The following is a 72,089-nucleotide window of genomic DNA, read 5'->3' as shown; positions in this document are numbered from 1 at the left end:
TGGAATAATGAAGCCCATGCATGATTAAAACATTACATCTAACAATACTACCGAGATTCTGGATATTTAGCACAAACAAAATACAGAATGTCAAATGTAGGAGTATCGTTCAAAAGACTTGAGACATGATTGCTGAAGGCTAGTGTGTGTGTGTGTGTGTGTGTGTGTGTGCGTGTGTATAAAACCAATTAAGATAAACATCAAAAATGTCAAATAAGTCATCCAGTCTTTTCAAAGAGGTAGAGGTCACGGTGTGCCTTCATGATGAGGGAAGACTTTATAGAAGTAGTATTTTAACCCGTATCTTGAAAGGTGGGTATAAGCCGTGTAAGCTTGAAGAGAAGAAAACAAAACCAAAATCCAAGTGTCCTCGCTTAGTGACTGTTCTTAGGTAAAAGTATGGAGGCCAAGAAAAAAAAAAATTAAGGTGGGTGTAGAGGACTTGGGTCAATGAATCCGACTTCTGATATGTGGTGAAGACAGAAGCATCCTGAATGTCTGGCGAAGGCGTGTAAGCTCTGTCGTGCGTGTAACCCAGAGGATCAAAGAGGAAATGCGAGATTGAGGAAGGAGGAGAAGCAGGCTCTGGGGAGGAGTCAGATGGTCCAAGTATAGACACAGGTTGGAGAGGGAATGAATGGAGTCAGAACGAGCGGATACGGAGTTCCTTCCCGAAGGCGCGGCCTGCCACAGGACACTGAGCGGTGCTCCACATCTCAGATTCCGACTTGTGTCAGGCAGAGTTTATGGCAGGTGTGGAACCTGACGCAAGCTGATGTTGGGTGGGTCTTGCAAGGGACGCTGCTCTTTTCCATCCAAATCCTGAAGAAGACACGGTCTCTGTCTGTAGCTAAGGTCAAGGACTCGGAAGGTTCTGGATGACTGCTGAAAGTGTCCCAGATGTCTACGCTTTGAGTTGACTACACTGTGTCACCTCTCCGTGTCTCAGCTCCCTGTGCTATGCAGTTTAGTTGATGATAGTTTAATTACTATAGATAACTCTCAAACGAATTAATACACGTAAAGGAAATGGAGTGGGGTCAGGTCCGTCCTTATTTACCACCAACGAGCAAATATATCCATGAGACCCATGACCACCTTTTAAGCCCAAACGGTACATGGGGCACCTGGGGGGTTCAGTTGGTCATGTGTCTGCCTTCGGCTGAGGTCACAATCTCAGGATCCTGGGATGAAGTCCTGAGTAGGGCTCCCTCTCTCTCTGCTTCTTTCCCTCACTCAGATCCTCTCTCTCTCTCTCTCTCTCTGTCTGTCTCTGTCTCTCAAATAAATAAGTAAATTCTTAAAAAAAAAATAGCCCAAACAATATATGACACAAGTGCCATGTCCCACAATAGGACACAGAAAATGACGACAGTGACTATCTTTTTTTTTGGACAGTGACTATCTTGAGGTGCCCCCAACCGGATTTTTCTTCAATGGATTATATCGTTCCTCTGAAATTTTACCGAGTCCAAGAGAGTAGGGTAGAAACAAGATTTTGTCCTCTCTGTCTTTCACCTGTGAGGATGCATGGATCTTCCCCTTCTATAGTTTTTCAAGCCCCCAAATAATTAGGACAGGCTCTCTCTTCATTTATCCAAAATGCATTGGTCATCCTGGAAACATGCTCCTTCATAAAGAAGCGACTCTGGCATAAGCCCCTGATACCTGTAGATGATCAGAGTCTATCTGGTCACTGCATTCTTTCTCTCTGCCAGAAGTGCACAGCCCCTCTCCCCCTGGCTCAGCCAAGCAACCCCTAGTTGGAGCTGTAAGCCGTTGGGTAGATGTGCTGGCTGAGGCTCTGCAGGTGGAGAAGACAGGCTCCCATCCAGGGTGTGAATCTGCCTCCGTAAAGGTAACCACCGCCCCCTAAATGCTGTGGGTGCAGCTTCTGAGAGGCTGATGCCTGTCTCGAGAGCGTAGTGTTCGCTCTGTGTGGCAGATGACACATTCAGTGGCAGAGGTGGCTTTATTGGCTTTGATCCCGGGGGAGCCCGTGCTGTTGGGTCTACGGATGGTCTCCATCCCCACCATAGACGGAATAACTTACTCCCTTGATGTGCACATGGTGCCAGCCCTGGGAAGGGCGATGACAGGAGCTGACTGCAGTCACCCTGCCGAATCACCCCGACTTCCTAACTTCTTAGTCATTTAAAGCTTCTCCTGTGGGAGATGCTCTCTAGTCAATGTGTGCACGTGAAATAAAGATCTTCACGTCCAATATCACTCTGTGGCCTATTTACATGCTTTCCCCCTAGACTTTCCTGCCCCTGCTATTATTACTCCTTTCAGACAGCTGACCAGTCAGCCAGGGCACTTGCCACTGCTCGTGAATTCATATTTATTTCTACTTTTGGCCACTTCTTTTTCTACATAAAGCAGATAAGAGGGTGCACTGCAGGACGCCCTGCCTACTGGGGCGACTTCCCATCCCTGCTGTCTCTAAGGGAGGCTCCTAAGGGGAACTATGATGAAGCTCGTACTACACACCAGTAATATCTATGCATGAACCGAGCTCCTCTCGTGTGGTCAAAAGAGCAGCTCCTGTAGCCCTGGGTTTGAGCTGAGGGGGCAGCAATAGGGCAACAATGGGGATGCGTTAGGGATCCGGGCCAACTGTTCGTGCAGCTTACCTGCATCTCGGAGTTCCTTCTGTATTTTGGATATTAACTCCTTATTGAATATACGGCTTACAAATATTTTCTCCCATTCTGTAGGTCGCCTTTTCAATGGTTCATGGCTTTCTTCTGCTGCACAGAGGATGTTCAGCTTGACGTAGCATCACTTGTTTATTTTTGCTTTTGTTGCTTTCATTTTTGTTGTCAACTCAAAAAAAAAATATTGCCAAGACCAACATGAAGGAGCATACTCCCTATGTTTCCTTCTGGGATTTTTTGTGGTTTTGTCTTATATGTAAGTCCGTAATTCATTTTGAGTTGATGTTCGTGTAGGTGTAAGATAGGAGTCCAGTTTCATTCTTTCCCATGTGAGACTCCAGTCATCCTAACATCTTTTATTAAAAAGACTATCTCTTCTACATTGTTAATTCTATTTTTTTAAGTTTTATTTATTGGAGGAGAGAAAGAGAGAGAGAACAAGTCGAAGGGACAGAGGGAGAGGGAGAGAGACTCTCAAGCAGACTCCAAGCTGAGCACAGAGCCTGACACGGTGCTCAATCCCATAACCCCGAGATCACAACTCCAGCTGAAACCTAAGCAACACACCACCGAGTTGCCTCCACATTGTTAATTTTTGGAGACTTTGTAGAAATAAATTGACCACATGCATGAGTTTATTTCTGGGCTCTCTTTATTTCTGTTCCATTTGATCTATGAGTCCTGTTTTTTTTTAATCAATTCCATAATGTTTTGATTATTACAGGCTTGTAAGATAGTCTGAAATTAGGAAGTGATGCCTTTAGTTTTACTCTCCCTTCTCTATTTTGATTTGGTTATTCAAAGTGTTTTGTGGTTCTTTACTCATTGTTTTTCTCATTTCTGTAATAAATCCTCCAGGAGTGTTTATGGGAACTGCACTGAGTCTGTAGATTGTTGTGGGTTATATGGACATTTTGACAATTTTATTTCTTCTAATCCATGAATATGAAATAAGTTTCCATTTATTTTCCATTTTATTTGTGTTTTTTTTTTCAGTTTCTTCTTTCTTTTTTTTTTTTTTTCAGGGTACAGATCTCTCATGCCCTTGGTTAGATTTATTCCTAAATATCTTATTCTGTTTCGGGGGGTGGTGCAGAGGGGCAGAAGGCAAGGGAGAGACAAAATCCCAAGCAGGCTCCACACTCGGGACAGAGCCTGACACGGGGCTTGATCTCGTGACCCCAAGATCATTACCCAAGCCTAAATAAATCAAGAGTCACACGCTCATCCGACAGAGCCACCCAGGTGCCCCAGTATTTTATTCTTTTTGATGCTTTTGGAAATGGGATTGTTTTCTCAATTTTTCTTTCCAATAGTTCATTATTAGTGAGTAGAGATTGGCTCAAAGTCCCACAACTAGAACATTACAGCACAGGGACTTAAAAGCAGATGTTCCGTCTTGAAGACTTGGGATCCTAACCGGACAGTGGCACTGTCTCCTTTTTCTCAAATGGTAAGTTTCTCTCTTCTCAGACGGTGACCCTCTTAAGGGCAAGATACCTGTTTCTTCCTAGGCCCTCAAATCCTTGATGTTCCTAAGCCATTTCAGCCCTACTATTTGATCATCATTCCTTCAATCATTTCACGTATCATAGTTAACAGGTATTGTTGCTTGTCTCGCCCAGCCTTCACTGGGAAGGTAGGGGCTATGTCTTAGTCACATACATAGGCTCCATGCCCAGCAAAGTGGCTGAAATATTTTGATCACTCTGTACATAAATGGCAAATTACTTAATTTAGAATTCTTTTAAGCTCCAGCATTTTATTTACTTTGATCATCCCGTATCAGTTTAGGACCAATGTTCACAAGACAAGAGTTATGGTTTCAAGTCATGGTTTTCACGTCCTCTGAACATACGACATTGGGAAGGTTACTTAAGACATCTGAGCCCCATTTTACCAACCTACACAGAGACTTATCTATTTTAAGATGTTAATCCGGGGATAATCGGTGATAACGGATGTGAAAATCTCCCATAACTTTAAAGGTTATGTAAGTGGAAAAAACCTGATCACAAATACTAAATATACTGCACACTCCCCAGGCAGGGATGTTTCTGGAATTCTCCTTATCTATAGCAATCACTATTTTGTTGTCAGTTTACTTTTCAAAAACCCATGTTTTGTTTCTTACCTATAAATGATAAGTGACTTAATGGTTGGATTTACTCTATATTTCCTTGCATTTTTCCTCTGAATACATTTATAGAGCAGGGATCATAGTAGATACTCAATAAAACTCTTGGGGGCTTTAAAATTGCCCCACTTACTTTTTTTAATGAATACATTTGAGACTTTTATTTTCCTTGCTAATATGCAAAATATCACATTTATAGTCTTTCAAACTGTGCATCATCTGGTCTTAGTTCTAACCTCTAAATACTCTCCTTCTTTATATACATATATATATTTTTTTCTTTTGGAATTGTCAATTATCTTTCCCTAATAGCTTTTGACTGATTGGAGTTTGATCCTCAAGGTTGGCAAAGTGTGAAAGAAGAAAGAAAAGTAAGAAAAGCATAAGATAAGAGATAGTAAGTCACAAGTAATATTGACTGAGAACGAACAGAGGGATTTTTCTTTGCTTTTCAAAATCGACTCAAATTGACTTTTGAAGTAATTTTCAGCAGGAAATAGATTACAAACTCACAGTTTTCTCAAGAGATCATCTACTTCCTTTTATTTTTGGTGCTTTTCAAGGAAACACAATAGGTGGGTGGGGTTTGTGAAACCAAAACTACTTTCTTAAGTGAGAAGAAGAGCTCAGAAAAGAAGGTTCTGCACTTAGGAAACTATCTGGTGCCTTAAAGATTGAAGCTTACTGAAGTGGAGTTTATTTCATCTTGGGATTTAAAAGTGCTGAAAAAGAACTACTTCCTGAAAATACTGCCTTAGCACATGGAACAATCCAATGTACATGCAATCTAAGGTGAATGAAGTGGAACTTAGGAAAAGATTTATAGGAAAAAAAACTACACTTGAAGTAAAAATTCTAAGTCAACAGATTTGATGGCATCTGGGATTGCACCAGATGGTCTCTAAAATGGACAGCGGTCCTCATTCTTTTTCCTACACTATCGTTTTCCCAAATTGTATTTTTATTTATGGCAAAGTTAGGATGGGACTGACCACCATAGCTGGAGGAAGAAAAGCATTCCTAAGCAAAACACTAGCAGTAAGTACACCCTCACATCACTTCCTAAAAACTAACATCATTTCCTTGAGATATTGTCATCATCACCATTGAAGATTTATTTATTCTATGATCCCAGATTAATGCATCCAGAACAGAATCGCACAGTCTCAGTATTCTGATAGAGTTCAGAAAAATAATTCAGATTTGCATGTTTTTGAAATTGGAGAATATGTTTTTCAATCATTCTTTTATCACGCGTTTCTCAAAAACTATAGGGTACACGAGATTGAAGCAAATATTGATTAAGAATCTAAATGTAGATTGATGTGGTGAAATAGCATTTTTGCCTGTCAGTCACATGACCTCATTTTTGTTCAGTCTAGCATTAGCTGGTATAGTTTATACTATAGCATATATCTTGACCAAAATGTTTTCCTTTTCTCCTAGCTATTAATTAACGGAGGTTCTAAAATAATGGTTGTGAACTTGGGAGATTTTTGTTGGACTTCTAAAATCTCCTTGGGTAATGGACTCCTTTGAGGACCTGATAAATTCTCTAAAAATGTATAAGCACACAAAATATGCTCTCAAATTCTAGAGTTGATATACCTGTGCTCTGAAGAAAATAAAAGACACCATGCCTATGCTGAACTTATCCAGTTAAGGATACAAAATATGTACAACCAAAATGACTTGAGAAATATATAAAGTCACAGTCTAGATTCAAGTATGATTACAGGATTACCCAAGCAAGCGATCTAAATGTGTAAAGGGAAAGTGGCAAAGAGTCAGGGCATGCCCGTTATTCTAAAGCACTGACACCCATGGCCAGTTCGGCACTTGTATACATATATCCTCACATGCACATACATACATACATGTGCATATAGTGCAGAAAAACAGTGATGTGAGTTGGGTAGCTACGATGGAAATAATGCCCACTGCAGACGTAGACTGAGAAATACCTACTGGAGGTAGGAAAAGAGTTAAGACATAGTCTTAGGATGTAGAGGTTACAAAACCAGGCTTTCTGATGCAGCATTAGAGAAAGTCGTTGCAGTCAAGATTTGCCCATAGTTTATTCATAAACAGTGTCTTAGAGGACATTGACGTTCGCACATAGGGTTTCAAAAAGTGCTTCATTTCCTCAAACAGTGGCCGGATTTTCCAGAAACCTATGTCTTAGAGGAGCATGCCTGCTTTCCATTGTGTATCTGCCTGCTATTTCAGGGCGGTGGACTTTTTGCCTTTGTTACTTCGCTACTACTGGTCAATCATGTTTTGACTCTAAGTTGGTGCTCTGGATCTAGTGCTGTTTGTGGATTCTGAGGGGTTTGATAAAATAAAAAAGGGAGAGAGAGAGAGCAGTTTTAAACAACAAAAAAAAGTCTGCAAATGAAGTTCCAATCACTCCAAGTGGCAGCAGGTAGTCATTAAGTGTGACAAGGAATATATTTTTATATTATATTTAGGAAATTTGTGAATGTTGATGAGGGTTTTCCATTTTTTTCCCCTGGGCAATGTCATTGCATTGCTGCGAATGCTGTACGCTTATAGATATAAATACATGAAGCCTTCTTTTTTCTCTTGTCTGAATAGTAGGTTTCTGAACTATTTATCCTGATATGAATACGTTAGTGAATGTACCTGAGGTTTTTAATGAAGGTTAATCTCAGTAAGCACTTGGCCCCAGGTCACCTGGAGTGCGGTGTAGTGATTAACAATGGGCTCTGCGATAAGAGGGCACACTGGCCTACACCGCTGCCACTCTCTAGCCACATGTGTCATCATAGGAGGCTGTCGAAGCTCTCTTGAGTTTTCTTGCCTATAACATTGAGATAATAATAGTTCCTCCACTAAGTTTTTGGGAGAATCAAATAAAATAATCACATTGAAGAAATTATCATAATGCATGCATTACTACAAAGTCTGAAAAAAACCTTAGCTATTGTTATGATGAGGACTTGGTCAATTTATTTTGGGGTTGACCTTAACTTTAACTGTTAAGCTACATGCACCAGCTTATAAAAGCATGAAAAATCTTATAGGATAGCAATTTGAAGTCTATGCCGTCTTTGTTGTGTGTCAAAAGCACTGCCTTTCTATATGAGTGACCATATCCACCTGCCCCAGAGTCAGGAGTCTAACTTTGGCAAATGGTAGGCTTGATCAGAAGTGTGATGAGAGGGGATCCCTGGGTGGGTCAGCGGTTTAGCGCCTGCCTTCAGCCAGGGGCGTGATCCTAGAGACCTGGAATCGAGTCCCACACCGGGGTCCCTGCATGGAGCCTGCTTCTCCCTCTGCCTGTGTCTCTGCCTCTCTCTGTGTGTCTCTCATGAACAAATACATAAAATCTTAAAAAAAAAAAGAAAGAAAGAAGTGTGATGAGATTTTCTTTACACTTGACTAAAAACAAAACAAAACAAAAACGAAAAAAACCCAACCACAACAATAAGCACCACAAAAATATTCACACAGCCAGAAGAAACAGACATATGTGCACATGTGAATATTCACGTGTTTGCATGCAAACATACATATATTCACAAACACAATAAATACTAAACGTCTAGGCGTACACATGCACACACACACACATCTCTGTGGCTTGGACAAAGCAAGACTGAGAAAAAAAAAGTGATGGTTTTCTACTCTTTCACTAAGTAGTGATTCTCACAAAACTTTCCTTGTGACTGTGCATTCTCTCGGTCCTTGTCCTCCTCCTCCCGTGTACCCTGGCCCTCCTCCCGACCAAAGCCACGGCATGGATTTCCTTACTATTAAAAAGTTAATTTGGCATCCTGAGTTAGCCATCTCGCACAGAACATTAGTTTTGGTGGATTCGCATGTAATGTCTTTCCACAATTTTTAATTTTATTATTGAGAAGACAGTGGGTTTTCACTTGGTCTTCTCTACTCTGCTTAACATCTGTGCTTTTGTAGCAAAAGATCATGAAGCTCCCCAGGAGTAAGTAACTTTTGGTTTTCTAATCAAGCAAGTTAATGTGTGATTTCATTCACTGTCACTCTCGGCATGAAGTACCCAACCCCTTGAGTGATGTCAGAAATTAATATCAGAGTGGTATCTCTCCAAGTAGAGGACAGGAGTGACTCCATTTCATCTGGTTATCTGGAAGCCTCCGTTATCACTGATACTGTGATATGCACACATAGCTTTATTTTTCACATTTACCAGCACACAAGGGACTGAAGGGAGATCAAATCGAAAAACCCCATTGCCATTTTTCTCCCCCAGGCTCTGTGTGCTATTAATTGGACTGAATTAAGAGTGTGTGCGTGGTGGGGGGAGGAGGGAGGTGAAGGTGTTGTCCCTCCCAGTGACTTATAGAGAAGTTGTCCCAGGTAATACCTATCTGAGGTCAATGGCTTGTTTCTGTTTGTTTTTGTTTCCCTCAATTGGATGGAGCCTATACGCCCTGGGCATCTCTTTTTCGTTTTGTTTCTGTTTTGACAGATGTTTCTTGTTTATTTCCTTAAGTATTTTATCTGGCTGTTATTTGTTTTTCTTCCAGTGTGTGCTTCGACTTTACTTACATCACCCAGAGCTATGCCTTAAGCACATACCACCCAGTAAGTCTTTCCTGTAGCTTATTCTTTTACCAAGCACACATTTTAGCTAAATGAAAGACTTAGGGGAAGCCTACATTTTTTTAAATCCCTCATGTAAATGGATTATCTGCATTCATTGCTTATAGTACTCTGTGACCCATAAAGGATTAGAGACTACTGACCTAACCCATGTGGGATTTTGACACCAGGGCCACGTCTTCATTATTTTGAGCCTTATACCAAAGCACCATAGATTGTGTGGCTTACAACCAGAAGAAATTTACTTCTCATAGTTCTGGGGTCCGGGACCCTGAGATTAGGCCGCTAGGACGGTTGAGTTCTGGTAAGAGCCCTCTTCTGGGTTGCAAACTGCCAACATCTCATCATCATACCCTCACATGGAAGAAGGAGAGAGTCCTGTCTGGAGGGTCCTTTTCTAAGGACACTGATCCCATATATGAGAGCACCACCCCTCATGACCTAATTACTGCCTGGAGGCTCCACCCTCTAACATCCATCACATTGAGGGTCAGGATTCCAAAATATGAATTTGAGCGGAGAGGGGCACAAGCATGTCAGTCCTTTGCACACTACTTCTTTCCTCCCCTCTCACCTAAATTTTTAATAGGCTGTCGAATAAAACTCTGACTACAGTTACAGTATGCTTTGGGATTTGATGTCCAAAAATAAAATCTCTGTATAAATGAAAGTAAAGAATACTTAATGATTTTTAATTAACTAAAAGAAATGAGTAATGCAGAGAACAGAAAGCTGATAGATAAAGATGCCCAATAGTTACCTAGATCATATAAAGAGCCACCGAGAGAAATCCTTTTTCCATCACAGCTGAGACGTACCTGTCTGTTTCTCCTCAGGAAGAACCAGCTGAGGACAAGACTGGGAAGTCCTCAAGGCAAGATATTTTATCTTTGTTTATTTGGTTATAGCTTCATCCCTCCCAAGACAGTGAGTAGAGTAAGATCTCAGCAGACACATTTCAGTATCACTCTCTCCTGTGGTGATTCTTGAAGATCTTACTGTTCAAATGGATGATTCTTTCCAAGTCCTGGCCTCTCATGCCATGACCTCCTCTTCCAACATTCTTACGTACCCCTCGCCTCCGATGCTCATTCCTTTGTTACTACCAATGACAGCCTGTCTCCATAATCTCACTTACAAGTGTCCGTCTCACATCTTTCTAATACATTCTTTCTAGTACCACAACTTCAACACGTCTTTACACTTTTTTGAGGGCTGTACTGCATTGCTCACAGGTTTCAGCTGTCTCTCCAGTAGGTCCTCACTTCCTTTATGCACAGCGTGAGTAACGTGTTCCACTGTAACCACTAACAATAGTGTACTTGCTTTCCCTTTTCTTCTTTTGACGACTTATCTAATCTAATCCTGGTTATGATGGATCTTCTACTAACCCTACCCACACATCTACCAGTAGAGAAAAACCACAACTGACTGGTCTCATTTGAAATTAATGGCGACCAACTCCAGGTGGGTCGTTACGGCTGCCCAGCAATCCCACTGCAGGTCCCTCTTTGCCTCTTTAGTCCACCTTCCCGAGTGACCAGTCCCTGCCTTTGACTTGCTGCACAACTGCCCTCCCTTCTCAACTGAGAAGATAAACACAATTCGAAGAAAATGGTCATGAGCTCCCACATTCAAATTACTGACTATATTTGCATTGACACCTGCATACCCTTCTGGTCCTTTCAAGAATATTTTCCCAGCAGTTCTCCATGCTTCTCTCTACATTATCAAAATCCCCCACTTTACCAGATCATTTCTGTCTGAATATGCTTTATATATCTTCCATAGAAAATACCGAAACAACAAAACAAATACAAAAAGACTTCTTTGACTCCACATACCTCTCCCACAACTACCTCATTTCCTTCCTCCATCTTATAACAAAGATCATTACGAAAGCTTTTATATTTACATCTCTGGTTCTTCTTTTGTTATTCTCTCTTGTAACCACTCCAGGTGGACCATGACATTAACACTCCAGTGAAACATCTCTCGCCAAGATCACCACTAATCTCTACTTTGCTAAACGCAATGGTACATTTTTAGTTCTTGTCTTACTTGCTCATCAGCAGCTTTAGAAATGATTGATCATTCTTTCCTTGATTTTTTTTTTTTTTTTTTTTTTGGCTTCTGGGTCATTATTTGCTCTTGCTGCTCCTTTTGTTTGACTGGCCCTTATCTTTACACTCTTTGATCCTTTTCTTTTGCCTCATAAATTTCATTTACTTTAACTCTTCAGGTGACCTCATAGAGTGTCTATATGTTGTGGACTCAGATTTTTTTCCACCCCTAAACTTCGACATATGAATCTAACTAATGACTTGGCATCTCCACTTGAATTTCCTGACAATGACAAAAGTAAGAATACTTTACAAATCAATAATTGGTAACATTCAGCACTTAGTATGTTCCAGGCAATGTCACATATCATATATGTATCTGTGTGTAAGCATGTGGCACAGTGGTTTGAGACTTGTGTGAGATAATGTTTTGTCAGCCCTTAACATAAGGCTATAATAAAAAAAGAAATCAGCGTGGTTTAGACCAAGAGATATTTATTTCCTACTTATGTTAAATGCTGATATTTATAGGTCAGCTGTCGCTATGACACGAACAAAGCACTGCAAGTCACATGGCAAAGGGTAAGTATATTACTTTTCTATTGCTGCCACAAAAAAATCTGCTGTGAACTTAATGGCTTAAACAATACAAATTTATTCTTGAAAATGTTAGTTTTGCCTGAGCCCTGTGATCCTGGGAAAGCGTGAAAATAAAGAACTCCCTCCCCCTACTTTCGTGCTCTGGGAATGGATTTGCTGCAAGAAACCATCCTTCCCTATAAAACTTAGATAAGACTCAGGGATGTCTGCCCCTACCCCCATGCTTGTTTACCTATGACAAAGACTGATACAGACCCCGCAGATTTCCATTCTCTGCCCCGCACATGATTACACAAACTGTCCTCACGCATCAACTAGAATAAAATGCTTATTAAAGACTATTTAAGATTTGCTCCCTGAACTCTGACCCACCCTCAGCTTGAGCAGCATATGGCCCTCCTTAAATGGTCCTCTAAGAAAGACATCAAGGTAAAACATTCCAAATCTTCTATCCTCTCAGGTCATACTCTTTCATACACTTCCCCACATATCCACTTCTTTTAGCCTGGTTTATTCCTCCCCATAGAAGAAAACGCTTTTTGCCTGGCCCTCGAGAGGCTTGAAGTTTATGCTAAGGGTGGCCTCCCTATGACAATACCTTCTCTCTTGGCAATAGCTCCTTTCACCTCCTCTCCTCACCACCTCTCCTCAAAATCCTTTTGAATACAGTCTCTTCTTACTAAGTCCAGATTTTTTTTTTAATTTGACAGTGTTTATTTTTTAATTAATTAATTAATTAATTAATTTAAATGTTTTAATGGTTCTGGACATCAGAAGTTGGAAATGGCTCTTACTGAGCCAAAATCAAGGTGTTGTTAAAGGCTGTAATTCCTCCTGGGGTTTTAGCGAAGAATCAATATTCTTGTTTTTTGTTGTTGTTTTTCTTTTCTTTTTTCTTTCCTTTCAATTTCAAGATGCTACCTACACTTCTTAGCTCTTTGTATCCCTTCTCGACATTCAAAGCCAGTAAACTTGGGCCTCATCTTTCTTATCCTGCTCTCTCCCTGAATCTCCTTTTGGCTTGCCTTTTCCACTTTTAAGGACGCTTTGATTACAACGAGCCCACTTGGATAACCCAGGTTCATCTCCCCTATTTTAAAGTCAATTGATTTGCAACATCAATTCCATCTGAACCTTATTACTACTCCATCTGATAAAGAAGACTGTATTCCTTCCCATTCCATGCTCCATAGGCAGAACATCTTTCCACCCCCTATTATCAGGCCTGGGCATGTGACTTTGTTAGCCTATGAAGTGTGAGGAAGTATACAGAGCAGAGCAGAACATAATAAAGTGGAGAAAGTGGCCTGACCCACAGCCAGAGAAGTAATGTAAGAAAGAAATATGATGTTTGTGGTTTGTTTACAGCAACGCTGGTAAATACAGGTCCAGAGAGTGATTTTAAGGAAAAAAATAATACAATCTACCAGTCTCTCCCTTTAGCCACAAACATATTTCCTTCCTAAACACAAAATATTCCAAAACCTTCTTTATTCAGCCTTCAGAATGGTTCTCAATGACCCCCACTTTCTGCCATTTATTCCCTTGTATAGCACCTCCCACCATAGATAAATAGGGCTGAACTGTATGAACAATTAAGACGTTGCAGATTGGATGGTGTGTGCCATCTAAGCTGGGCTATGAGAGACACTGCAGATGTTTGCTCCTGGAGAACTGCTTCTAGAGGAAGCCAGCTGTAACATCATGAGAACATTAAGAAGCTCTTCAGAGAAGTCCATGTGATGAAAATGGAGACCTCCTGACAAAGCCAAGATCAGTTTGCTAGCTCTATGTATGAGCCGTCGTCGAGGTGGCTCTTCCAGCCAAACCTTCAGATGACTACGGGTCTAGCTGACTTCTTGACTGCAACCCTGAGGAAGACTGCAAGCCAGAACCACTCAGCTCAGTCACTCTCAAATACAAACTGTGTGAGATAATAAGTGTTTACTGTTGTCTAAGCTGCAAAATTTTAGTGGTGATGGACCCTTCCCAAGGAGGATATTTTACGATTTATACATGCTCATGTCATCAAGCTTAAAGTCCAGGTATCATGATCTACTGGGATTTATACATCATAGCTCTTGATCATGAGACTTTTCAAACAACAACAGAGTTATCGTTCCCTCATACTCAACATACAGAGTTTGAGTATTGACAGATTAGGCACAATGAAGACTCTTGGTTGGACAGAGGGAGAATGAAAGGCAGGCGGTGGTCCCTGGGCCACAATAGTTCTGAGCAATCTTACCAGGCAATTCTAGGAGAAGTACACTGCAAAGTTATGGAATATTTCTTGGATGAAAGAAAACATAAATCACAAGACTTGTCTTGAGTGTTTCTCTGTTTCCACATCTACACACTAACTATATTTCCTTTTTACTGACTCAAAGGCCATGAACCTTGTGCTAACTGCCCCAGCTCCCAGTATCCTAAGAATATAAACCAGTCACTGATAATGCGTCAATCAACTCTCTACATAGTCATCAAGAAACAACACTAAAACTGATACCTCAGGCCCTAAGAACAACACGCATAGGAGGAGATGGAAGGCATATTTATGAGTAGGGATGATGTTCAGTTTCATCCTTGATTCTCATTAGTCAGAATAAGCTACATGCTGTAACAAACATGCTCAAAATATCAGTGGCTTTACAGTGAAAACTTATACCCTGTTCACATAAACTATGCAATATTGGACACTGGAGTGAATGCTGTTTCTTCCTTGCAGGGTCCTTTTGGGACAAGGGTTCCTTCCACAGTGTTTGTGTCAGAGTCTACCACTGGCCAGGAAGTAAAGGACAAGAGAGAAGCTATATTGAAGGATTTTATTTGTTTGTTTTTAAGTGACCAAGCTTAAGAAAACTTCAGTTTTATCTACATTCCAATCAGCTACAATTCAGTGAAAAATTCCCATATAATTGTGAGAGAGATCAGGAAAATTAGTTTTCCTATGAAGGTAGGGTTTTAATGAACTCAGAGTCCCTATTCTGCTATAAAATACAACAAATACCAACACCTATATATAAAAGGAGCCCTGTGCTCAGGATGATCCCAGAAGATGATTCTTTGAAAAGATCTATTGACCTAATGGCTGCACAGAGCTTGCACTATGATATATCTGCCAGCGATGTGTCTACCCAACGCTATTTCTGTCATGCCGCAAATTCTCCTGCCCATGTCCTTCCCACTCTCTTATTGGAGGGGAGAAAAGAGAGGAGAAATTCAAGCAGTCACTGAACTATTTCCTTCCTTCCTTCACTTATTCAGTCAGTCATGCTACCATGAATATGAACATTCACACTGTCAGTGAGTCATTCACTGAGCATGAATTAAGCATCCATCATGTGCTATGCGCCATGCTAGTCATTGGTGTTAGAATTCTGGTCCTCCTGTTTTGCTCTGGACTCTAATCTAAGGGACAAAGACCACCCTTTAGCTCTTTTGTAAGGCAATCTGGCTCCTTAAAAGTGGAAAGACAACTGTATCCCCCATCTCAAATGCTAAATCCGGTCAGTCTTCTGCCTGTAGTAATTTAGCAGTAGCAGTGAAGCTTCCATTGGTTACATTAGAAAATTAAAGAGAAGGAAGCATTTGGAATCCAAAGTTGTCCAAAGGAGGTCAGAGAGAATCTGATAAAGACAGCAATGTTAGGATCAGAAGCAGTTTTAGGATTGCTATATCTAACAAAGAAATTATCACTTAATATTATAACATTTATATAATGTTTTAAAATAATTTATCAATTACTTGTATAGTATTTATATCATGTTAATGTTACATTATCTAACAACATTATCTAATCAAGAGCTTATAATTATCTAATAATATCTAAAGAATAATATCTATCCATAAGATCTAAATGGAGTCCCGCTATTCAGATAAGGAATATATTACCGGTTAAAACAATAAAAGTCACAACTAGCAATTTTTCCACCTTGGATAAACACTGGACATACTTCTTTTTATTATTATTATTTTATTTATTTATTCATGAGAGACACACACAGAGAGAGAGAGAGAGAGAGAGAGAGGCAGAGACACAGGCAGAGGGAGAAGTAGGCTCCATGAAGGGAGCCCGACGTGGGACTCAATCCCGGGTCTCCAGGATCACGCCCTGGGCCAAAGATGGCACGAAACCACTGAGCTACCCGGGCTGCCCTGGACATACTTTTTAAAGCCAACAAAAAAGCACAGGGAATGGGAAAGGAAGGTGTATGAGCCTGGGCTCTCAGAGAAATAGACCCAATTGAATATTAAAAAGATAATTATCATGAAGAATTGGCTCATGTGATAACTACATGTTTGGACACTTCTCCCTCTAAGCCAAGTGAACAAGTAGGGGCACTGTATGATGTTATGCCCATTAGGGGAATTTTCCTTCACTACCATCCTGCAGGGATGTCCCAGAAAGGGTCTATAGTACTGTCCACTCTCAGGTGGTGCCTACACATCACGTAGAATCATCTGTAAATCAGGCCCAAGTCCTCTCCTTTCTCTGTCTCCTGATCATAGAAAATAAAACCCATAAAATCCCATGCCTATGAATACAGGCATAGGCTGGGAGAGAGAAGGCAGTTTGGCAGGAGTGGGGACCAGGGGCATATAGGGCATTTTTTTCAGTAATTAACTTGTGCCTTCAGAGCCAGCTCTGGTCTAATCACGTCTATGCCATTTCCATCTCATGATAGCATCTTGCTGTGAACGCTCAGGTTTATGGTTTGGTGAGACAGATAGAACCCCATTCATGAGAGACCTGCTCAGGATGCATGGTAACTTTGTGGCCCACGGTAAGCATTCAGTCTCTATTAAAACCCAGCAGTGGGCCAAGAGTTGATTCTCAAAAGATTAGTTATCTCTGGGTGATGGCAGGGCCTTGCCCAAACTTCTAAAGAACTGTGCTGCAATTCATGGGTAAGAACCTGCCAAAGACTCCAAGCAGCATCTCTATCTTCCATTAACATTGAAGCACCATTGGATCTTCTAAAGAATGAAAAAGAAGGGAAAGGAAGGGAGGTAGAGGGAAAGGAAGAGAAGAGAAGAGAAGACATGGAGAGGAAGAAGAGAAGAATTTTATCTCATGGCTACTATGCTTCTGTTGTAGACTTTGTATTTCAGGCTGCATTCACTTCCTTAGGCTTCCAGTGGAACTACCCTAGGCCTAAGGTCTGCTAGACTCAGTGGTTAGATTATTCATTTTTATTCTTTAAATTGCACCACTCTAAAACAAAATGCACCCACCATTTTTCGTCATAAGGAATAAGGTGCAAGCATCCTGGCATTTTCCACTAGCAGTGAATCATCTTTCTCACAAGGGTCAATCTTAAATCCTGTGACACATGAGTATCACATTCTCCCTGTTTCATTCATGCTTTATAACACATGTGTTATATTATCTTACTAACATTGTGTTGCTGCCTATTTTCTTTTCAGAGAAGTATTTATTTTTTGGTTGTGTGCCTAACACAGTGATAAATCTTGGAGAGGGACATGATATACACAGCAAGAGCTCACGCTTCATGAGATCAGATATGAGGTTGAATCCACATGTATAGGTTGCTTTTCATTTAATCAGAATCATAATTTCTAAAGATCGAAAGAAACAAAATTCAGATGTTTTCTGTGTGCACAGATACAGTCTAAACAGCCTATAATTGTATTAAATGGAAAGGTTGATGTGAATCATCTGCAAAATAGACAACACATATTTTTGAGAGTGACTGACACATCTTTTCTAGAATAAATTAACATCCCCATTCCATCTGGCTTATTTGGATCGACTTATTTCACTGAGCAAGGCCACAGTTAAATGTGCTTAGAGAAAAAAAGATGTACAAGAAGAAGTCATTAGGACACGTAAGATATAATACCACACCTATGTGCAATTTTTTTTTTCAGTAACAAGAGAACTAAAGCTTAGCAAGTATCTTTGGTGAGAGGAGGACCAGGATAAAAGTCTGACCGAGAAATATGGATTATGTTAAATACATACTTTTATACTTGATTGGTTTTAACCATATACATATACTATCATATATGTGCCATGTACACATGCATATGTATACATACTATGTCACTGATTTCTAACTGCATGTGTGCATGATACTATAGAAAAGAAGGTTGGAGGAATGGAGACTTTTTAGTGCACGGAAGTATTATCTTCCACAGGCACTTAGAAAGATCATGAAATGGTGATTATTTTTCACAAGTCAACTAAATATGAGGAGAAACCAGATGGGCATTTTGAGCATCTAAAATATTTCCGCTTAGATGATAGTGTCCATAAGTAAATGCCATTTTGGCTGGGATCAAAATGTTTTATTCATGCCAGATTCCAGGTACCCAACAGAGTATATAATATATAGTAGAATCTAAATAAATGTTAAAGGAATAAATGAATGAATATAAATGGGAATATGGTTTTGAGGATTAGATTTGACTCCTAGACAGAGTTTAAGTAAATATTTATTAAGTAAGTAAGCCCTTCTTCTTACTAACTGTGTAACCTTTGGCAAGTTATTTAAAACCATTATTGTTGTTCCATTTTTTTTTTTTTTCTGTGAAGTAGACACAATAACGGTATTTATTGCAGAGGGTCTTCATGAAGACTAAAGGAGTTAATTTGTTTAAAGCATTCGAAAAAATGCCAGGTGTTTAGCAAGTTGTCAATAATTGTTTCCCCATGTTATTTTTACATTCTTCTTGTCCCCCTTCCCCCTTCATCTAAGATATTGGTGAAAAGAGAGAATGTGGCTAAGAAGGTAAGAAAAGCACAGCTTTATCTCCAAAAATGAGTACAGGATAACAGGCTGGCTCACACATTTGGTCAGGTGATTTATTCACTGATTAATACTTTGGTCTTTGGAGATAGCTTAGAAACAATTATAAGTTAATTCTTCTTTCTCAAGTTAATTAGGATTTTTTTTTTTTACTGGAAAATAAGTTGTCAATGTGTGTCTCTCCTCAAATCAAGAGTCCTTAGGTGCCAGAATAAAATGCTTTGTATATAAAATACCACTGTGAGAACCAACTAAGGCTGCCACAGAGGAGATGTTCTTCAGACTAGCACCAAGTGGGGCTACATTGGTACAGGAACAGACTCAGCCTTAGTTGAGAGGAATCACGAGAGCATGAAAACTGTTAGGACTGTTTCTTGTCAGGGGAGGGCAATCGGGTTTGTGATCTGATGTCCCCAGTGCCAGGATCTATGATTCACGGCCCCAATTCTTGCCCCTTATCTTGGAAGAAAACAAAGACCATCATGGTCTGAAATAACGGGAGGGGTCAGAGAGCTAACTGGCACACGAATAATGGCATGATCAAAATGTATTTCAAAGGCATGCACACACACACACCTTTTACTACAGAAAAAAATGAACAAGTGATTTTCAGATGTTGGTCCTCCTCTAAGATGGTAAGGTGAGCACTCAAATTGCATTGGATGGAGACAGGCATTATCTTAAAGGATGAGATGAATCAGCTTACCTCTGCCAGTTTTGCCCTCAATGCAGAAATATGCATATTTTTCCTTATTAAGAGATGGATGTCTTATAACATTTTATGCATGAGATCTAAAGGATTGGCAATGTTCAGAGGTAACGGTTTGCTTGAGAAGTACTTAGAATTATATGGATTCTGCCCAATTAAATTCTAAGACATTATGAATAAAGATCTGGAGCATACAACCACTGTTGTAGCCCGTGTATCATTTGTTCCTCGTTCATATGCTGATAGCCCCGAATGACCTTTTCAGAAGTATCAATCCATTTATTAGTTTGGAACATATTAGTGTCAGGCACTACTCTAGGTACGTGGATAAAATAAAAAACAAAACAAAACAAAAAAACCCTCCTAGTGGAGTTTACATTCCAGTGGCGTGTGTCGGAACATGGACAGACTAGGATATTTGAGGTATGCAGTGCACCCATGGTGACATGTGCTATGGAGAACAGAACAAGAAAGGTGGGGGAGACTGGTGTTGTAGGTTTACAGGGTTGGGGGGGCCCCTCCTGAACTCTTGGTGTTTGATTAAGGACCTGAAAGAGGTGAAGGAACAGAACACTGTCGTATATGACTCCAAGTTGTGCCAAAGATATTGTAAACCACATGAATTGTTCTCCCTGGCGTGGGGTCCAAATGGAGCAAAACTGCTGTCAATAATAAGGCATTTGCTAAAAGCGAGGGCATAAACTCGAACCCTTGGTTAAGTGTCTTGACTAACATTTTGGAAGAATGTACCTAAAAATGAAAACACGACAGGAAATCAGAATCAAGCTCAAGGCCCTGAACCCAGTCATGGCTTTAGAAATTTGTTGAAGTTCTTCCTTTTATTTTCCCTTTTTTCAGAGAGAGAGAGGAAACATGAGCAGAGGCATGGGCCAGGGGAGGGTCACCGGGAGAGGGAGGGAGAGAATCCCAAGCAGACTGTACTGAGCGTGGAGCCTGACACAGGGCTCAGTCCCATGGCCCTGAGATCATGACCTGAGCCGAAATCTAGAGTCTGACACTTAACTGAACCCCCCAGGTGCCCCTTAAACTTCTTTTCACACCAGTTTGAACTAAGTTTCTGTCACATACAAGTAGAAGAGTCACATCTTATATGTAGTAGTACTAGCTAGATCTACTTATTAAAGGAAGTATAATATCATGATATATATCTATATCTAGATAGATGATAGATAGATGATAGATAGATAGATAGATAGATAGATAGATAGATAGATAGAGACATCACATTTTCCTTTTCCATTTATTTGTCAATGGACACTTAGGTGTTGCTTCCATATTTTGGCTACTGTGAATTGGGCTACGGTGAATGTCAGAGTACAGATAGCTCTTCAAGATACTGATTTCATTTCTGTTGGGTATTTACCCAGAAGTGACATTGTCGGATCATATGTCAGCTCTATTTTTAATTTTTTGAGGAATTTCCATTCTGTTTTTCATAACGGCTGTACCAATTTCCATTCTCACCATTGGAAATTTGCTAAAAGAGTAGATCTTAAGTGCTCATACCGCACACACAGATAACTATAAAGAAAATGTAAAATAGAAGACGCTAATATTGCCTAATTTGAAGAACCTATAACTGCAGGCCTCTGATTCTTAAGAAGAGAACATAAATTCATTTGCGTAATTCTGAGTGAATTCCACTCTAACACATTGTATCTGATGGCTTCTACTATTTGACCCTATTATCTTGCTGCCACACTAATTTTCATGCCATTAGTATCTTGTAGGAAGGAGTCTACACTCTCTACCATATAACACTGCAGCCAAGTAAATGGAAATCATGACTGGATGGTGGAAATAGCAAGGGGTGGATGAGCATGCTCCATCTCAGAGGCAGCCTGCTCCAACTCAAAAACACCCATTATCTGCAACACTCTACTCATTCTGAAGACAATCAATCTTAAAGCAGCTCAGGCTAGATGTCTGCAGGTGATAATGACTGAAAATGCCAGGTCTGGTGATGAGTGCAGGGGAGGGAGCTGACGTGACTTTGGATAGGGGGCTTCACTGGAGAGAATGGATCACAGAATAGACAAACTGATGGAGGATAAGGACAGGGATGACTCAGAGCATGAAGCAACAGAACAGTTCTACACATGGGAGAAAAGTCCAATGGACTTATTTAAAGAAAGAAAATTAAATAGGAAAGGAGTGATACAGGAGGGGGATGGGGTGAAACTCACCAGTTTCTCCTACAATCAGTGTTGGATATGATTTAGTATTTAAAAAGAGTTAAAGGCATACTTAAAATTATCCTGACTACTGGAGATGTGAAGGATTTTCCACTTCCTTTTTGTTGTTGTAACTGAAATATTTCTCTTGAACATAAAACAGAAAAGGAGAAAAAAAAAAGAATCCTAAATAGAAAAAGAGAGAAGAGTCAAAATTTAGATATTACATTTTCCCTCTTAATTTATAGAACAGAAATCTAAGTTCCTTTTGCTTTAGCTCAGAGCACAGGCTGCTCTCCCTCAGCGGGGTTTGTATCTTCAGATCAGCAATTCCTCCTATTAAGTAATCATCCCATTAAATTTCATCAGAAAGTTGGTTGCTTTGCCCAGCTGCCTTGTCCATATTCAATTATAGCAGCTATCACTCTCTTATGGGGAGATGCATGTAACTTTTCAACCTGCCTTAAATTCTTCTCCTGTAATATTGACATAGTTTATGGGATTTTCCTAGGTTGCTGACAGTAGGTACTAAAGCTCTGCCTCTTTATTCTCTTTCTCATTTTAGAAATCAGGGTCATTTCCACCTATATCAACAGGAGATGTTAAGAAAGGAGGTCTCAGAGATGGCAGGTGGTTATAATTTTATTTCTATTTGTCAATCTGATATGTAATAAAGCATTTGATGACTGAATTAAATGTCAAACTTCCCAAACACACACATCAACCAACTGAAAGATTAGATGTTTCTTGTTTATAAGGGTAAAAACCTCTGAGGTTAAAAAAATAATAATTAAGCATCAATCGGCCTTAGTTTTTTAGTTAGGCTTTTAAAAATAATGGTTATAATAAAGATGGTAGGAAACTAAGAAATTTTAGTAAATTATTTAGTCTAATGTCTAATAAATGAAGAAGATGAAGTAGTTTGCCCAAAATGGTATAATTAGACCAGGAGTATAACTTGTTTTTCTTATATGTATTCATCACCCTATACTTTCTTTAAAAAGTTCAGAGTCGCCAACTTCCCACATACATTCTTTTATTCCTATCTTTCTTTCTCTTGGCCTTAGCTGTTGATACATATATAAATGAGGTTTTTTGGGGGTGTAGATTTTTTAATTACATATATTTTTATAGAAACCTTTATTTAAAGAGCAATTTTCTCATTTGCATAAACAAAGATTTATCCATTTGTTTCTTCACTGAAATATAAGTTTCTTGAGAGTAGAAAGTCTGGATTTTATCTAGGTGGTTCCAGATCCTAGAGAAATGTGGGCAATAACAGGAATTTGATGAATAGTTGTTAAATGAATGGATCCATCTCGTTTCCACCTTTTCATGAGGCCTGAACATCATGGCAGCCATTCACTGCTTTTTCTTTGGCAAAACTCCATCAACTCCTTTCAATTTTCATTCTCCTTTATGGTTTTAATAATGAATTTCATTCACTTGAGCCTCTGGATATTACAAAAATACAAATCTTTTTCATCTCTTCTTCCTATTTATAAGTGGATCACATCAGATGATGGACAATTCAGAAGATACTACCTATTATACCCATTTTTCTAGATTCCTAAACCATGTTAGCATACTAAATTATTTGAGAATTGCCTTCTCTCATATTTGGTGTAACCCAGAATGTACTCATCCATTTAAACAACTATTTATTCACTACCTTCTATAAACTATGGGGAATTTTAGGAACTAGGAATAAACAGTAAACAGATCTGATATGACCTCTGACCTCATAGAACTTATATTCTAGAGAGGGGAGGAAGATAGAAAAAAATGGGGGAAAAAACCCACCTAAACAATAACAAAACTATTAAAAACTGAAAATTGAAATAATTGCTAAGGAAATAAAAACTTCTTTGTATCCACTTTTTCATTTTTTGGAACATGTCTCATAGCACGCTTTATATACATACTTTGGAAAATGTCAGATTACAAGCCTACTTATTAGTCAGTGATACACATCTATTCATCTTCCATCCATGGATATCTGGAAAGTTTGTTCTAAATGCCTTTGTGAAAAAATAAAACTTAATAACATATGATCGAACTGGCAATTTTTTTTCAGAATGCAAATGCATTCTATTTTGGCCTGATTTATCTCATTTTATTAAAAATATTAGTAAGCGCTACTTATCACCAAGGCACTGCTAAGTAGTATGGTTTCAGTGGTAAACAAAAGGAACCGGGCTTTGATGTAGAAAATTTTTACCATGCATCCAAAATGCTGATGGTTTATGAGAATTTTTATAATTTATCATAGATTGCTGCCTAATATCTTCAAAAATTTGGAAGTTTATGGCCCGAAGTAGAAATTTATAACCAGGCCAATGCAGATGTATGTAACTGTGCATCATGAGGAATACATTTTATGGTAAAAATATGGACTCTTGAGTACTGATGTAGCCTCTAAGCCAAATAAATGGTGCAAAAGACAGTGAATCCAAGGCTCTGATGTCCTTAAGAAGCATTTTCCCCACTTTTGGCAGGCTACCCTGACCACTGATTTTCAGGTGCACCTCTGAGTACCCAGGGAGGCACTGGGGAACAACACATCTATTCCTATCCTTAACACATGGATTTCCTTTGTACCATTTCTTATTTCAGTAATAAATTGAAGTCAAAGCAACCTTGAGCTGAATCCAAATCATCATTCTCATTTAGGAAGTATATTAGGTTTTCTGATCTAGCCAACACATCAGAATCTTCCATGTTTCTTTTTGTAAAACGTAAACAACATCTGCCTAATGGATTTCTCCATTTTAGGGATTCTAGCGCATGGATTCTTAGCATACTCAATGATGTCTCAGATGTAGCAATTTTTTCCCCAACACGAGGCATTGAAGGTTTAAAAGCATAAGAGGTTTAGGGTGCTAAAAGTATTCAACATGTAGGTAGCAAAATCATGCAGGAAGATGACGAGTCATAGTGAGGTGGGCTGAGGCAGCTCTCACTGTCTTACGTACGTGAGAAAGAGCAGGAATGAAAGGGAAATCAAGGGATGGCAATTCAAAGAGGAATAGAGGGAAATTCCCTAGAAAAATACCTGGGATTTAAATAACTCACGTATAAAAATCTAGCGACAGTTCAATCTTAGGACTTCAGAGGTGATCCCAAGGGCTGGGAAATGCCTTCTAGATGCATACCAATCTAGAAGCAAAATCTTGCATTGTTATGCCATAGTTACTAATTAAATCTGTCCAGACTGATGGGAAAAGGAAAAACACTCTGGACAGCTTTTTGAAATCAAGCTAAGTTGCCCTGCTAAATACTTTAGGAAAAAAAAAAAATTATAGCCTATTTTGCATGAATTGTTAACTTCTAAAAAGAAATGGATGGCGATAAAAATAACTCAACAGGGATTGTTCTCTTTTAAAGAACTCAAGAGAAAAATAAAATGGGAAGGAGCGAACAGAGAATGGATGTAGGCAATAGAACTGTGTCTCTGACAAGAGTCTGTGTTATAACTATTTATTTATTGGCAGCCTGGGTGGGATCATAGCGGAATATAGCTTCAGATAGCACATAATTTATAACAGGATTTAATTTCTACCTCCCTCAAGACTGTGGGGTTTTTATCTCTGGAAAATCAGCAATGAGAAGATTCATATTAACTAGACCAGTAGCTACTGCTGGTCCCCAATTTCAAGGGCTCTAGACAACGCCTTATATGTCAAGCCTCTGGGTCTGCATGCCGACGTCCTAATATGATATTTGTCATTAGTTGTTTCCCATGAATTAAATATATGGGAGGTCACTACCCTTCCCCGTTTGGAGATGAAACTACATTTTATGCTAGAAAATGCTATCTTCTGCAATGATTAAGGAAATCTGGATTAACCTGTCAGATCTTCAAGACTCAAAACTTGAGTTTGGTATGAATATACGCTTCACGTATATTCTCAACAAGCAGAGAGAAATGCAGAAGAAAGGGCAAGGAGTTCCTTTCGGATCGACCACCAGTGATGCAGTTCTTATGCATCTCAGTCTGTGAAGGGATATCCCGTCATGAAATCACTGGAGGACTATGCTCCTCTGTTTCAGGTCCTCTGGAGCATCTTCAGGTCCCACGGTCCTATTGGGTTCTAGGATCCAGTGCCTCCTTCCTCCCTCTGTGGCCAGCACTCTAGTCCACGTCATCCTAATTCCTTGCCCAGATGGAAGTGGTCATGCCTTGCTTAGTCCCACCGCTTTCTTTCTTGTTCTCCCTAATGTTTCTTTTCTTTATTTTTTATTATATATGTATTTTTTATTATATATATATTTTTTATTGAAGTTCAATTTGCCAACATACAGTATAGCATTCCCCCTAATGTCCCTTTTCTATAGACAGCTAAGGTGGGTTCTTTTAAAGAGTAGAGCAGATCATATCACTCATCTGCTCAACCCTCTACGGTTTCACTTTGCATTCCTAATAAAATCCAGGATTTTGCCTGGTTCACAAGATTCTATTCAACCTGGCCCTGGGTCACTCCTCTGGGGCCACTGTCCTACCTCAGTCACTGTAATCACTGTAATCAGTCAAACCGGGCTTCTGCCCACAAACGAGTTCTTGCTCAGAGTCACAGTGCTTACTCTTGACTCTGCTCAGCACGTTCGTTCTCAGAAACTCCAAGAGCTTCCTCTATGGCCTCCCTCAGATTTCTTCTCAGATGTCAACCTCTCAGACCAACTGGTCTAAAATAGAGACCTCCTGCTTGCCACCTGCCTGGTGTCTCTTCACAGCTCTTATCACTTGCTGCGTCCAGGTAATTATCTTCCCATCCCTTGAAAGGCAGCATATTGGTGCTGTATTTCTAGTGCTTAGAACACTTCCTGATGCTTGAAAGACATTCGGAAAAATACTTGATCAAAGAATCAAAGGGGAAAAAAAATAAAAAAAAAATAAAGAATCAAAGTGGAAGAAGGAGAGAAGGAGGGAAGAAAGGAGGAAGAGAGAAAGGAGAGAAAAAAAAGAGAAGAAGATCTTAAATTCTAAAAAAAGCAATTCAGGGAGGGGAGGAGCAAGATGGCGGAAGAGTAGGGTCCCCAAATCACCTGTCTCCACCAAACTACCTAGAAAACCTTCAAATTATCCTGAAAATCTATGAATTCGGCCTGAGATTTAAAGAGAGACCAGCTGGAATGCTTCAGTGAGAAGAGTTCGCGCTTCTATCAAGGTAGGAAGACGGGGAAAAAGAAATAAAGAAACAAAGGCCTCCAAGGGGGAGGGGCCCGCGAGGAGCCGGGCTGAGGCCGGGGCGAGTGTCCCCAGGACAGGAGAGCCCCGTCCCGGAGGAGCAGGAGCTGCACCGACCTTCCCGGGGGAAAGGGGCTCGCGGGGAGCTGGAGCAGGACCCAGGAGGGCGGGGATGCCCTCGGGCTCCCGGGGACAGTAACAGCAACTGCGCGCCCAGGAGAGTGCGCCGAGCTCCCTAAGGGCTGCAGCGCGCACGGCGGGACCCGGCGGGACCCGGAGCAGCTGAAGGGGCTCGGACGGCGGCTCCGCGGAGGGGGCTGCGCGGCCCCGGGAGCAGCTCGGAGGGGCTCGGGCGGAGGAAGAGGCTCCGTGCGGAGGGGCCTGCGCGTTTCCAGGAGCAGCTCGGAGGGGCTTGGGCGGCGGCTCCGCGGAGGGGGTTGCGCGGCCCGGGAGCGCGAATCCAACAGCGCAGGCTCCGGAGCACAGGGCGCCGGGACACAGCCCAGGATCCCGCCTCCCCCGGGACAGGCAGAGGCCGGGAGGGCCCAGGACAGCGAGGACGCTCCTGCCCCAGCTGAGCAGATCAGCGGCCCCGCCCCGGAGCCTCCAGGCCCTGCAGACGGAGTTCCTGCCGGAGCTGAATCCAGGTTTCCAGAGCTGCCCCCGCCACTGGGGCTGTTCCTCCTGCGGCCTCACGGGGTAAACAACCCCCACCGAGCCCTGCACCAGGCAGGGGCACAGCAGCTCCCCCCAACTGCTAACACCTGAAAATCAGCACAACAGGCCCCTCCCCCAGAAGATCAGCTAGACTGACAACTTCCAGGGGAAGCCAAGGGACTTAAAGAACACAGAATCAGAAGATACTCCCCGGTGGTTCTTTTTTTGTTTGTTTTTGTTTTTGTTTTTGTTTTTGTTTTGTTTTGCTTTTTGATTTGTTTCCTTCCCCCACCCCCTTTTTTTTCTCCTTTCTTTTTCTTTCTCTTTTTCTTCTTTTTTTTTTTTTTTCGTTTTTTTTTCTTTTTCTTCCCCTTTTTTTTTCTCTTTCTCTTTTCTTTCCTTCTTTCTCTCCTCTCTTTTTCTCTTTTTCCCAATACAACTTGCTTTTGGCCACTCTGCACTGAGCAAAATGACTAGAAGGAAAACCTCACCTCAAAAGAAAGAATCAGAAACAGTCCTCTCTCCCACAGAGTTACAAAATCTGGATTACAATTCAATGTCAGAAAGCCAATTCAGAAGCACTATTATACAGCTACTGGTGGCTCTAGAAAAAAGTATAAAGGACTCAAGAGACTTCATGACTGCAGAATTTAGAGCTAATCAGGCAGAAATTAAAAATCAATTGAATGAGATGCAATCCAAACTAGAAGTCCTAACGACGAGGGTTAACGAGGTGGAAGAACGAGTGAGTGACCTAGAAGACAAGTTGATAGCAAAGAGGGAAACTGAGGAAAAAAGAGACAAACAATTAAAAGACCATGAAGATAGATTAAGGGAAATAAACGACAGCCTGAGGAAGAAAAACCTACGTTAATTGGGGTTCCCGAGGGCGCCGAAAGGGACAGAGGGCCAGAATATGTATTTGAACAAATTCTAGCTGAAAACTTTCCTAATCTGGGAAGGGAAACAGGCATTCAGATCCAGGAAATAGAGAGATCCCCCCCTAAAATCAATAAAAACCGTTCAACACCTCGACATTTAATTGTGAAGCTTGCAAATTCCAAAGATAAGGAGAAGATCCTTAAAGCAGCAAGAGACAAGAAATCCCTGACTTTTATGGGGAGGAGTATTAGGGTAACAGCAGACCTCTCCACAGAGACCTGGCAGGCCAGAAAGGGCTGGCAGGATATATTCAGGGTCCTAAATGAGAAGAACATGCAACCAAGAATACTTTATCCAGCAAGGCTCTCATTCAAAATGGAAGGAGAGATAAAGAGCTTCCAAGACAGGCAGCAACTAAAAGAATATGTGACCTCCAAACCAGCTCTGCAAGAAATTTTAAGGGGGCCTCTTAAAATTCCCCTTTAAGAAGAAGTTCAGTGGAACAGTCCACAAAAACAAAGACTGAATAGATATCATGATGACACTAAACTCATATCTCTCAATAGTAACTCTGAATGTGAACGGGCTTAATGACCCCATCAAAAGGCGCAGGGTTTCAGACTGGATAAAAAAGCAGGACCCATCTATTTGCTGTCTACAAGAGACTCATTTTAGACAGAAGGACACCTACAGCCTGAAAATAAAAGGTTGGAGAACCATTTACCATTCGAATGGTCCTCAAAAGAAAGCAGGGGTAGCCATCCTTATATCAGATAAACTAAAATTTACCCCAAAGACTGTAGTGAGAGATGAAGAGGGCCACTATATCATACTTAAAGGATCTATTCAACAAGAGGACTTAACAATCCTCAATATATATGCTCCGAATGTGGGAGCTGCCAAATATATAAATCAATTATTAACCAAAGTGAAGAAATACTTAGATAATAATACACTTATACTTGGTGACTTCAATCTAGCTCTTTCTATACTCGATAGGTCTTCTAAGCAAAACATCTCCAAAGAAACGAGAGCTTTAAATGATACACTGGACCAGATGGATTTCACAGATATCTACAGAACTTTACATCCAAACTCAACTGAATACACATTCTTCTCAAGCGCACATGGAACTTTCTCCAGAATAGACCACATATTGGGTCACAAATCGGGTCTGAACCGATACCAAAAGATTGGGATTGTCCCCTGCATATTCTCGGACCATAATGCCTTGAAATTAGAACTAAATCACAACAAGAAGTTTGGAAGGACCTCAAACACATGGAGGTTAAGGACCATCCTGCTAAAAGATAAAAGGGTCAACCAGGAAATTAAGGAAGAATTAAAAAGATTCATGGAAACTAATGAGAATGAAGATACAACCGTTCAAAATCTTTGGGATGCAGCAAAAGCAGTCCTAAGGGGGAAATACATCGCAATACAAGCATCCATTCAAAAACTGGAAAGAACTCAAATACAAAAGCTAACCTTACACATAAAGGAGCTAGAGAAAAAACAGCAAATAGATCCTACACCCAAGAGAAGAAGGGAGTTAATAAAGATTCGAGCAGAACTCAATGAAATCGAGACCAGAAGAACTGTGGAACAGATCAACAGAACCAGGAGTTGGTTCTTTGAAAGAATTAATAAGATAGATAAACCATTAGCCAGCCTTATTAAAAAGAAGAGAGAGAAGACTCAAATTAATAAAATCATGAATGAGAAAGGAGAGATCACTACCAACACCAAGGAAATACAAACGATTTTAAAAACATATTATGAACAGCTATACGCCAATAAATTAGGCAATCTAGAAGAAATGGACGCATTCCTGGAAAGCCACAAACTACCAAAACTGGAACAGGAAGAAATAGAAAACCTGAACAGGCCAATAACCAGGGAGGAAATTGAAGCAGTCATCAAAAACCTCCCAAGACACAAGAGTCCAGGGCCAGATGGCTTCCCAGGAGAATTTTATCAGACGTTTAAAGAAGAAATCATACCTATTCTCCTAAAGCTGTTTGGAAAGATAGAAAGAGATGGAGTACTTCCAAATTCGTTCTATGAAGCCAGCATCACCTTAATTCCAAAGCCAGACAAAGACCCCGCCAAAAAGGAGAATTACAGACCAATATCCCTGATGAACATGGATGCAAAAATTCTCAACAAGATACTGGCCAATAGGATCCAACAGTACATTAAGAAAATTATTCACCATGACCAAGTAGGATTTATCCCTGGGACACAAGGCTGGTTCAACACCCGTAAAACAATCAATGTGATTCATCATATCAGCAAGAGAAAAACCAAGAACCATATGATCCTCTCATTGGATGCAGAGAAAGCATTTGACAAAATACAGCATCCATTCCTGATTAAAACTCTTCAGAGTGTAGGGATAGAGGGAACATTCCTCGACATCTTAAAAGCCATCTATGAAAAGCCCACAGCAAATATCATTCTCAATGGGGAAGCACTGGGAGCCTTTCCCCTAAGATCAGGAACAAGACAGGGATGTCCACTCTCACCACTGCTATTCAACATAGTACTGGAAGTCCTAGCCTCAGCAATCAGACAACAAAAAGACATTAAAGGCATTCAAATTGGCAAAGAAGAAGTCAAACTCTCTCTCTTCGCCGATGACATGATACTCTACATAGAAAACCCAAAAGTCTCCACCCCAAGATTGCTAGAACTCATACAGCAATTCGGTAGCGTGGCAGGATACAAAATCAATGCCCAGAAGTCAGTGGCATTTCTATACACTAACAATGAGACTGAAGAAAGAGAAATTAAGGAGTCAATCCCATTTACAATTGCACCCAAAAGCATAAGATACCTAGGAATAAACCTCACCAAAGATGTAAAGGATCTATACCCTCAAAACTATAGAACACTTCTGAAAGAAATTGAGGAAGACACAAAGAGATGGAAAAATATTCCATGCTCATGGATTGGCAGAATTAATATTGTGAAAATGTCAATGTTACCCAGGGCAATATACACGTTTAATGCAATCCCTATCAAAATACCATGGACTTTCTTCAGAGAGTTAGAACAAATTATTTTAAGATTTGTGTGGAATCAGAAAAGACCCCGAATAGCCAGGGGAATTTTAAAAAAGAAAACCATATCTGGGGGCATCACAATGCCAGATTTCAGGTTGTACTACAAAGCTGTGGTCATCAAGACAGTGTGGTACTGGCACAAAAACAGACACATAGATCAGTGGAACAGAATAGAGAATCCAGAAGTGGACCCTGAACTTTATGGGCAACTAATATTCGATAAAGGAGGAAAGACTATCCATTGGAAGAAAGACAGTCTCTTCAATAAATGGTGCTGGGAAAATTGGACATCCACATGCAGAAGAATGAAACTAGACCACTCTCTTTCACCATACACAAAGATAAACTCAAAATGGATGAAAGATCTAAATGTGAGACAAGATTCCATCAAAATCCTAGAGAAGAACACAGGCAACACCCTTTTTGAACTCGGCCATAGTAACTTCTTGCAAGATACATCCACAAAGGCAAAAGAAACAAAAGCAAAAATGAACTATTGGGACTTCATCAAGATAAGAAGCTTTTGCACAGCAAAGGATACAGTCAACAAAACTCAAAGACAACCTACAGAATGGGAGAAGATATTTGCAAATGACATATCAGATAAAGGGCTAGTTTCCAAGATCTATAAAGAACTTACTAAACTCAACACCAAAGAAACAAACAATCCAATCATGAAATGGGCAAAAGACATGAACAGAAATCTCACAGAGGAAGACATAGACATGGCCAACATGCATATGAGAAAATGCTCTGCATCACTTGCCATCAGGGAAATACAAATCAAAACTACAATGAGATACCACCTCACACCAGTGAGAATGGGGAAAATTAACAAGGCAGGAAACAACAAATGTTGGAGAGGATGCGGAGAAAAGGGAACCCTCTTACACTGTTGGTGGGAATGTGAACTGGTGCAGCCACTCTGGAAAACTGTGTGGAGGTTCCTCAAACTGTTAAAAATAGACCTGCCCTACGACCCAGCAATTGCACTGTTGGGGATTTACCCCAAAGATACAAATGCAATGAAACGCCGGGACACCTGCACCCCGATGTTTCTAGCAGCAATGGCCACTATAGCCAAACTGTGGAAGGAGCCTCGGTGTCCAACGAAAGATGAATGGATAAAGAAGATGTGGTTTATGTATACAATGGAATATTACTCAGCTATTAGAAATGACAAATACCCACCATTTGCTTCAACGTGGATGGAACTGGAGGGTATTATGCTGAGTGAAGTAAGTCAGTCGGAGAAGGACAAACATTATATGTTCTCATTCATTTGGGGAATATAAATAATAGTGAAAGGGAAAATAAGGGAAGGGAGAAGAAATGTGTGGGAAATATCAGAAAGGGAGACAGAACGTAAAGACTGCTAACTCTGGGAAACGAACTAGGGGTGGTAGAAGGGGAGGAGGGCGGGGGGTGGGAGTGAATGGGTGACGGGCACTGGGTGTTATTCTGTATGTTAGTAAATTGAACACCAATAAAAAAAAAAAAGAATTTTTAAAAAAAATAAAAAAAAAAAACAAAAAAAGCCTAATACAAAAAAAAAAAAAAAAAAAAAAAAAAAAAAAAAAAATAAAAAAAGCAATTCAGAGATTATCTTCTTTTATACATTTCTTTATAAGAAATTTTTTATAAATTTCTTCCTCATGTCCAAGAGGGAGACATGAAGAGCTTTAACGTATATCAAAAAAGCACAGATAAAACTCCGACTTCTGAAAAAGCTCAGACCAAAAGCCCCCTTCTTTTCCCCCAAAGGAAGAAGCAAACATTTGTGGCTGTGTGGTAATGATGAGGAAAAGAAGTTCTAGGAGTTGTTTGCTTTTGTTTCATTTTAGGCGATTAACAATTTACTGACAAACAAGCAAACAACACACACACACACACACACACACAGAATAAAGACCACCTCCCCCCAGACAAACAAACATACAAAGACAAAGAGAACTGCAAGTGTTCAATCGATACCAGTTGTCCCTCAAATCTTGTAATTTGACATCAGTTGCATCAACCCACATGGGTGTTCGGCTCCAGCCCACGGGGCTCACGCTGATTGTTAGGTGGCAGCTTCCCACCCCAACCCTCGTATCCACGCTGCTCATTTGCCTAATTTGCTCGTCCAGTGTAAAAACCCACAAACAGCAATAAACACCTGAGCTTTGCTTTGTGGATGATTTCCTCCCAGTTTGGACATGGGAGAAAAAATACTAATTTGAGCAGATATTTTGCTTTACCTCAACTCCCCACTAAGAGGTACAGTGGGAAAGTGCAGGCTTCCCATCTGGAATACGTCGCCCAGTGCCCACAAGCCCGTGTTTCAGCGTTTCTGGGCCCTGCAGCAGCGGGAGAAGGGTCTGGGCCTCCAGCTGCGTCCTGGGTGCCGTGCTCCACGGTCTGCACGGAGGCCGTGGCCTGGTGCCCGTGTCTGCTGCCCGCGCCCCGGGGACTGCACTGAGATGACCGTCACCGCTCTGTGTGGCCCAAGGGACAGGAAGCAGCTTGACAGCAGCCGGGCACGGGGCCGAGGGCTGGGCTGAACGTGCCAGGCCTCGCCCCCCACATCACAGGCCTCGTAGCCAATCTACACCGAGGCAAGGATGGTTTTGCCTCCTGAGAAATCAGCCAGAGCTTTGAACAACCAACAGATAGTTATCACATCATCTTAGTGGGTTTCAAGTTCCAGAACGACAGCACCTGGGCCCACACAGTGCTAAGCCAGTGTAGCCCAGGGGTAGTTCTCGGGTGTGGGTCCACGGAGTGACCCCAACCATCAGATTGGCACCCCTCCAAGAACAGACACTTGGAAGAGCCAACGAGTAATGACCGAGTTCTGCTCTCCAAGGGAGCCACCTGTACTAAGCAAGGAATAGACGCCTAGGCCCCATGTGTGGGTTACAGTAACGGGACCCACGAGACGCTGAATGCCTGATGTAATCGGACATAAAGTCACATTGCAGACAATTGGGGACATTTGATGTGAGGATGGAATAACACATGGAGAAAAGCTGAACTCAAGAGTATGAATTTGTTTGTGTGTTTTGGGAGACCTCAGGGCTGCTCATAATATTCCAATTCTCAATCTTTAGGGCATGGACCGTGTTTGGCATATCCTGTGCTTTGACTCAGGTGTGACCGTGTGTCTTCCTTTAGTAAACAGAACCTGAAAGAAAGCTCTGGGCTTCACTTTTGAGAGGCAGGCAGGTAAGAGGTAGCGCCCAGCCTGCCCGACTGCCACGACCACCAGTGAGGCTCTTGACCAAGGTGGAGGCCCTCGGCCTGGGCCTGGGCCCCTGATGAGAACCACCATGGCCAACATGGACACCAGGTACTGGTGAGAAATCAACGTATGTTGTTTTGAACTACTGACGTTTGGAGATAGTTTGAACTTCATTGAAAACAGCCTTCCCTGAAAAAAAAAAAAAAAAAAAAGTCAATCTAATCTGACACAATTTAAGGCAGAGAATCCTGAATGCGCCCATCTCAGGTCAACCCGAGGATTGGAAATAATTCCATCAGTAATCATTCGGTGCCGTGAGCCATTCACGTTGCCTCATGGACTCCTCTTTACCTGATTATCCCCTCCGACGTAGCTGCCAGTGAGGACGTTTCCTACCGTGTAGCCTGCAGGGACGTGATACACTAATTGGCTGTTAGGAAACATCTGCGTTGCCTGTCAGTTCTACTCCTTCATTGTCAAACTAACTCCTTGGCACCCCAAATTATCCATCAGATTTCTGTTAGTTCGGTCAATGGAGCGCTGGCCAAGAGACTGACCACATGAGCATAGACCCCATGGGCTAAAGCAGGGTTGGGGAGTCACACTACTGTTTCTGAGATGAGGAGACAAGGAGGTGGGGAGGCGGTGAGGGAGACATGACGGGGACAGGGAGGGAAAGGTCGGGCTATTTTGAACAAGATTCTTGTTTAAATTCTGCTCTCACGACGTGACCAACCGCCCCTTAGTCCTTCCAACTCAGATGAAGTTGAACTATGTTTACACTTTTCTAACCAGTGCTCTTCAGACCTTTAATTCTGGGTGAGAGGGCAGGTGGGGAAAAGTGAAAACAGGGGTGCCCCTGCTATCCCTATTGGACTTCCAGATTGCCTCATGTGCTTGGATATTTGTTGAGCAAATAACCTCCTCCATCAAACTGACAGGTCTTTTTGGTTAACTTGTTTCCATAATAAATGTTCCATCACCTACATCTATTTTTATTAAACAAGGTGTGGTGAGGCCGGAGGGAAGATTTTATACAGTCAGTGGGCACTTCTATCTCCAGCAGCTATTGTATTTTTAATTTACGTTTTTACATCACATTAGAACAACATGTCCCAGATTATGGATGTCAGGCTTGTAATAAGATTGTGTCCTTTGGTCGCCAGGTTTCGTAGGAATTCACGGACGGGTTACACCACTTGAGACCAACAAGTACTTGACAGCACCTGACTTATAAATTACTCAAGTTTCTTCAGCTGTTGATTGATTTCTAGACATAAATAACAAAGGAAATGCCAGAGTAATAATTCATCCATCCTTCTTGGTCCTGACTGTGTTTCAGAAACATTGCTTATTTTGCTTGGTTTCTGGCTGGACTTTCAATGTATTTCCTCTCTCTCACGTTGCCTTTGCTTTTGCTCTTTCAGATTATCATCCCGAGGAAAGAACAGCAAAAGTCTTAAATCCGTGTGACGAAAGCCAAACTTTTACACACCCACAACCACCGATTCTGAACTGAGTTTGCTAGAAAGAGGCCGACGCACAACCTTGAAAAGAAAACGACATTCATTACACCCGTCTGCCTGTTGAATTGACGTTAGAGCTGCAGCCTGGTATTTGAGACTGTTCACGGTGTTGCTCTCACTTGTTCATTGCTTCCCTCCTTCCCTTCCATCATTCTTTCCTCCTTCCCTGTCACTCACTCCTCCCTTCCCTACTTTCTCTCCTCAATAAAATATTTATTAGTGTCTAAAACGTGCTTCTTAAGCTCAACTGGACTAGTTATCATACCCCGGTCATATTTCATTTGTTTCAACCTCTGTGCCCTTGCTCACATTGTCTTTACCCAAAACACTCTCTAATTCTAAAGCCATCTGATGTATTTACTCTCCCACCGAGCCTTTGGCAAACACTTGAGTCTGTATGCGACCTTTGTACCTCTTTCTTACGGCATTTACCTAAGTCTTTATTATTTTAGAATTCTTTGTATTTAGAATTCTTTGTATTTTGGAATTCTTACCTTTTTAATCCTTCTAGACTGTTAACATGCTGTTCATGGGAGGAGACTTTGTCTAATTTTGTCTGATGCACCTGCAATGCCTCGCATAGAATCTATGAAAAAAAAAAAACCCTAAACAAAACTGAAATAATGACAATAAATATTAACAGAAAGAACACAACACTAGAGGGCAAACACATCGGAGTTCGAGACTTCTCTCTAATTTACAGAGTTGAAATTGTGAAGAACCCTTTGCATCTCAATTGCCTTGTGCATAAAGTGTAAATAACTACAGCCTTTTCTTTTTCCCTCCCCTTGGAACATTTACAACTTCAAAATTTATGACTCCAATACAGGCCTTCTGTTAAATGATTCAACATCAGATAAATCAGAGGATCTCCCTCTCATAGGCAGAGGCTCTAAAACATGCAAAGACAATTTTACAGACTCTCTGGATGAAAGATTTAACATATCAAACCTCTTTGATGTAATAATAGCGATATTGAGCTCTTTTTTATTGAGCTCTCATGAGCAGCATGTACTGGGCCAGGTATTTTAGATGATGTGCTCTATTCCTCCCCAGAACAAATAAACAAAATCACGAGATGGTGGATTCTTATTGTACCCACGTTACTCATGAGGAAACTGGAGCATAGTTAGGTTAAGGCATTTGATCCACCCAGAGTCAGAATATCAATCATGTCTGATGGTAAAGCCCATGACATTTCTACCAAATAAATTAAAACCTTTACATATTCTATCTACATACATTCATTGATCTCAATAGATACCATATTACTGTGCATTTGTCTATTGGGTTCCCCGTGTTTTTCTTTTAATAAGTTCTTAGTATATTCTAGATATAAATGTTTATAAGTTTATTTCATCTCCTCCCCCATCTATTACCTTTTAACTTTCTTCACATTTCCCTAACATAACAAAATTCTTAATTTGGGGTTTAATCAAATCAATACAGTATTTTGCCACAGTTTGCTCTTTTGTACCATTATTTTTATTGTCAAAAGCCTTTCCCAGAGTTAGATCATGAACTCATGCGCGTTTTCTAATAGATAAAACAAAACAAAGCAGGATTTAATCTTGGGTTAAATATGACTTGGTTAAATTTGCCTTAATAGTCTTTACTCAGTAAAATTCTAATCATTTTGGTTATCTATATTCTTCCAAAAGTGGCTGTGCTACTTTGCATTCCTAGCAGCCATGAGTGAGGGCTCTTGTTCCACATCCTAATCAGCATTTGTTGTTTCCAGTGTTTCCGGTTCTGGCCGCCCTAAGAGCTGCACAGTGGTATCTCACTGTTGTTTTAGTTTGCAGCCCCCTAATGACATAGGACATTGAACATCTTTGCATATACTTATTTGCCATCTGTATATATATTTTTGATGAGATGTCTGTTCAGGTCTTCTACCCACTTATATATATTTTTAACCAGGTTGCTGGTTTTCTTCTTGTTGAGTTTTAAGAGTTCTTTGGATATTTTGGATGATACTCGTTTATCAGTTTTCCTTCGCAAATACGTCTTCCCCATCTGTGGCTTGTCTTTCCACTGTCTTGACTTTTGCAGAGTAGAGGCATTTAATTTTAACAAAGTTCAGCTTGTCAATTATCTCTCTCAGATTTATCACATTTGAAGAGTCATCATGACACCCAAGGCCACCCAGGTTTTCTTCTGTTATCGTCTAAGAATTTAAAGTTTTGCGTTCCATGTTTAGGTTTGTGTGATCCAGCCTGAGCTGATTTTTGTGATCAGAATAATGTCTGTGTCTAGATTTGTGTGTGTGTGTAGATGTTCAGTTGTTCTAGCACCATTTGTTGGGAAGACTATCTTGTAAACGGTATTGTGTTTTAAGATGCAAATTCCAATCATTCATTGAAAATACATCGAAAAATGACCGACTTTTTAATTTTAAACTTCTATTCTGCAACCTTGTTGTTTTCTGAGCTTTGCAGGGAAGCTTGGAGGTTTTCACCTTTTGAGTACGATGTGTGCTGTAGGGCTTTTGGAATGTTCCTTATCAGGTTGAGGAAGTCCCCTCTCTTCCTAGTTTACTGGGAATTTTTTTAGGAATGGGTGTAGACCTAACTCTGGGAAACTGAACTAGGGGTGGTAGAAAGGGAGGTGGGCGGGGGGTGGGGGTTACTGGGTGATGGGCACTGAGGGGGGCACTTGGTGGGATGAGCACTGGGTGTTGTGCTATAGCTGGCAAATTGAACTCCAATAAAAATATTTAAAAAAAGAAAATAAAAGAAAAATGAAAAAAAAAGGAATGGGTGTTGATTTCTGTCGAATATTGTTTTCTTTATCTTGTGATAAGATCCTGTGATTTTCTTCTTTAGTCTGTTGATGTGATGGACTAACTTTAATTGATTTTCAAATGTTGAACCAGCTTTGCATACTTGGGATAAATTCCACTTGATTGTGGTTTATAATTATTTTTATTGATTTCTGGGTTTTATTTGCTAGTAATTTGTTGAAGTTTTTTTTTTTTTTTTGTCTACATTCATGAAAGATATTGGTCTGTAGTTGTTTTTTAGATTTTATTTATTTATTTAGGAGGCAGAGAGGGAGAAGCAGACCCCCCTACTGAGCTGAGAGCCTGACGTGGGGCTCAATCCCAGGACCCCGAGATCATGACCTGAGCTGAAGGCAGACACTTAACTGAGCCCCGCAGGCACCTCAGTCTAAAGATTTTTTATGTCTTCCTCTAGTTTTGGTGGTGAGTAATGTTGGCTTCGTAGGATGAGTTACAAAGTATTCCTTTTCCTTCCAGTCTGTGAAAAAGATTTTAAAGAATTAGCGTAATTTTTTCCTTCAATGTTTGGTAGAATTCACCAGTGAATGCGTCTGGGTCTCCTACTTTCTGTTTTGGAAGATTATTATTATTTTTAAAGATTTTATTTATTCATTCATGAGACACAGAGAGGCAGAGACACAGGCAGAGGGAGAAGCAGGCTCCATGCAGGGAGCCCAATGCGGAACTCGATCCCAGGACCCCAGGGTCACGACCTGGGCTGAAGGCAGATGCTCAACTGCTGAGCCACCCAGGTGTCCCGGAAGATTATTAATTATTGATTCAAATTTTAAAATAGATATAAACCTATTCAAATTGCCTACTACTTGTGTGAGTTTTGCCAGATTATGTTTTTCAGAGAAATGACCCATTTCATCTAGGTTATAACATTTATGGGCATAGATAGATTCATAATATAACTTTATCATCCTTTCAATGGATATGTAATGATTTATTCTCTTTTTTTTCCCCCTGTTATTAGTAATCCAGATGCTCTCTTTTTTCTTTAGATAGCCTGGCTCGAGGTTTATCAATTTCATTGATCTAAAAAAACAAAACAAAACAAAACAAAAATGCAACCAGGGCACCTGTTTGGCTCAGTTGGTTGGATAGTCAACTCTTGGTTCTGGCTCAGGTCATGATCTCGGGGTCCTAAGATCAGACCCCACACCACGCTCCTCATTCAGTGGGGAGTCTGCCTAAGATTCTCTCTCCCTCTCTCTCTGACTCTCTGCCCCTCCTTCCACTTGCACATGCTCTCTCTCTCTAAAAAAAAAATAACAATAATAAATAAATCTTAAAAAAAAGAAACTCTGCTTTTGGTTTTATTGATTCAGACTGATTTCCTATTTTCAGTTATATTGGTTTCTGCTCTAGTATTTCTTCTGTGTACTTTGGATTTAATTTGTTCTTTTTTTTCTAGTTTCCTAAGGTGAGAGATTATATTACTGATTGTGGATGTTTTTCCTTACCAATATAGTCATTCAATGCTATGAATTTCCCTCTAAGCACTGTCTTTGCTTCATGCCACACGATTTGCTTCAATATTTAGTTAGTTCCAAATCTTTTCTTATATTTCTCTTGTGATTTCTCCTTGAACCCCTTCTGTTATTTAGAAATGTGTTATTTAATCTCCAACTATTTTGGAGTCTTCCAGATATCTTTTTGTTAATGATTTCTAGTTTAATCCCATGGTGATCTAACAGCAGACATTGTATGAGCTCTATGCTCTTATGTTTGTTAAGGTGTGTCGTGGCGCCTCAAATATAACCTTTGTTGATGGTTATTCCACATGAGCTTGAGAAGAACATGCATCCTGTTCTTGTTGGATGACGCAGTTTATAGATGTTCATGACAAACGATGGACTGATGGTGTGTTACAAGCTTCAGCTATGTTCTTACCTTGTTCTGCCATTTTTTACAGAGGAGCGTTGAATTCTCCAGTTATAATGGTGGATTCATGTATCTCTCCTTGCAGTTCAATCAGTTTATGTCTTACGTTTTATGACACCCTGATGTTAGGCCAGACACATCAGTAATTGTTGTAGCTTCTTGGAGAACTGACTCCATCATTACGGAATGCCCCTCTTTATTCCGGATGACTTTCATCGTTCTGCACCAACATTAATACAGCTTCCCCCACTTCCTTTTTTTTTTTTTTTTTTAAATTATTTTATTTTATTTATTTATGATAGGCACACAGTGAGAGAGAGAGGCAGAGACATAGGCAGAGGGAGAAGCAGGCTCCATACACTGGGAGCCCGACGTGGGATTCGATCCCAGGTCTCCAGGATCACGCCCTGGGCCAAAGGCAGGCGCTAAACCGCTGCGCCACCCAGGGATCCCCCCCACTTCCTTTTGATTAGTGTTAGTTCACAGTCACCCTGTCACATTTAATCTTATGTGTATTTACATCCAAAGGGGATTTCTTGTAGACAGCATATGCTTGGGTCTTGTTTTTGATTCCCTCTGACAACCTCTGGGTTTTAAAGGTATAATTAGACCACTGACCTTTAAAGTGATTATTGGTATAGCTGAATATCTACCATGTTTATTAATAATTTCTATTTGTTGCCCTGTTCTTTGTTCCTATTTTTGTTTCCCACTCCCCTTCTGCCTTTTTTGTCTTAACTGAGCATTTTATATGATTGCATTTGCTCCCCTTTCTTAGTATGTCAGTTATACTTCTTTATTCAGTGGTTGCTCTAAATTTTGCGATATACCTTTACAACTAATCTGAATCCAATTTCAGATTTTTAAATTAATTAATTTTTAAAATATTTTATTTAAATTCAATTTGCCAACATATAGTGTAACACCCAGTGCTCATCCCATCAAGTGCCTTCCTCAGTCCTGTCACCCAGTCACCCCATTCCCCTGCCCACCTCCCCTTCTGCAAGCCTTGGTTTCCAAAAGTTACAAGTCTCTTATGGTTTGCCTTCCTAATTTTTCCCCATTCAGTTTCCCTCCTTTCCCTTATGGTCCCTTTCACTACTTTTTATATTCCACATATGAGTGAAACCATATGATGGTTGTCCTTCTCTGACTGATTTATTTCACTCAGTATAATACCCTCCAGTTCCATCCATGTCAAAGTAAATGGTACGTACTGAATCCAATTTCAAATAACATTATACCACTTCACGAGTAGTGCAATTATCTTATAATAATAAAATAAACCTGATTCCTCCTTCTTTTCCATTATTGTTGTCATTTACTTCACTAATAAATAAGCATACCTGAGCTTATATAAACACATATGTATGTATACATATATATGTGTGTGCGTGTGTATAATTGAATATATCATTGCTATTATTATTTTGATTAAGAATAAGAAAAATAAAATATTTTTTAAAAATATTTTTTATTTACTCCTTCTTTGATGCTCTTTTTTATGTATATTTGAGTTTCTGACCTATATCACTTTCCTTCTCTCTGAAGAACTTAGTTAACATTTCTTGCAGGAATGTCTACTGGCAACAAAATCCCTCAATTTTTGTTTGTCAGAGAAAGCTTTTATTTTGCCTGTATTTTGTAAGGATAATATCACAGGGTACAGAGTTCTACGTTGTTGGATTTTTTTCTCAACATTTTAAATATTTCATTCCACTCTCCCTGCTTACATAGATTTCTGAGGAGAAAAAAAAACAAAAACAAAAACAACAACAACAAAAAGCAAAAACAAAAACAAAACAAAACAAAAACAAAACAAAAAGAAAGATTTCTGAGGAGAGGTCAGCAGTAATTCTTTCCTTTGTCTATATATAGGTAAGGTGTTATTTTCCTCTGTCTTATTTCAGGATATTTTTTTTTTTATTTCAGGATATTTATCTTTTATTTACTGCAGTTTGAATAAGATATGCCTGGGTGTAGATTTTTGGGACACTTATCCTGCTTGATATTCTCTGAACTTCTTGGATCTATATTTGACAGTAATTTGGGAAAATTCTCAGTAATTTCAAATATGTCTTCTGTTAATTTATCATTTTTCTTTTCCTCTAGTATTCCTATCACATACATGTCCCACAGTTTTTGAACATTGTCTTCCTTTTTTGTCTTTGCTATTTTGTTCTGGAAGTTTCTGTTGACCTATCCTCAACTTACAGATTCTTTTCTCAGCCACTTCTCGTGTAATGAGCCCATTGAAGGTATTCTTCATATCTGATGCAGTGGGTTTGTTTTTTATCTCTAGTATTTTTTATTCTTAGAATTTTGATATCTTTGCTTGCATTGCCCATCTTTACCTACATGCTGCCTACTTACCTATTAGAACCTTTAGCATATTAATCATAGCTGTTTTAAATTAATGGTCTGATAATTTCAACCTCCTTGCCATATCTGAGTCTGGTTCTTATGCTTGTTTTATCTCTTCAAACTGTGATTTTTGGCTTTAGAAAGCTTTGTAATATTTTCTTGATAGCTTGATATTATATACTGGGTTAAAGACTGCTGTAAATAGGCCCTTAGTAATATGGCAGTAAGGTATAGGGGGAATGGATGCATTCTATTGTCTATGATTAGGTCTTAGTTTTTAAGACCTACTTTGCCCTTGGGCTGTGAACTTGACAAGAACTTTTCAGCCCCTCTCTCCCTTCAACGGGACAAAATAGCTGGAGTGGGGCATAAGTTGGATATTCCCCTTCCCCCAGATTGGTTAGGCTCTGATAAAACTCCAATAGTTTAAGCTATGATAAAATTGTTTCTTCTGAGACTAAGCCTTTAAACAAGCAAACACACACAGAATGATCTGGTGCATTTATAAATGATTACTTTCCTCCTCTCTATGAAAAAGGCACAAAGGGATTTTTTTTTCTCTAGTATTTGCTATAATAATCTGATCCAGCTCCTGGAGATAAAATTCAAAAAAGTGTGGAGGCCCTCCTATAACTGGGATGCTCTGGAATTTTTTACTCCCAGACTTGTCCACATTGAGCCTCAAGAAATGCGCCACTTATAGTTGATGTGTTCCTGTCCTGCCCCTGGTTCTCACAGAGATGTCTGCTCCTGAGTTTCTGCTCCAGTAAATTGTGATTATCTGTATTTTTCTCTGTCTCTCCAATTCTGAAGCCATTGGTTTGCCATGTAATCTCACTTTTTCTAAAAGATCTAAATAGAGTTGTTGATTTTTCACTTTGTTCAGCTTTTTACTTACTATTAGGATAGATGCTACTGAGCTCCTTGCATAATGGACTTAAAACCATAAATTCTGATGTATTTTTAATAAACATCTTAGTTTAGGATAGATTTAGATTTAAAGAATTGTCACAAAAATAGTACGTAGAATTCTCATACCCTTCATGTCCAGTTTCCCCTTTCACTAACATCTTACATTAATATGGTAGGTTAGTCCAAAGTAATGAGTCAATATTGACACATTATTATTAAATGAAGTCCATACTTTATTCAGATTCCCTTAGTTTTTACCTAATTTCCTTTTTCTGATCCAGGATCCTATCCAGAATACCACATCACATTTAATCATCAAGTCTCTTTAGTTCTCTTGGCTGTGATAATAACTACCATACTTTTTACGACTGATTTGTCCATTTTTGCTTAATTTATGAATATTCTCCCTTATGTCCCTGCATATACTTTTTAAAATTAATTTAAATCATTGCTTTCTTTTTTAAAAAATTCATGTAATAGATAATGCTCTCTCTAATGTTTTCTTTTAATGTTGTATTTCCCAAGCATCTAGTTATTTTGGTGAAGGTCTCTAAAAATTCTGGGTGGATTGGGTACAGAGAAGTAGCTGAAGCAAAGGTTCAAGTAGTCTGGGTTCTTCCTGTGAATTTAGAGTTGAGAGGGGATGTACCTCAGAGTTGCTGTCATCCACCTCCTTTGCTGCCTTTCCACTAGATAGATAATATGATCATGGGATCTCATTTAAATCCTTTGAACATCAAGCTAGCTAAAGGAAGAAATATTCTCTTTAGATGGGGAGGGGATTTGGAAGGGGGAGGAGTGTTAGGGTGAGTAAAACCGTCCATATAATCCCATCAGGTTGAGCTTGGCTTCAGCATCACTGACACCAAGTAGCCCAAGCAACAGCTCCTGACTATTGACTCTCTGAGGGATCAGGAAAGCCAGAAATCCTTCAAGCTGGGGAGGAGGGGAGCAAAAAGACCTTTAATAATCTCCACAACCTCTCTGTTCTTGGTACATCATCCCTAGTGCTGCAAGGTTGCCACTTGCCACACATCAGTTCATATAAATGCTTGGTATCCTCAGGGATTTTGCACAAAAACTCTTAGATCCAAACTTTCTTCCCTGACCTGTTGTTTCTCTGACATTGTTTGGAAGAAGGAATCCATAGTCTGTGCTAGTTTTCTGTATTTTCAGGAAGCAATGGAGGCTCAGAAATTCTAAGGTCCTGAAGCTAGTGAGAAACAGATATAGGATACAGACTAATATCAAAGGATGCAAAAGCCTATATGTTTTCCACTTTCCAAACAGCTTTTTATGCCTACAGGCCCAGGATGTCAAACATAACACAGATCCCTGGAGTACAGAGACTACGGTGAAAACCAATAAAGTCTTGTGGGTGCACCATGTATCTGAAACGGAATTTTGATGGACAACCCTCCTGGCAGGGTATCTCCCAAATTTAACAGCAATTTAAAGAGGATAAAGAGGAATAACTATTGTACCTCTTTTTGTTATCACCCATTTATTCACTCATTAACTTAGTCATTTATTATAAACTTACTAAGAACTCTACATATTAAATATAAAAGAATGAGAAAAAACAGACAAATTACTTACTTTTATGGATAATTTTCTATTTTCTAGTAGGAGTAGTCAGATATAATTTTCACATTAAACATACCCATCCATTAAAAGTATATGGTTGATACTCAGTTGTACCTATGAGAGCTACAGATCTAGGTAGTCTAATACAAGAAGTGTGTAATGATGATCTCCAGTATTCTCCAGAACTCTCTCCTCTGTTTCTACCAATAATTGATCCATGCTCTTTTCTTACTCCTATTGATTGCACGTTGCTCTGCAAAATTGTTATTAAGTCAAGACAGACAATCTGGATTTGATTAATTTTCAAAAAAACATTTGCCAAAGAAATAAATCTCTAAGTTGAACATTAGAAGAATATTGGGGGTAAGATGAGGTCAAAGCTTTTGCAGTTCCCAGAAATTATGTACATCAAAGACCAAGCCAGCAAGCTTATCTTGCAAAGAAATAGAAGTAGATCCAAACAAACGGACAAAAATCTTCCTGATTTTTCTTCGCTATGGAATTATAAACTATTGACTAAAGGGAACAAACTCCTTAGAAATGGATGCCAGCAGATAAGAAAATAAAATCACTCCTAACAATGGGCTCTAGGATTATGTGCTTAAAAGATTTCTCTCTCACTAGCTTATCAGGCAACCAAAAAATTAAAAGCAATTTGCACTGGAAACAGAGAGACACTCTGATGGTTACACTCCACGCAGCACTCCAGAAAAGCCAATAAAACCAATTACTGGGCAGTTGTGTTGCTCATTAGATGATCAGCATAAGCAAATAACATGGTCCAGAATCAATCACCTCCTTCTCCTAGAAGTACAGGGAGGGTGGTACAAGGATGAGGAGGGGCCACCCCAGGGTAGGCCTGGCTCTTCTGGGTCAGCTTTTGAAAGCAGCTGCTATTTGGGACACCTGAGTGGCTCAGTGGTTGAGCGTTTGCCTTTGGCTCAGGGTGTGATCCTGAGATCTGGGATCGAGTCCCACATCAGGCTCCCTGCATGGAGCCTGCCTCTCCCTCTGCCTGTCTCTGCCTCTCTCTCTGTGTCTCTCATGAATAAATAAAAAAATATTTTAAAAAATGAAAGCAACTGCTATTTGACACGATGCATGCACAAAAATGTGTTCCTGTGAGAGGCCATCAAGTTCCCTCACTAACACACTGAGAGGTACAAGGAGGGAAAAGAGAAGAGCCCCACCTACAAACCTGTCATAACAACTTCCACAATACAGTAAGCACAGGCAACTGATGGTTCTAAGAGCCGAAAAAAGTTAGAAGAAATAAAGGAATTCTTATTCTTGAAAAAGAGTGGAAAAAAAAGGAACAAGAGGCTTAGCTCTCCAGTTTAGATGCTTATTGTGGTCAGCCAAAGCACCCTCGATGAGGGGCTCGGAAATTATGTCACCCCAATCACATTTGAAAATTCTGGGTGTATTGGGTGCACGTGCATGCACACACGTTATCAAAGCTTCTCCTTCCCAGCATAATATCCAAGAGCCTTCAAGGGGAAAATGACGTAACGGTCTTAAATATGATCTAATCCATTCTATCAGTATTTCTCCACTGGTGTGATTTTTGTCGACCACCTCATGGGACCATGTCACAATATCTGGAGATCTTACTGGCTATCACAGCCGAGGAGGATGTTATTGGCATCTAGTGGGTAAAAGCCGAGGATGTTGGTGAACATTGTACGATGCACAGAACAGTTCTCCTCTAATAAAAAATTATCTAGTCCAAGATATTACCAGGGCCAAAGTTGAGAATACATGCAATATATGACAGTAGACAAAACCCAGTTATTTGTGAAATATGGGTCACTGTTTTATTTCATCACACTATATTTATTTCAAACTTTCATTAATAGGTATTAGAAATAAATCTTAAGATGTCATAGCTCGGGTAAAGATCCAACACTGGCAAAGGGGCCTGGTTAGATTGTGTCCCCTCTCAACTTCACAGAATAATGCTGTCCCACAATCACGAACATCTCTATTTTAACAAAGGAAAAGAAAACTATTCCTTTTCATCCAGTTGGGGAATATGCTGCAGAGAAGTCAAATTTATCTTACCATTGAGATCTTTGCCCTTCTTCCTCTGGAGCTGAACACTTTAATACTTCAATAATCAGGAGTATAACATTGTTGGTGCAAGTTAAAGGCACCCATACACACTTCTTTCTTTTCTTTTCTTTTTTTTTTTATGATAGTCACATAAAAAAAAGAGAGAGAGAGAGAGAAGCAGAGACACAGGGAGAGGGAGAAGCAGGCTCCATGCACCGGGAGCCCGACGTGGGATTCGATCCCGGGTCTCCAGGATCGTGCCCTGGAGGCAGGCACTAAACCGCTGCACTACCCAGGGATCCCTACACTTCTTTCTTTTCTATAAAGTAAGTGATGTCTTCCATCAAGATAGTTGGTACAGAACTAAAATGGTCCATAGACCTTCTGATTCAGTCTCTCAGGATAGAAACTCACCTACTACATACCAGACACTTTGCTAGGAACTGAAGCATTGATATGAAGACAAATACCATTTTCTTCCTCCCCAAACTTACACTTATGTGATCTGCATGAGAGACAGTGTTCATGGATAAGTAAACACAATTATTGCGGTAGGAAGAATATTCTCCCCTCCTCTAATAAAAGTTCACTCCCTAATCCCCAGAACCTATGAGTATTTTTCTTACATGGTAAAATAGAATTTAAATGGCAGGAAGAATTAAAGTTGCTAATCAGCTGACCTCACAATAGGATTAGATTGTCCACATAGGCCTACATGTAATCAGGAGGATCTTAACTGGAAGAGAGAAGTAGAAGAGGAAGAAACAAGAGTAAGAAGATGTGAGAAGGATCTGACCTGCCATCACTGGGCCCAAGGAACGAAGGCAGACTCTAGAAGTTGGAAAGGGCAAGGAAATGGATTCTCTCCTGGAATCTCAAGAAGGAATACAATCCGGCCAACACCTTGGTTTTAGTCCAATGAGAGCCATGTTAGAATCTTGCCCTCCAGAAATGAAGGATAATCAGCATCTGCTATATTGAACCAGCACATGTGCCGTGATCTGTACCAAGAGGAAGCTAATGCAAATGCCAGTTGCTTTGAGGTAGAAATACAGAGATGCACCCAAGCAAGCAGACATAGGAGGCATGTATGTGTGCGTGTGTGTGTGTGTGTGTGTGTGTGTGTGTGGTGGGGCCTGGGTGGGGGTATCATTCAGAAAAAAACCTTCCCAACTAATTAAATTTTGAGTTGGATCCTCAAGGATACATGTATGTTACCTTTGGTGAAGAGTAGAATTGTGTTCTAGGCAGAAGGAATAGAAGTAAAGGCTTAGGAGTAAATGAGGTTGTGCTTCTGGTGAACCCTGTCAAGTCGCTCATGTGCTAGAGAAAAAAGAAATGCAAATGATGAGAGAGAAAGCAGGAAAGATGCTCAGATGGCTGAGCACTGTAGATCAAGTTTGCTTCAAAGAAAAACAGTCAATAATGAATTTTAAATAAATATCATAGTCTAATATTGGGCGGGGAGAGGGAGGTATGTGCTCTGGCTGCAGAATGAAGAATGAATTGAAGAGAAACAAAAATAGAAGTGCGGAGACCAGTGTGAGGTAATTACAGCAATCCCGGGACAAGGCCAGGGCATTGGAAATAGACAGATATAGATATGTTACGAAAGGTAGAATCATTAGGAATTGGTTAAAACATCTAGAGAAACAACTAGGTATTGATGAGGATGGGGGGGCGGGGGCAAGGGTGAGACCTAGGTGTCTAGCTCAAAAACTGAGTGGATGGGAGGATTTTTCTCAGAACAGAAGAACATGAATTTTGGGGGATTTTATGCAGAAAATAAGAAACATTGGTTTTAATTATGTTTGTGTTGTAAGGTCTGAAGACTATATGGGGAGACTGTATGGGGCTCTATAATTCTTCATTTCCGATTCCTATGGGACACTGTGCTAGTGGGCAGAGCTCCATTAGTACCAGGAAGGTGGTCAAGGTCACATGAGTTCCTTGATGACTCACCTCTGAGCCTGGCAGTAGGTTTCTTGTAATCTTGAAATTGGCCTTAGGAGCATAAGAAACGTTATTAATATAACACAGAAATAAGAAGGGAAACGGAATCCATCGTTTAATGATATTCTGAATCAAAAACTTCTCTAAAAATCACAAGCTGTAGAATCATTATACTAATTTTGGCCATCTTACTCACATACAGAAATGGGTATCAAAGTTTGATTAAGACTTGTGTGAAAATAAGATATGGGGCCAGGGGGAGGGGGGGAGAGGGAATCCTTTCTCCTAAGACAGTTGAATAGAGAAAAAGATTCATTTTCCTAAAAATTACTTAATTAAAGCATACCCTTACAATGGCTCTGAATAGTCTGGGTTCTGATGCACGAGGCACACATTTCCAACTTCTTAGTGATTTGCACACATTGCCCACCTGCGGCTAGATTTATGAGCCACAGAAAACATTTATACACGAATCATTTGCGAATACCAGCAGACCCCGGCGAGCCACAGGACCAGCCCCACCTCTTTGCATCCTTCCAGGGTGGGCTGCAGATGTTCTGCTTCATTTTTCGTAACACATATTCATAAATACATACCTATGCAGGGACTTGAAAATTTGAAACCCGTTTTATCATTCAAAACTTATTCAATGTTCCTCTAACCCTTGTCTCTACCCAACATCCCTCTTTTTACTCCTGCCTTTTCTTCACATCCATGTCATCAGCCTGCCTCCATCCTTTCCCCACCTGATCTTGTCTATATCGAGCCGAGGAAAGTTTAACCTGTACGGACTCCACAATCTTGCTCGTTCTCCTTTTTTTTCCACCTAATTTGTATGCTGACACGGTATTTATTTCTTATCAAACTTTAGGAGGATGGGAAGAACATATCAGATGTAAATGCAGTTTCCTTCACTTCCTACCCACGTGCCATTGGCAAAGTCATATAACTCCTCGAACCTCGGTGTCTTGATTTGCACCGCGGGGGTAACCCAACCCACCCCGTAGGTTTGTTGTGCAGGTTTACAACATACCCTTTCTTGTTTTACAAAGGATTGAAGCAAAGAGTTAGTTCTCCTCCTTTTATTCTTAGTTCTGGAGTGATTTTGCTTCTGAGAATATAGCTGAATATGGAAATGTGTGCCATGGAGCAGACTATCCAGCGTGGATGCGCTCCACGATGATAACCGCTGCACAGATACGAGAAGTATACAGAGAAGAAAAAAAAAAAACACATAGTTTTGCTTCACATCTTTTCCTTTTTATATAATTCCAGATATGCAAATGCAAGAACCTGCTCCTTACAGGCCAAAAATCTTCTACTGATTGTCCTGATGCTCTTAGAAACTCAAGCAAACACCAAAACCCATTTCCGCAGAAAGTCTTAATGGAAATAACTTGGATTTCGCCCGTGTGTTTATGTGGGGGGTGCTATCACCTCTGGGATATATTCCTGACACGGTCTTTTAAAATCGCTAACAGGGAGGACATCTGTCCCATCAAATTTCATTAGCTCGCATCCTCATCTGTGTTAACCTGAAAACTCGGTAGGGGAGACGACCTAATGCGGCCTGTCCTCTGAGCTTCCTCTCACACCTTCCCAGGTTCATGTGCAACTCTGGGATCTGGGGGCTGCCTTCTTTCTCAACCCCTTCCTGAAACTCAGCAGAGTCCCAAAGTTCTTCCGGGCTAGCCCTTCAGGAAAATAAGAATTTGGGGTACCTAGTGAATAATTTCTCTTCCAAGACTCAATCACTCTCCATGGAAACTTTTACCGTAAAGGCCTGGTTAGCACATGTCTCAGGGTTAGAAGGCTGCACAGTCCTTGTAGCATCTACTCGTCTCTGCTGTCGTAGCACAAAAGCATCTACAAATAAAATGAAAACAAACGGCCGTGGTTGTGTTCAAATAAGATTCATTCCCAAAACAGAGAGCCAGGTTTAGACTGTGGGCCATGGTTTTCCAACCCCTACTCTCGACTACATGGAGTGAATTTCTATGTTCTGACAGTTTTCCTTCTAGCAGGTTGTGATTAAGACGCAATATAGCAACATGTCAAGCTCCAAATGCAGTTAAGGAAGATGTCCAGTGAGATGAGGGAAATTAGGAACCAGAGTGGGGGGGGACGATACGCAAAATTCTGGCTGCAACTGTAAAATGAATGTCTATAGGCTAAGCACCCTGTATGGGAAACCCTGGGGTCTTGCTCAGATTACCTCTGGTGGAGAATCAATCCTTTTTCAATCCATTATGTATTAGAATACACAAAATCATGTACTTCATAGCAAACTGTTTTGTTTTTGTTTTTGTTTTTGTTTTATTTTGTTTTTTGTTTTTTTTTCTTTTGTTTTGTTTTTGTTTTTTAAATCTTAAGGATTTCATTTCATTTCCTGCATCTGTCTCAGTAGGAACCAGTAGGGAACAGAACTGGCAAAGGTCCACCGACCACACTCTCAGGATGGAAGATGCTGGGCACGAAGGAAAGTTTCTGCCTGGATACGTTTCTGCTGCAAAGTCTTCATTGCACTTGTTCACAGGTGATCTCTGCACGCCTTGGCATGGAGACACATGTTACCCTCGCACCCAGGGTCTGCGGCGATCTGGCCCCACTGACCGTCTTGGCTGTGCCCTGCTCTGCAGCCACACGGGATGACCTCTTGTGCCCAGAGCACCCGTGTGCCCGTGCTTGGGCAGGCTCCCTCAGAACTCCTCCACGATGCCACGATTCCCCTCCCCGGGCTGCAGCCTGGCCTCCACAGGACAGCCAGAAAACACCGCCTGCTTTTCCTCAAACTAGTCCTGCTTTAGATGATGCTGGAATACTCCCTGGGAGCGCTGTTATCCTAAGGCTGGATAGCGAGTTTTTAGAACTTGAGCTATATTTTATATAGAGGACTCAGAGTACCCAACCCGGTATCTTTTATAAAAAAAAAAAAAAAAAAAATAAGGGTTCCTTACAAATTAGTCCAGAAATGAATGCCACTGAACTGACACCCAAAATATCTTCTCTTATGGATCCCTCTCTGAGTGTTTTTTTTAGAATCTCTCCTCCGTACGTCTGTCCTTTCTGTCTTCCACTGAGGACAAGGAGGCTTATCAGCAAGAGATATTGGGCATCTAAAACCACAGGACGCAGCAATCTAGGCCATCAAAAGCAAACTAAATAGATGCATGACTCATTTACAGAATTTTCAGAATGGAGCCTAGAGAATGAAAATGTAATTTATGGCTCATTTATACTATTCTGAATGTCACTGGAAGACAACATTTCATGGATAAGGAAGCCAGCCATGATTAGCATTCAGTTCATCCACAGCCCATGACAACTGTTTGTTTCCACTGTGATCTAGAAGACTTTGCTTTAGGATGAAAACTTAATTGGATCTATTGAGGGAGAGAGCTGCCATTGGTAAGCGAGTAAAATTTTATCATCTCCATCAAAGTTACATACTTGAAGAATTATGAAGCCAAGTTGGTATTTACCCTGCAAATAAATATAATTCTGGATGAAAAGAAAAACTGACAAATGTAAGCTGTGTTAGTGACATATGGGGAAAAAAATATAGCCAAGGATTCACTTGCATGTTATTATTATTATTATTATTATTATTATTATTATTACATATGAAACAAATTAAGAGTTTTATGACCGCGCTGCATTTTATTGGCTTGTCTTTATATTTAATATTTCTCACGAATGTATTTTTTGTGTATGTTTCAAATTGATTTCATCAATATGAAACTATTTTGGGCAAGGATGTTGATCATAAAAGCCAGAAACTGTGACTACGCCTTGTCTCTCCTAGTCTGCCCCCCTGACGTCCACGATATTAAGGAAAAAGCCGAGGAAAGGCAGACATTCTAGAAGACAGGCTTCTTGCTAGCCATGCACGCTGCTTCTTCTAACGAGCCCGCCCATGACAGCATCTAGAAGGAGCAGACCGACGTGCTGCTTTCTTGGCCTCTTTCATGTCACCACGGATTACGCGATTAGTTTCTAGAAATTAATATAATCCTTTCTTTTGATTATTTTAGCTATAAGAATGGGACTGTCTAGGGGCATCTGGGAGCCTCAGCGCTTGAGGGTCTGCTTTCAGCTCAGGGCGTCGACCCCAGGGTCCTGGGGTCGAGTCCCGCGTCGGGCTCCCCACAGGGAGGCTGCTTCTCCCTCTGCCTGTGTCTCTGCCTCACTCTGTGTGTCTTTCATGAATAAATAAATAAAATCTTTCAAAAAAAAAAAAAAAAAGACTGTCTACATGTGGGAAGCTAAGCAAAGGGTCCAGCTAGTTAAGAGCCAGGAGTCATGTAACTGTGCTCTTTATATCTCAACTTGGCTCTAAGCTACAGGCCAAATTACTCCACCAAAGTGATCTAGTTGGTGCTAGAAAGGTATTTAGTAGATGTGATTAAAGTCCCAAATCAGTAGACCTTAAATAAGGGAGTTATCCTGGATGATCTGGGCGGGCCTGATTCAATCCACTGAGAGGCCTTCAGAGCCAAACTGCGGACTGCAGCCTCGGCCCACCCCTCCGCAGCGACCAAGCTATACATTGCTGACTTGCCCACCCAGGCCCCACCACCACGTCGGCTGGTTCCAGGCAGTACATGTCTCCATACGTTATCGCTTAGTGCTTCTATTTCTCTGGGTGAAGGCTGACCCGTAGAGACAAACCAAAGGACTGAGGATTGCATTGCAACACGTGGAGCAGACACCTGGCGAGCAGGAGAAACCAGTGTCTAGAGAGCAGCGCCAGCAGCCCCAGCAGCAGCAGCAAGCAGAGCATTTGTTGAGCCCAACAGAAACCCCACTCACATCCTACTCACTCTCACAGTGCCTGTGCATCCCAGTCCCATTCCATCCCCTTGAGATTATGGCTGTGTCCTTGAATTCTTTTTTTTTTTTTTAAGATTCTATTTTATTCATTCATGAGAGACAGAGAGAGGCAAAGACACAGGCAGAGGGAAAAACAGGCTTCCCACATGGAGCTCGATGTGGGAGCTCGATCCCAGGACCTCGGGATCACACCCTGAGCCGAAGGCAGATGCTCAGCCTCTGAGCCCCTCAGGTGCCCCTCCTTGAATTCTTCATTGTGTTGCTTGCATGTGTTTGTTGTAACCAAATGGCCTCTATAAAAGCAATTTTTATGTGCTTGGTACATTGTAGAAATGGGCAAAATTGATGTGTTTCTGGAGACATTTATATTTTTTTTCTATTAAGTCAACACATTTATTATCTATAATTCATAAGATACACTGTCATGGGTATAGTGAAGACGCAAAGATGAATCTGTATGTACAGCTCACTTTCAAAAGTTTATGACCTGCCATGGAAATGTCTGTCAATAATTACCCCCATTTGACTAGTACAGGTGGCCCCTGGAGGGGGCAGGGCCAATACCTAGAGACATGGGAGTTCTGGGGTGGCTGAGAAGATCAAGAAAAGGCCATTGGGGAGCAGGGCATTTTATCCCTCCCACCCTAACATTGTCAGGCCGGGGGCAAGAATACAAAAGGAGAGCCACGTAGGTCTACATCTCGTTAACAAATGGAATTAAACCACCTTGTCCTTACTTTTTGTCCCTATACTTTTGCCACAACATGCAAAGTAACCAAATGATTGACTCCTGGGGCTTCATGCTCCTTTTCTTCTTATCCGTAATTCTGACTTGCAGCAAGAAGGGCCCCGCGTGTACGCGTGTGGACACCCCCACCTGCCCATCCACGCCCATCCTGCCTCCTGCAAACAGCAGTCTCATGGCCACCCCTTGAACCCAGGGTGCCCACGTCGGCAGTGAAACCCACCCTGGGAGATCCCTGGGTGGCGCAGTGGTTTGGCGCCTGCCTTTGGCCCAGGGCGCGATCCTGGAGACCCGGGATCGAATCCCACATCAGGCTCCCGGTGCATGGAGCCTGCTTCTCCCTCTGCCTGTGTCTCTGCCTCTCTCTCTCTCTCTGTGACTATCATAAATAAATAAAAATTAAAAAAAAGAATTTAAAAAAAGAAACCCACCCTGGGGAGGTCCCGCTTGGGAAAAGGGCCACTGAGGTGGTGAGTGTAGGGCACTTTGGAATCAGACCTGGGTGACTCTCTTCCTCACCCCAACTGGCTCTGCCTCTCTCACCTACCAAAGGAGGTGTCAGAATGGGGCTCCCTAAGCTTAGGGAGGCCCCACAAATCAGAGGCCCCACTTCCTGAACTCTCAGTGTTGAACTCTTTAGGGCAGTTATTTCGAATCCCCCCTCAATTATTAAGTACTTTCTTCAAAAAGTACTGTGGTTTACAGTGAAAGGATGCTTTCACTTTGCTTCAAGCATATATTCTGGAGAAGAGAAAATAACTCATTATCCTTTCTGTGCATCTAGCCTACAGCTGCTTTGTGACTATCTGACTATTTGTGCAGTCCTAGCCTACTGTTTTAAATGCATAGATCCATCCAGGGGGTGCTAGGGGCAGGGGGAGGAGTCCACGAAGAGGGGGCATTAGTAAGAAAACAAAGGAATAGGAAGTAGTTCAGCATGGAAAGAGGGGCAACTCCAGGAGAAGGGGAAATGGGTAATAATTTTGAAAAGCAGGCAGAGGCAATACTACAGGGGACTTGGAAACACTGAAGAGGATCAGCCTACATCCTCTGTTCTATTTTTTCCTCAAATGAAAGAAGGACAGAGGGAGGAAGGGAGGGAGGGAAGGAAGGAGGGAGGAAGGGAAAGAAAACCTGTTTCCACCTTGTACCTACCAAATGGTATTTGGCAAAGACAACTTTTGAAGTTTGCTCTGTGTGTCCAATTACATTTTCCGTTGGGAAAGTGATTAACCCACTGTTAGAGAAAAGAAAAATCTGGCCTTCAATTGCTATGTGAAATACAAGAGCACTTTGTTTCCTTTCAAGCAGGGTCTTCATTTAACATTTACACACACACACACACACACACACAGGGTCAAGAGTGAGGCACAATAAATGGAAATGCTGTCTAACCTCCTGGGCAGCAGCAAAAATCCACAGCACCCATTAACTGCTCTACAGACTCATAAAGCGAAGGCAGGACTGTCCCACTGGGACAGCTGAGCAGACTTAAGGATCTGAGACCTTTCCTCTAACCTCCGTGCTGTGTGTGTGTGTGTGTGTGTGTGTGTGTGTGTGTACATGTCCACTTGTGAGCATATGGGTGAAAACCTGTGTTTTCTCAGAAAGAAATTAAAACTGATAATAGATGCTGAGTTCAGAAACTTAAAAGTTAACACTCATGTTAATGTGGTTCATTTATCCATGAGAAGTGCTGAAACAAATGCTTTGGGTCACCCTGCTGTCTCTGTCCAGAGAGAAAGTGACTTAATTGTAGATTAAAAATAAAAAAAAATAAAATAAAAATAAAAAATAAATAAAAATAAAAAAATAAAATAAAAAATTTAAAATTTTAAAAATAAAAATTAAAATTAAAAATATTATTTTTTTAAAAAGGTAGATCCTCACTATCTAAAAAAAAATAGTTTGCTCAAATCCAGGCAGCACAGTGTGTGTTTACGAGAGGGAGAATCGATCTGCACGAGTGTGGTGCAGAGAGCTTGCAAACTGCATTAAAACACATGCTGTTTTATAAGGATGAGTAAGAGTAAAATACAGCAGCTCTGCTTTGTTGAGCAGTTACTAGGTGCCATAAATTGTGCTGAGAATTTTATATGCCTTATCATTTTGAATACTAAGAACAAGTCTATGTAGGAGGTTGTATCGTTATCTTAGTATCACCCAGTAAGGAAACTGGGGTTGGTAAAATTGTAATAATTCGCCCAAGGTCACAGGGCACGTAAGTGAGGGAGTTACGATAAAGACAAAACTAAGTGTAACAGGTGTGCCTGTTTCTAGATGTCCAGTCTTGAAATTCCCTCATATGTAATCCCATGCAGTTATGGGGAAGTTCATGCGCTGGGTAGAAAGATGCATGACATGGGAGGAGGAACACCTAGGTTCTAGATTAACATTTCTCCTAATGAGGTATTTGAGTTCTTTCAGTCATGTACAGCCTAGGAGAGGATCTCCAATTTTCTTTAAAGCAGGTCAGCTCACTCTTTCCAGGAAATTTTAATTTTTCTTTAAATTTATGTTATTGTTATACCTGGAATATTTGCATTCCATACTCTTTCTAGATACCAGCTGCCCACTTTTGGCTTTTAATCAAATGTTAAGCTATGAGAAACACTATTGATGTATCAATGAATGTTAAGGATTTTCTATCTGTCTTCTATGTATTCCAGACATTTTTCCTAGATTAAGCAAGGCTACCTGAAGTGTTTGAATTCAAGCACTTTTTTCACCTCAAAGAATTATGCCTTAGCTTGCATTTAGAAAGGCTTTTTAGGTTGCAATAACACAGTGATTATGGGAATTTTACTGAAGATGCTCGGTTCATCACCGAAGTTCCATTTTGCATAGCCAATGGAGAAATTTGTCTCTAACATTAACCCAGGAAAAGCTTTAATATTGTTAAGCAACCGATGCGTACTGATCATATAGGTGGGGAACCCATCAACTGTAGCCCTCAAGCCAAATGGAAACACCATCATTTCCATTCATTTATCTCTTGTCCATGGCTGCTCTCACTCTACAACAGTAGAGGCGAAGAGTTAATGACAGAGAAGACTGGCACACACAGCTGAAAAAAAAAACAACAACAAAAAAAAAAAAAACCAAAAAACTACTCTCTGGGCTTTTACAGAAAAAGTTTGCCAATCCCTAAAGACAATGTAAATCTTATAATGATTACATATTCCTTGTGCTTTAGTTGCAGGAAAACTCAGTCAAATATTCTTGTCAATGTTAGTTGTAGAGAGGCTTGTAATACATATTCCTCTCTTCTATTTTCAATTTCCCTTTATTCTTTGTTTTTAATTTCCTTCTTTATATTTTATTTTATTTTATTTAGGTGTAGGAACTCTAGTGTGGTATTATTATAGCTGTTCTAGTTTGGACATCCAGAAAAATTTATGGCCCCACACCCCACAAACTCATCTGTGGATCTGTGGCCATATTGCTAATGCTGGCTAACCAAACGTGAACAGAGATTATGGGTTCATGGGGGAGCCAATTACATGATTCCCTATTCTTTCTGTCCTCCCAACCTGTGATAGCCCAGATAGCAGTCTCAATCACTCTGGCTCATTGAATACAGGCCACCCAGAAGCTATCACCTTCCCCACATGGTCATGGAGACTGAGTATGAAATGAACCTTTGTTATTTGAAGTTACTGGCATATGGGAGGCACTGTCCAGCCCAGCCTAACTGATGCATACAGGAAATGTATCCAAATTATTTTTGCAATTAGGTAGATTGTTAATAATGGTATTAAGAATTATAATAATATGAATGAATGTTCAAGGGTCTTGAATATTGTACAGGTCATGAACCCTGATGAAAAATTGATCAAAGCTAAAAACTCTTCTCTCCAGTGAGAATGTAAAATAAATAAATAAATAAATATATCTCCTAAATAATATATACATTTATATATATGTGTATATATATATATATAAAGAGCATGGGTTTTGGAGATCAAATAAATAGATAACCTAAACATGCACACCTTCAAACCCTGGCTCTGCTTCCAACAAAGTAGGTTTGCTCATTCAACTGACATGAACTTTGAATCTCAATTCCCTCATCTGTAAATGGTGATATTAATATCTACTTTGCTTTGAAATTGTGAGGTACAAACGTGATGACATGCAGTTGCCCGTCGCAGTAGTTAACATAGTACGTGGTCAATAAGTGCTCATTCCCTTCATCCTATAATAACAGTGACAGCAGTGTAGTAAGACAATCTCAAGTTAAACCAAATCCAAGCTGGCACAGGATAAAAGGAGATAAGAATGCTCCCATTTGTGAAATAATGGTTTCAACCTGATGAAGTCTATTACTCTTTTCAGCTATACAATTCTATCATTAGACAAAGGCCCTCTTAAAAGCAAATAGGTATTATTGGAATAACTCAATAAAGGCAGCTTTGCCTCATTGATTTTTAGACTTAGAAGTTCAGCTGCCACAGAAATATAGCTTCTATAATGGATGTGTATGTAGTGTTAAACTTAGAAAAGCAGGTTAACTCAAAGTTCTTCCCCTTGGGAAATTTTAAGATTGATATCATCATGTAAATCAAGGCCTTCATGGCAAAAATACATTAGGAAGACATGGTGTATGAATCTGTAGGTTTCTGCCTATCTTAAATATTTTCTAAAATATGTGTCTCTGGTACGTATAAGGCCAGTTTAGAGGTTATTGAAACAGAATCATGCAATCACGAATGGTTGGAAGAGGAGGGATCTAACTGTCCATCCAGACTTAAACCTCATTATTTTACAGACGAGAAAAATAACACCCCAGCAATACTAAGTGACTTAACCAAACACAGTGACCTGTGCATAAAGAGTAGGAATAGAAATAGTACCTTGAAATGTAGGCATTCTGCTACTCCTTTTCAGTGCTCCTCTATTATAATATATTAATTAATCAGACCCATGATAGTTGAGTATAATCTACATTCTGTGACACTGCTGAGCCATTTTCTGTGAGTCCCCTGGGTTCCATTAGGCACCAATGGCACGGAAATGTCAGAGACACACCAGAAACCCCTGCTATAGTGATCCCCTTTCTTAGGCTCAAAATGGAATGGCAGCCTTGAGGTGATTACATGGATGCCTTGTCCCATGCAGATCACCACCATGTTTGGTAGAGACCTCTTGGGGAGGCCTTAGCAAGGACACACTCAGATGGATAAGACCATGCAATCCATCATTAACTAACAGCAGTGAAAAACCTGGTCAGTGCTATTCTGTTTACCTGAAGCAAACTCAGTGAGAAAGCAAGAGTGACACCAAAATAGAGAGAGAGAGAAAGAAAGAAAGAGAGAGAGAGAAAAAAAATAAAAAATCCCAAGGCTCAGGAGAACTTGGACCTATGCAGGAATTTCACTCTGACCATCAGAACTGCCACACTGCTCTACCATCACCATTTGTTGAGCATTAATATGTAAAAAAAAAATTAATAATTTAGCACTATACTAAATATATTACGTGCACTATGTATTTTAATATTTTATGACACTTCGAAGCTTTTAATTATACATTTATTTAATTATTATGAATATTTGGCTTTATGAATATTGTCTAGCTCACCAGGCAATATACTCCACGAGACAAGCAATTTTCTCTCTCTCTCTTTTATTTCATTTTTTTATGTATTATTCCTCATTGTACCTTCCACACAGTGACTAGTGAATCAATAAGTATTAATGCTTAATAAATATTTGTAAAATGAATAAGAAACCCTTCCATAAAGTAGACATTGTAATTATTTGCATTTTCTGGATGAAGAATTTTAAGCCTAGAGTACCTTAACCATTTCCCCTAAAATGTCTGCACTAATACTTGTCTCCAAATTCTTCCTGTTCTGAATGTCTACCCACTAGATGAAATTAATGCTCACACTTATTGCACAGTGAAGATCTCTTTGCTCTCTTTCTCTGAGACTTCACTTAGGGAGACACAGATTTACATACTGTTTCCGGTTTCTAAGTCAAACTTTTCTACCTTCTAGTTCATGAAGTACATCATACTCCAGAAATAAGCTATTATATCAGCATGTTAGAGGACATCATTCTCATGACTGACTTCACCAAATTTTGATTTCTGATAGATTAACTAAAAATGAAGATATGATCACCTGGACAATCTTTCATATTGGTCATTGCATCAGTTAGCTTTTGCCATGTAACATAGAACCATGGAATCTCAATAATATACAAGAATAAGCATTTACTTCTTGCTCATGTATCTAGAGGTCATGGTTGTGTTACTTTTAGGGGGAGGTTTTTTAAATTTATTTTTTTAAGTTTTTATGTATTTATTTGAGAGAGAGAGAGAGAGAGAGAGAGAATATGAGTATGAGTAGAGGGGAGGAGGCAGAGAGGAAGGGAGAGCAAACAGGACCCTGAGATCATGAACTGAACTGAAGGCAGACACTTAACCGAGGGAGCCACCCAGATGCCCCTAGGGTGAAGATTAATCCAGGCTCAGTTTAGCGTAGAGATTGGTTCATTCTGCTTTTGTTCATCCTGGGACCAGCTCAAGGGGTAGTGGTTACCCTGGATGTAGGAGGGGGCAGTTTCTTCTCAGGGAAAAATCACTGAAATCTAAGATAGTAGAACCCACGCTGCAAGCTTGCAGCATGACTGCTTATATCCCATGGGCTTAAGAAAGACAAATGATGGAGCCAGACATCAGTGGACCAATAGACACGGAAATGTACTCCTTTCATGAACATGGGAGAAAGAAAGAGAATCGCTTGCTGATGATGATTTGATCTTCCCTAGTCCTATCATCACATTATGTAATCTTGGTCCCTTTCTTTCAACAGTTAGGCTAAAATCAAGTGTGAAGTGAATTAAAATCCTTCTTTTACTTTCATTATTAAACTGCTCTAGAGTTTAATCACGCTCCTGCCCCTTCTAGCAGTCCACTGAGATTTGTTCTCGATAGCTTATCTCTGTTTTACTGCATACCCCCCAGGTTCACATGTATTTTGCAGATACAACCAGGACAACTATGGTACAGTAAAGATGGTGTTGTCCATATTGAAATCATTAGTCGGGAAGGAAAATCATTAGGCTATGGCAAGTGGCAAATGTGGCCACCATAAGGGCATGTGGCATCGGTATAATGTTAGGCAGGTTACTGAGCCTTAGATTCCACCTTCATAAAATGGAATTAATAAATAAAAGTATCTATTCTATAGACTTGTGGAAAATAAATGAGGGGATGTTTATAAAGTACTTAATATAGGGATAACAGGTGGTCATACACTTAAAAGTGATCAATAAGAATGTAATTAGGGCTATTTTTAAAGCAGCGTGAGTTTATATACTCAGATATGCAAAGCATACAAATACATTTTTTTTCTTTTTTATACCAAAAAATATAATACAATGGAATTTTATTTTCTAGATTTCACTTGCAGGGTTGAAGCTGACTTTGTGTTCACAATCCTCTTCCATGGTTGAACCACAGCTCTAAACAGGTAGTTGAGGTGATTTGGTCCCGGTCATTGGTTACTCATTTATCACTGAGACATGTGCTATGACTCTTTAGTCTGCTCTCTGCAAAGTCCAGATCATTCTTGAGTGTATTGAACTCTTTTCAAGGCTGTTGCTTTTCCCACAACCTACATATCCTAAGTGGCCATTGACTCTCTGAGGTCTCACTGACAACCCCACCACCCCCACTACCACCATCACTACCCTGAAGCAGGGGCTCTCTGCTTTCCCTCTTCTTCCTCTTTCTGAATAAAATAGGGGCATTTTATTGTCCCCCATTTCTATCTAAAACATTTTTTTTAATCTGTATCTAAGAGTCTTCTCTCCTCTCTGGTTCTTGGTTTTTAAAACGAAAGGTGCAAAGATTGCTATTTTCAGCACATTAGGTAAAAGCACAGGAGGTGCTCCCTGATGGAATAGGGGTAAAGGAAAGAAATTCAAGAAGAGTAAAACTAACACATCATAGTATTTTTGCTATCTCAAAACATTATGCTACCATCATTGTGCTTATCGTTACCCTCATCCTCTTATCCTCATCCTTACAGTTATTATTGATACAATCATTGGAATCTTTGAGTCCTTGTTAACACTTCTTCTCAGAATCCTCAGCCCGAAGCAATACTTTATAAATGTTGTCAGTTTGTTAAAAACCAATTGCACAGCTTTGGAACTCAAACAGATAGGGGTTCAAGTCCCCACTCCACTGTTCACTAGCCTTGGGTAAATATCCTTACCATCTCCGCTAGGTCTGAGTTTCCTCATCTCTAAAATGGGGATGAGAATGATTCGGTTCCAGTTTTGTGATGAGGGGCAAAGACCATTTATGCAAAGCACCTAACACAATTCCAGCAATTATTTAATAAATTCTGGGTAGCTACTGTCAAAGAAGAAAAGATTCCTCCCAGATTTCCCTACAGGCCTCTAATTTCCACATGCTCTCTCTTCAGAAGACTCTGGTTCGGGAACCTGGAGCGCCTTGCTGATCTGGGTTATTCTTCGTGCGCAGTCCCTTAAAGCAGCTGTAGTCAATGCCCCCTGGCCTTATAGCTTTATTTAATATAATATATCTCTCACAGAGAACCGCATGCATAGTAAACGCCAGAGGCTCCAGGGTCAAGAATTAATTATAGGAACAGCAAACCCAGGAAACTAGTTGGCAGGAGGTGCCCCTGTAAAATGGCAATTTGTCGGCCACTGTTGGGGAAATGAAGACAGTAAGCCCAACAGCCACTTCCTTTCCCTTTGGCTTGGAGCACCTGGCTTTAATTTATGAGGCCGTCGGGTTCAATTAAGCCTCTGCATAACAAGTTGTCAGTCACCATCAAGGCACCTCCTGGATACATGTCAGAACAGCCTCCTCCTTGTCACTTCAATCTCGTTCTGGAAACCGGCGAGCAGGATTTCAAGGAGTTGAGTTGGTGCAGATTGTATAATGCTCTGTTTTCCTCCCTTCTTCTCCCCACCCCTGCTGTTTTTCCAGAGGCTTCTGCCATTGCAGCTCAGACTTGGGGGGAGCCAAGGGGTTGAAGGCTTAGGAGTCTTCAGGGAGTGCCCATCCTGCTGAGCTTTGACAAGGACATCATTCTGGTAGACCCAGCAGCAGCTTGACCAGAGTGAGCAGCCCAGAGCCATGGCTTTGCTGAGGGCAAAGATGAAAGGCAGGGACGCTAATCCCAAAAAAGCAAAGAGAAGTAGTAAAAAAGACTTGTTGGGTGTAGGCTGAGTGCTGAGAGGTTGACTCCACTAGCCACCGTTTAGATCCGGAGTGCTTCATTCTTTTTCTCCATCAGACACACCTGACAGATGATGCCTGTATCGGGGGCGCTCATTTGCAATTTCCCAAATTAGCTCAAACATCACCCTTTGCAACTACTCAAGAAAGTATAACTGAATGCAGATAACGGAGGGAGAGGCTTTCAGGTAGATAACCTTGAATCTGCTTACTTTAAAATAATGCATGACAGTCATAAATTTTACTACTCCAACTGTCAGCAGGAAGGAGTTGTCTGGACACACTTCCCAAGAGTTCAAGGCAAGTAAAGAGGTTCTTCTTTCCATCTAATTTAGTAAAACACTACAGAGTGAGGCTTACGCAAGGAGAATCGAGCTGGGGCTGCCCCTGCATTCCTGATCTTATCAGACACCCTCGAAGCTCTGGGAGAGGCACAGCTGTTCTTCTGAGACAGGAGTGATGCACCTGGCGCCAGGAGACGGGATTCTGTAGCCCTCCTCCTGCACTCTGTGACTGCGGACGTGTTGCGGAACTTGAACCACCTATGACTATCAGTTTCCTCATCTGTAGAGAAGACGGGTCCACTTAGCTCAAAGGTGATGTGGGGATTGAAAGAAAGTTGCTACCCCATAGGATAAGGGCTCTACATGGATTCCCCTGTTATCCACTATATGTTTAGCATTCCCTTTATATAGATAAGGAAACACAGGCTTGGAGACCTTATGACGATGTATCTGCGCCTGGATTCCAGCCACACAGCCTGACTCTGGAGAGAGATGCTGAATCCTTCTGCAATACCATTCTCCATCTGCTTAAGTGAGCAACCTCACTGGCCATTCCCTACAACTAGCAGGAGGTGTACTAATGGCGAGAGGACTTCCAGGAATAATCAAGCAAAAAGAAAAAAAATAGAGACATTCCCTATAAAATGATATATAAATGACCATGAATGATTGTCACATTTTTGCACTAATTAAGGAATTGTAGAATTTTAATGTTGGAAGAAACTTCAGAGACTGCTTATTCCAGCTATTTCCAATGAGCACATCAGTAAAGTCCACTTTTAGTTTTTGAGCTCTCCGAGAATGTTTTTAAGAGGTTTGCCCACCCAAATTAGGTGGAATTCACAATTCACTTCTCTAACTTAAAAAAGTAGGTATATATGTGTGTATATATATATTCATACATAACACCTAATGTATCAATAAGTGTATAGAAATATCATCCAGGCTGATCAATAACAGATCAAGGTTTTCCTGAACTTTTCTTTTTAATAAGGTCTTGATTTAAATAAATTATTTCAGAAAAGTTTTGCCTGACTTGTAGCCTAGGTTGGGTTCTCTTGTTTCACTATAGTTTCTTTCTCTGAACACCCACAAATCCATTCTTGTTCTTCCTTTTTTTTGCCTACCTATACTCAACATTAGCCTGTACGCTCCTTGAGAGTGGGGCTTGTGGAAACGGTTTTCCAAGGTGTCCATATAATCCGATGGCAGATACCTAATCCAGGAAGGCTTTCTTCAGGAACATCTCTGTGTCCTTCCATTACATTTTAGTTAAAAATAAAATCACACATTCTCCAAGATCAAGATGGAAAAAAGGAAGGCATCATTGTGCCCTCGATGCTTTGACTATGGTGTTTTCACCACTAAATATTATATCCTCCCTCTCTTCTTAACTTGGATTTTTTAAAGACTAGTTCAAACATCACCATTTTTCTCCCAGATGGACTTAGCTGGAATCTTTTCTGGGTCTCCTCAACTGTTTGTTTCCTATTTTAGAGCTAGTCTGGAGCAATGGAAAAGTTTCCATGTTTTCTTGGACTATAGCAAAGAGAGAGGGCTAGATCACCTCTGTCTTGCTTTGCTCTTTTATTTGCTTCTCCAGGCCATCAGCAACTCTTTTTGCAAGCAAATGGGACTTGCAGGGTATACTTTGAGTTATAGTTACTGAGAAGAGGAACTGGAAGTCCTTATTCAACTCTTCCCCTCTCAACCTCAACATACATGTTGTAATATACAGTCTTAAGGATTCCAGGCATTTTAAGGTGACTCCAGATCACTGTATCAATCGATCTTCTCTGGGAAGTTTTTATGAAAAAACTCTTTCAAGAAAGGTGAAGAGAATTAGAAAAGATGTACACTGTACCTATACTTCTGACCATAAAATGATTCATAATTTCTCTGAGAATTGACTTGACTGAGGGCATCAAGCAGGAGAAAGGTGCTTATGTGGGGAGGGACAAATGTATACATTTGTCAGTAAATATAGTGCATGTCATGGATTAAAAACTCTTGCTCTCTGATACTCGAATTGATATCTCCTATATGCCATAATTCAGGGAGGTAGAAATCGCTCCCTTTTTGACAGATGAGGAAAAGAATAACAGTAATAAGAAGAATAGCAATAGCTGCTAACATTCATTGAGCACTTTTATGTTTTTTAACTGGATCTCACACATTAACTTTTTACACATTAACTAATTTGCTCCTCACAGTAACAGGTGAGGTAAGTATTCTTATCATCTACATTTTATAAATGAGGAAACTATAAGGTTCAATAATCTATCTGAGGTCACACAGTTGGTAAAAGGTAGAGATGGCATTTGAAACTTGTGGTCCAGCTCCAGAACCCATGCTTGGGAAACTAAGGCTCAGAGACACTGTGTAAAATACACAAAACCACCTTCCTTGATCTAGGGTTCTGTGTTTAGAATTCAGGTATGTTTAATTGTAGTCTTGTAAATTTTGTTATTGATCTCATTTATTTTGTTTTTCCACTTACCATGATAGATACTATTATTTTCTGCTTGGCATGCTAGATATTATTTTAAAAGAGGGGTGAGAAAGAAATAGAATTAAACAGATTTAATTTATAATACTCAAGAGGAAAATTGGCCTGCATGGCCTGGATAATAATCTTAGGCTCATATTTTCCTTAGAACCCTCTGTGTGACCTTAACAATGCATTTCCTCTTGTTCTTTTGATCAAAGGCAATAGTCAGGAACTAGCTAAACGAGGGCTGTCTCATCCTTCTCAGAGTTCTGTTCCAGCAAACCCAAAGCCTCCATTTCTTCTATGTTCAGTGTAACTGCCTTGGGCTAAAGTTTATTTTTCATGCTGCCCATTCTCACAGCCTACTCTTCCCAAGTAAGTCCCTTATAATGGAAATAAGTACACTGGATTAACAAGAGAGCAGCTTCAGGGCCCCTGACATTTCATCAAGCAACAACAGTTCTTCTGTTTTGCTTTTTGCAGTTCTGTTTCCCCACAGGCAAAAATAAACAGGAGAAAGGGGTGCTTACCTTAAAGATGCTTGATTAGCACTTTCATTGTAAGCCCCGTGTTTAGACAGACAAATCCAATTCAGCTTAGTCTTGTTGAGTGACATTAAGCTGCCTTTCAGAAACTTTTGTGGACTTAATTATATGCCATTAAATGATGCCACCTTCCCAGAAATCGTGGCCAGAGGACTTGTGAGCAGCATTTATATTGGGACCACTCGGATTTTCATGTAGGAGTTCCCTGCCACCGTTCCATATGAGAAAAATGCTTCAACATGCTAAATGAAAAAGATAGTCTTGAGTTTGCCATATTTATTAGAATGCTGATTACATTCTACTTCCGTGTTGTGTTTACCCAAGGTTTAAAAAGTGCCAAATTAATTGAAATCAGTTGAGATACCTGCCGTCCAAATGACCTGCAGTCTTAAGAGTCAAGTCCAATATGATCAATCAATTAAATATTAATAAAGACTCTTTGGGGTAGGTGGGCTTTTTGTATTTTGCTCTAGCTTTCAAGGACATTAAGTGACCTATATCAGGTTCTAATTGAAATGTTAGCTGGTTGAGCATACAAGTAACACACGTTAATTATCAGGTGGTAGCTGAATAATTACCTAGCAATTGGCATCTTAGATTAGTGTTATAATTATTTTGGCCCTCTTCACCAAAACACAGATTGTCCTTGATAATTACTTATGGATTCACTGAGCACTATTAAGAAGAGGCCTTTAAAGGCTGAAATCAAATGGTAATCATAGCCCTAAAATCAAAAGAAATAAAAGGAAGTCCAACTAACTGCCACCAAATTTAGTGAGGGCTTTGATAAGGATATATTATATGTTGTTTTATTTTACACAACATGTTGGAAAGTACTAAGACCAAATAAGGACTTGAAAAAATATTTTAGAGAAGAGCAGAGATGATAAGTACTGACAGACAGCATAAAGTCCAAACGTAAGAATTGAAAGGATAGAAGGAAGGGTTGTTAAAAGAAATTAATAAAAAATAGTCATGTGGTAGAAATGAAAGATATCCTCCCCTAATAGATACCAACCCTAATAGATACCAACATCTTACTCCTTGGAACATGTGAGTGCTGCTTGTATGGCTAAAAAGGACTTTGCAGAAATATGTTAAGGATTTGGAGATAGGGAGATTGTTGTTGAGTATCAGTGGGGCCAGAAATGCTATTACAAGTATCTTTATTAGACAGGGAAATTTGGCACAGAGGGGTAGAAGAAAGTAAGGTGACCATGGAGGCAGAGAATGGAATGATTTGGCTACAAGCAAAGAAGGTCAGCAGCCACAAGAGAATGAAAAGAACAAAGAATACATTTTTCTCTAAAGCCCCAGATTAAGCATGGTCCTGCTTATATATCAATTGGGGATTGGTGATATGGATTTTGGTCATCTGGCCTATAGAGCGCTAATAGAATACATTTGTGTTGGTGCATCTGGGTGACTCAGTCAGTTAAATATTGACTGTTGGTTTGGGCTAAGGTCATGATCTCAGGGTCATGAGATCGAGCCTTGTGTGGGCTCCATTCTCAGTGCAAAGTCTGCTTGTCTTTCTCCCTCTGCTTCTCCCCACCGTCCTCTTTTTCTCTCTCATAAATAAAATCTTAAAAAAAAAAAAAAAGGTAAGGAAACAATTGTGTTACTGTAAGCCATCAAGTCTGTGGTAATTTGTTATAGTGGCATTTAGAAACTAATACAGTCATTTAGCCACTTGCAGTTTTTATTTATTACTAATAAGTATCAGGTGTTGCTCTGACTGCCAGGAAATAAAAGAGATGCCATGTGGAGAGAACGATAAGCCAACTTGAACAAACATATAAGTAAAACAAGAGTAGTTCAGATAGTGATACTTCTCATGAGCTACATAAACAGGAAAATTAGAGATAAGAGTAAAGGAGAAGGGGCAACATGAGGTAAGGTCAGGGAAGGCTCTACGGAGAGGGGATTTTGAGCTAGTCAGGTGAGGATATAACATTTTCTAACTTCTTTGAAATCATCAAAGTCGATGATTTTGTTTTGTATTCTCAAAACAACCTTTCAAAATAGTATGAGTAATTCATATTTTACTGAGGCTTCCAGGGCTAAAATATCTCATCCAAGGTTACTGTGTTATGAGGGATAGAAACCAGATTCAGGTGATCCTGGGAGGCTCAGCAGTTTGGTGCCTGCCTTAGGCCCAGGGCGTGATCCTGGAGTCCCGGGATCAAGTCCCACATCGGGCTCCTTGCATGGAGCCTGCTTCTCCCTCTGCCTGTGTCTCTGCCTCTCCCTCTCTCTCTCTCTGTGTCTCTCATGAATAAATGAATAAAAAATCTTTAAAAAAAAAAGAAAGAAACCAGATTTAATCTCAGGTTGGTTTATGCTAAATCTTAAACTTTGCCCATGTGATGATGGGCAGGTAAAAAGAGTAATTGTATAGCACCAATTAAGATGTCGCAAAAAGTTTTCCCTACTATCCCTAGGGAAGGCATTCGATTTTCCCTTTATTCCTACAAAATCTGACACTTCATGTTTTTAGGTCACAATGTACCAGTTCTAGATGGCATCAACAATGGCCGGTTTAGACAGGATACATCATGATTTTAAGAGCAAAACCCGCTACCTCCCTAGGTAAATGAGACTCCATCTTGACTATCATCATCCCCAACACTCATCTTCTTTCCCTTCAGTTTGACTCAGCTCTTCCCAAAGAGTCTTCCTGACACTTAAGTAAAAATATCATATGCAGATCAATGTGACAGGCAGGTTAATGCCCTAGAGTGAGCAGAGAAAAATAAGTTCTCCTGCTGAAGGCCTGAAGAATCCTAATTTGATAGTTAGGGCCTCTGGCTTGATTAGGCTATGGCAAGAGAGAGGTGTTCCGTTCTTTCATGTCAGTTTGCAGACTCCGGGGAATGCTGGCTGTGAGGCAAGGGCCTGTCTGACTTATAACCAGCAGGCGAGAGCCAACACACAGCACTCTCGCGGTGATCGTTAATGGTGGGTCCAGGCTGGCTGCAGAGACTCCCGGGGGAAACCTACGAGCCTGTCAGTGCTTGTCAGTGTCACTGTGACAACTGGACACTCAGAAAGGAGCTGTGCAAAAGAAGAGCTGCAGATAACAAGGCCACCTTGAGAACTTCTATGTTTTGAGCACCTGGGAATATCACGAAGGAAAGTTGGAGGATGTGGGTCATATCCCTAACATTCGTCCACAGGAATATAATGAGTTTTGATCCCACACTTGAAACATGTACATGAATAACACTTCTAACTAGAGCCAAAGATGGTTTTAGAAAAAGAGATTTAAAAAAAAAAAAGAAAGAAAGAAAATGAGACTTTTAGCATAGCCTATGTTGCCTTAGAAAAAAATAAGCAACAGCAGCAACACTGGCCAAAAATAAAAGCTAGCATTCATTCTATAATTCTATCTGCTAGGCTCTGTCTTAAGTGTTTTAGGCGTATTAATTCATTTGATTCTCACAACAGCCCTGTGCAGTATTTATTATTGTTGTTGTTGTTGCTGGTGTTGTTACCTGCTTGTATACTTCAGGAGAATGCAAATGTGACAGTATCCTGAATGTGTCATTAACTTCAAGAGGATGAATTCATGGGTGAAGCCAAGGAATACACCATCACCTACAATGTGGTGCAGTGTATTTTTTGGAGAACGATCACAGGCAGTGAGTCCAGCTAACCTGAATCGGAACCCTGGTCCCAACATACATTAGTTGGATAACCTTGAGCAAAATAATTCATCTTGCCTCATCTATAAAATGGAGGTATCAGTTTGGCATGATTGCTTGAAAGATTTGTAAAATGAGATAGGTAAGGTCCTCAGAATAATTTTTGGTAAATAAGTTTCCCCAAAAATAGTCACTAAAGCCATTGCATTAGAGATGCCCAGGCATAGTCTTGCTAACAAGGCCAACCTTCTCTCAGTCTGTTTGCTCACTTATAAAATGAGGCCATTTAAGCCTGCATTGTAGACTATGCAAAAGAGTTGTAGTTGATCATTTATATTAAAGCACATTGTAAAATAGCAGGCCCTGTTGAAGTGTCAGAAAACCTCTCTGATAATAATTCCATCATCTTTAAAATGGGAGTAAGAGTGCTTAGTTGTGAGGTCAAGGTTATGAAGCCTGGATGTATTGTAACATG

The 72,089-nt window shown here is 40.3% G+C and overlaps 1 long non-coding RNA gene across 1 annotated transcript; it reads right to left on the bottom strand.

Moving 5' to 3' along the window:
- Positions 1-33,145: 33,145 nt before the first annotated feature.
- On the bottom strand, positions 33,146-48,537 carry LOC112663507 (uncharacterized). The gene is made up of 3 exons (XR_003139300.3): positions 48,300-48,537; positions 36,787-36,878; positions 33,146-34,955 (listed from the first exon to the last, which is right to left on the bottom strand). It is a non-coding gene; the product is annotated as an uncharacterized LOC112663507 (long non-coding RNA).
- Between the last annotated feature and the right edge of the window lie 23,552 nt (positions 48,538-72,089).

Source organism: Canis lupus, chromosome 18 (assembly GCF_003254725.2).
Source record: "Canis lupus dingo isolate Sandy chromosome 18, ASM325472v2, whole genome shotgun sequence".
NCBI classification, from domain to species: domain Eukaryota; kingdom Metazoa; phylum Chordata; class Mammalia; order Carnivora; family Canidae; genus Canis; species Canis lupus.
This window is presented reverse-complemented; position numbering and strand designations above follow the sequence as displayed.